This window comes from Pygocentrus nattereri, chromosome 22 (assembly GCF_015220715.1).
Source record: "Pygocentrus nattereri isolate fPygNat1 chromosome 22, fPygNat1.pri, whole genome shotgun sequence".
In the NCBI taxonomy this organism is placed as follows: Eukaryota; Metazoa; Chordata; class Actinopteri; order Characiformes; family Serrasalmidae; genus Pygocentrus; species Pygocentrus nattereri.
Genome location: NC_051232.1, coordinates 24,201,410 through 24,273,498, shown reverse-complemented (window position 1 = coordinate 24,273,498; position 72,089 = coordinate 24,201,410). Strand labels below are relative to the sequence as shown.

The 72,089-nt window shown below is 40.1% G+C and overlaps 1 protein-coding gene across 4 annotated transcripts; it reads left to right on the top strand.

The window, feature by feature from the left end:
- Positions 1-12,623: 12,623 nt before the first annotated feature.
- On the top strand, positions 12,624-62,436 carry LOC108427446 (RAS guanyl-releasing protein 2). 4 transcript variants are annotated; one of them, XM_017697602.2, is made up of 18 exons: positions 12,625-12,763; positions 12,860-13,067; positions 36,977-37,116; positions 37,319-37,421; positions 37,950-38,006; positions 38,759-38,890; positions 40,370-40,520; positions 41,110-41,283; positions 45,096-45,212; positions 47,831-48,112; positions 51,707-51,787; positions 51,918-52,040; positions 52,375-52,490; positions 52,807-52,948; positions 54,309-54,345; positions 56,163-56,321; positions 59,129-59,192; positions 59,293-62,436. In XM_017697602.2, the coding sequence occupies exons 3-17, from the start codon at positions 37,050-37,052 to the stop codon at positions 59,185-59,187; spliced, it is 1,800 nt and encodes a 599-aa protein (XP_017553091.1). In that variant the 5' UTR covers positions 12,625-12,763; positions 12,860-13,067; positions 36,977-37,049; the 3' UTR covers positions 59,188-59,192; positions 59,293-62,436. The 4 variants fall into 4 exon arrangements, with proteins under 4 accessions (XP_017553089.1, XP_017553091.1, XP_037388898.1 ...); XM_017697600.2 differs by lacking the exons at positions 56,163-56,321; positions 59,129-59,192; positions 59,293-62,436 and adding an exon at positions 55,749-56,156 and having other exon boundaries at positions 12,624-12,763; XM_037533001.1 differs by lacking the exons at positions 12,860-13,067; positions 56,163-56,321; positions 59,129-59,192; positions 59,293-62,436 and adding an exon at positions 55,749-56,156 and having other exon boundaries at positions 12,743-12,763.
- Positions 62,437-72,089: the final 9,653 nt, after the last annotated feature.

The following is a 72,089-nucleotide window of genomic DNA, read 5'->3' as shown; positions in this document are numbered from 1 at the left end:
TATTGATCTGCTGGAGGAAGTCTGCAAGTAATTGTTCTACTGTTCCCTTCTTGGCTTCTTCAGTTAACCACATATTCATCTCCAGTGCCTGAATAATTGCTTTGACTGTGCCTGAAGAAGCGCAGACCTCTACACAGTCATACATTGTATAAATTAACCCCGTTATTCATTAGTGACTCATATTGGTTTTAATAGGTTTGTTTTATCTTCCAGCAATTTAATCACCATGGCATCACTGATGTTGACAATATATATTATATTGCCAAAAGTTTTCGCTCATCTCCCTTCACATGCATATGAACTTGAGTGACATCCCATTCTTAACCCATAGGGTTTCATATGATGTTGTCCCACCCTTTGCAGCTACAAAAGCTTCAACTTTTCTGGGAAGTCTTTTTACAAGGGTTATCAGTGTGTTTATGGGAATTTTTGAACATTCTTCCAGAAGCGCATTTGTGAGGTCAGACACTGATGATAGACGAGAAGGCCTGACTCACAGTCTCCGTTCTAATTCATCCCAAAGGCATTGTATCGGGTTGAGGTCAGGACTCTGTACAGGCCAGTCAAGTTGTTCCACACCAAACTCGCTCATCCACGTCTTTATGGACCTTGCTTTGTGCACTGGTGCGCAGTCATGTTGGAACAGGAAGGGACCATCCCCAAACTGTTCCCACAAAGTTGGAAGCATGAAAATGTGCAAAATCTCTTGGTCTGCTGAAGAATTAAGAGTTCCTTTCACTGGAACTAAGGCGCCGAGCCCAACTCCTGAAAAACAACCCCACACCATTATCCCCCCTCCACCAAACTTTACACTTGGCACAGTGCAGTCAGACAAGTATCGTTCTCCTGGAAACCGGCAAACCCAAACCCACTTCGTGGCTGAGTTGCTGTCGTTCCCAATCGCTTCCACTTTGTTATAATACCACTGACATTTCACTGTGGAATATTTAGTAGTGAGGAAATTTCACGACTGGACTGCAGAGGTGGCATCCTATCACAGGACCATGCTGGAACTCACCGAGCTCCTGAGAGTGACCCAATGTTTGTAGAAGCAGTCTGCAGGCCTAGGTGCTTGGTTTTATGCAACTGTGGCCATGGAAGTGATTGGAACACCTGAATTCAATGATTTGGATGGGTGAGGGAATATTTTTGGAAACATAGTGTATGAATATATGCACAAATTGCATATTTCATAAGAGCCACTTAGGCGTAGGACCTAAATGGCACACACAGTGGCATTCACTGCTAACTGAAATGTATTCAATTCATGTAAGCTGAAGACAAATCTCTAAATCTAAAAACCAGTCACTGCTAAATGTGTTTTGAGTGCCAGTTTGTCACATTGTAATATATTAACAATAATTAATCTACACATTTGGAACAGGTGTGTACTATTTCTCTGTCATACCTTTTGGTATATAAGGCTTCATGTTACATGTGCCATAACATCACATGAACAACATCCTTATCAATTTGAAGGACAGCCAAGGAAATATCACCTTATATGTACCAAAAACTGCTGCAGAAAAGGGGAAGAATGGTGAGTGAATAATAAAAGCATGATACGATTGCAATGGTTTTGGGAATACTGTATTCATTTTGATGTACCTTACCAGATAAAGAGTATTAATATTTCTACTACACAATTGACATCCAAGCTTTTGAGTGCTTTTTTATAATGTGGCCCTGTCGACTGCCTCTCAGCCTCTACTGCAGAAATCAATCTTCACTTAGAGCTACACTCCTGCAACCAGAGCCCCTACATCCCCTTTAACCTTCAGTTGTGGTGAAGGCGAATTGACGCCTCTTTTCTACCCTCCTCCACCAACTGCAACCAGCTGCTCTCGCTGACCACAGAGGCAAAGTGCAGTTCATCTTGAACAAGCCTTTTAGCTGCAGTCCAAAGCCTAGGCTACAGCTGAAGTAGGCTGCATTTCTCAGTCTTTATGTCATATCAATGAAAAATAAACAGAAGACCATATAAAAATATTAAAAGGCAATTTTTATTTCATTCCTGATGAAATAAACATTCCATGGTGCAGACAGATTCCCAGTTGGTCTACAGGCTTGAGCTTCACTCACACCATGCGGAGGCAGCATGGGTAAATCAGGCGTTACAGATACTGACGGCCACAGCTGCCCAGCAAAACACCAAAAATAACTGCTCTGTGGTTTAATTCAGAGACAATGTGTTTGTGATTAGGCTGTGTCAGATATTGAATGTGCATGGGATTGAGTGGGTCCAATCATTTTGGGTGTGGGCGGGAGCGGGACAAAAAAATGATTCCAATTTTTTGTGGGAGTATGAGGCCTAGAAATGCAGTCTATGTTCAGAGTGATTTGAAGGACGTATCCATATGTATCCATAGTCTTCAACTCTGCAGGAAAAGCGTTTAGGTCACTTCTGGAAACTTCGGAAGGCTTTAACACATGTTTGGTGAAGATTAGCTAGATTGGTGGACTGGATCCGTATTTCTCCAGAGTTCAGAACATTCCAGTGGGTTATATTTTATAAAAACGAATAAAAGTAGCTACCAAAGCTGCCAAAGCTCAAAAATAATTAAGTCATGCATATATACATCAAGCTCAAGTTAGTTTCACTCACCAGCCACCTTCTCATTTGAATTTGCAGTTCCACCTTAAATGACGCTGCAGTTACATTGAAGTGCCCTGAATATAGAACAAATTTCAAAAGTTGGCAAAAGCCAAGCCAACATCAGGTCACCTCAATAAATGCCTTAATTTAACTCAATGCACGCATCCGTTTACGTCAATAAATAATCTGGGAGATCTTCAAAAACCTGGAGGTGAACGTCAAGTACAAGACCATGATGAAGCAGAAGATGGAGGAGCTGGAGCACGAACATGAGAGGATGAGGGATCCGGAAGCTGAGATAAAAAAGGCGAGCGAGGACAGGATTCTCTCAGTGGTTCCTCTGGTGGTCATTCAGAAACACAGGCTGATGCAGGAGCTGCAAAACCGTGTGGGCCGAATCCCGAGTGAGAACACGAGTAAGAAAGATGAGAATGGAAGAGGATCCAGAAGAAGAAGGCCAAGGAGCTCAAAATGCAAAAGAAGACTGAGGAGAAAAGGAGGAAGGAGGCCTTGAGGGATCTGGGAATGAAGAGTAAAGAGAAGATGAGCTTCTAGAAAAGACTTTGGTGTTGTAAAAGGAGAGAGTGAAGAACCAGAATGTATGCCTTTTGTTTGAAATGTCAATAAACCACATTAATAAACATTTGCATTTGGCTCTTTATATTTGTCAAAGTGATAATAGCCCCAGGATACTACACTATAAAACAACACATAACTATAAACAGAAGAAACAGGATCATAGAAAAATAGTAACATGTAATCTGGGTAGTTTTCCTTTTTATTTATTTTCTTTCAACAAAACCTCACATGGCCAGGGTCCACAAACCTTTGCATATGACTGTATGTGCTCTGTTGTGTGGTTTGAGGGATTACAGCAATAGTCAGACGTAGGGCTGCAACTACTGAATATTTTAAGCTAAAAAAAATGAATCTAATCATTTTCAATCAAACTTTATCTAGAATATTCGGATGTTCTGCAGCATAAAGAAGAGATCACTTTTCTGACTGAGTAGAAAAAAGTTGTAACTTTCAAAATAAGAACATTAAATTTGAGTGAGTGAAGACGAGTGCACGGTGCCAGAGTGTCCAAAATTCAGAAACAAATCCGGTTTTGTGATGTGCAGGGTTGTTAACTTGCTGGCTAGCAAGCTTATGGCTTCACATCACAGACCAAGTTTGGTGCTTCACTGCACGAGAAGATAAAGCAGAAGTATTTAAAGGGAGAGATGTGGAATGACTTGCTTCAGTTAGTTTTAAACTTAAAGGGAAACTCCAATGGTTGCAGTGTTCACAGTCATTCAGGTGTGCTGTTCTAGGAAAACCTGCCTATGATTCAGAAGAAAAGCTGGTGATAGTGGAGGCGTCTGAAGAACTGAATGCCTCGGAAAGCCACATTTCATAGGTATTGTATATATGGTTAGATATGTGCTGCCTGATGACTAAAACAGTGTTGATTATAGTTTTGTGATAAAGTTTTGACTTTTTAATCGGTTAATATTCATTTTGTGGCAGACGAGTACATGCACCATCGTCATTACACCAAACACACGTATAAGTGCACAGGTGGCTTTGAGTAGTAAATAAAATGGCTGTTTTTGTGTGGAGGACATGGCAACCTCTGGTTCCTGCCACCACACAGTCGATACATTTTCCTCCAATGAACCATTTCATATCAATCCACTCTGAATGACTCTGCAGAGTGAATTATTCAGCAATTTTGAAATTCTCCTTTATTAGTTATCCTAACTGAGCTCTATCTTGGTTACCTTCTGCCCTCTAGCTGTATAAGGTGGAGGTTGAGCGTCCATTCATTTATGTGTAGTAAGTGGAATAAAAACATCACTGGGTCAATGACTAGAGGTTCAGCCAGAATGATGCTTCAGAAATCTGATTTCACTCTGTTATGACTGTCACTACTGCTTCTCTTCTTGCAGTCATCTGCATGTCCTTCATCTACCAACACCATCTTTTAGGTATGGAAGCCACTTTTAAAGTTAAACTCTTATAAAGACATTTAGAATGGGGGCATGGAGATGGAAGTGATAGGGAACCACTGTATTGACAGTACATGATCTAAGTGCCCTTGAGCAAGGCACCTAACCCCCAGCTTCTCCCCAGGTGCTGTGGATAAGGGCTGCCCACCGCTCCAGGCAAGCATGCTCACTGCCCCCTAGTGGGTGTGTATGTTGTGTTTCAGTGCACGGGTGGGTCAAAATGCAGAGTTGAAGTATTCCCGTTGTGGGACTAATAACGGTCATTTAATGTTTATCTTTAAGCATATTCACTTTGAACTTCATCTGGGTTTAGAGTAATAATTGTAATTCAAAGGAGCTGAAACTACCTGAAAAATAACTGCAGTACGAAATAAAGCAGAAACAACATTGAACAACCTAAATTGCCAGTGGGATGACCAAGACTTGGCAGGTTGATGATTCAACCAGCAGATGGAGTGTTTCAGCCCAGACTGCTTTTCAAAAGGGCGTGGTATATGGCAGTCAGTCAGAACACAGACCAGTAAGGGGGGCCACACTGGCCAATAACACGTCATGCAGTCCAAAAAAGAATCCAGTGTTGCTGTGATCACAGTTTGTAATACACTAGCATTCATATTCAGTCTGTGAAAAGGTGTTCTTCTGATGTTTTAGGTTATGCAGACGTAAAGCATTGAGAAAGGGAAATAAAGGGGAAAGAGCTTTAGGTGGTCTGGTATTGTTTTCCATGTGAAGTCTGATCACAGTGCTGGGTGGTTTAATCTGCAGATTACTGGGGTCTGGATTTTGGGCTGATCTCACTGATCACAGAGAGGAGTTTCATATGAATCCTGCATTCAGAAACACAAACACACAATAAACATGAAAAATCATGATCTGACAAAGCCAAAGTTTCATTTCTCTGAGAAGCTATTACGGTATGTATAAGCATAAATGCAGCTCTGTGCTTACCTCTGAAGTTCATTCCTGCTTCATCATTTCCAGTATCAGCCCCAAAAATACTCTTATCTACTCAGACCTTGATGTGAAAAAAGGGAAATGCAGAGCCTTAGGCGCCCTCCTGCTGATCCCGCCATCCAGCACTGATCCCACCCTGCTGTGATAAAGACTTTCATTTATTAGAAGTAGCTTCACATGAAATTACCCTTTAATACATGCAATACGGCCCTGATCCGCAGACACTTCGACTCAATTTCAGATTTCAGTTGTCAGACTATTGAATTAGACTGCACCCAAACAAAATCCTATTCATTAATCAGTCAAAACCATCTGTTTCTGTCTTTTTGACAGCATTTTAGAGTTCAACTACATTTTTTAATCATTTATTGAAGCCCATGTGCAATGTAAGTATCCTAAAATGAACACACTCCCCTGCTTCGACTACTCCAGTAGTCCAGCTGAGAACTGGCTGGTTTGTATTTGTCCAGTAGATGGTGGTGATTTAGGGGGAATAGGGGAATTCCACCAATTCTTTCAAAATATCTGAATAATCGAGCAGTTAAGATGTGAAGTCATTCAAAATGATTCAATGTGAAATGTTTCATTCTAAACCAACGAAGTCAGAACTGTTCACATAGTGGTGAGGAACCAGATGTCTAAGAGTTTAATGGCTCTAAAAGCTCCCTCACTTAAAGTTATTACATGAAAACACTGCTTTACAATACAATCTGAGATAGGACTTTGGCCTAAAACGGGTTTTTTTAGTATGTTCATGGAGGACAGGAACATGCAGAATGTTATAAGGCAAAATCTTCCACTATTTTACCATCACCAGAAGGCGATAGTTTAGAATAGTAAATAAAACAGCCATATTTGTATTGTAAACTTTAAGAAATCTGAGTCTGTAAGTTCCTAACTATTTCACACCAAACCATTCTCGTTCTCATTGGCCTAAAGTGGTATAATGTTGTGCAGCTGAACCTACCTTGGATGCAGATCTAAAATCTAGACTTTTCCACTTGATCAGATCAGAAATTTCACCAGATTGGAATTTAATATGAAACATTAAGGGATGATAAATCACGTTTTGGTCGAACAGTGCTGATTACATGTAGTTGTTACATGTTTATTGAAAAATAAAATGTGAAATTTGTATTTTTTGTTAAAAATTTGTGTCCTATGGAGCACCGCTGGTGACATCCTGTATAAATAAAAATAATGCATGGCCACAATTTAGTAAGGTGTGGGAATGAGATGATAAGTCATGGCCATGACTTAGTAAAGCATGGGAACGAGATCCTAATGCGTGCCCACGACTTAGTAAGCCATGATTTCGTTCCCACACTTTCTCAAGCCTTACTCAGTCATGGCCATGCATGAGGATCTTGTTCCCTTGCCTAAATAAGGCATTATTCTTATTTATACAGGATGTCATCATCAGGGCTCTGTAGTCCCCTATGACCAAAAGACTGAATTTAATATTACAAAAAATAACCAAAAAACACTTTTTATCTAAAAATGTAAATGTTCTTCAAGCAAACTCAGAGAACATTCGGACTAAATGACCTTTAAAAAATCACACAGACATTAACGGGTTAATATTGGACTCAGCTTCCTGAGGAAAATAAGCCCTCAGGCAACATGAATCTTGTGTTGTTATGGTTGCCAGTTTCAGCAGGTATCAGCAGAGCTGAGATGTTATACATGTTGAAACAGAGCTCAGCAGTTTCTGTGCTGTTATCTACTGAGCTCCTTCAAAGAGATCACTGTGAGGCAGGCTGTACACTCTTAAAAAAGGTGGTTCTTCAAGGGTTCTTTGCTGAAGAAAATAGTTCTATATAGAACCATAAACACTGAAAGAACCCTTTGCATGATTAAAGGGTTCTTAGCACTGTGAATAGGTTCTTCAGATTGAGGGAGAATATGAGGTAGATGGTTCTACGTAGTTACATTGCTCTAATCACATCACAGCAATAGCAGATCCCTTTTTGATGCTGTAGAACTCTCTTAAAAAGGGCTACGTAGAACTATCTACAGCTCATTCTCCATCGGTCTGAAGAACCCTTTCACAAAGCAAGGAACTCTTTGATCATGCAAAGGGTTCTTTGAGTGTTCATGGTTCTATACAGAAGCATTTTTAAAATGAAAGAACCCTTCAAGTACCACCTTTTTAAGTGCAGTGTTTTTTTTTATTAAGTGTATTGTTATTGCCAGTATCACACACGTTACTTTATTTTATTTATTTGTTTTTTTTTTGTATATCTAATCTGCCATATTATTTTTCATGACATACAAGTGGCCACTTATTTATGTCTTTCAGTTTTTTTTGTGTGTGTCTACTGTGTACTTTTGTACTTCTTTGTAAATTGTTATTTTTTTAGTTTTATTCAACTGTTTACATTTTTTCAAAAACATTTTTACAAAAATCCACTTTGAATGCAGTGAATTAAATTATTTCAAATGATCCATCCATCCATTTTCTAAGCCGCTTCTCCGTCAGGGTCGCAGGGGGGTCCTGGAGACTATCCCAGCAGTCTTCGGGCGGAAGGCAGGATACACCCTGGACAGGTCACCAGTCCATCGCAGGGCAGACAGACAGACACAGACAGTCACTCACACCCAGGGGCAATTTAGCATGTCCAATTGGCCTGACTACATGTCTTTGGACTGTGGGAGGAAACTGACACAGACACGGGGAGAACATGCTCCTTGTTGTGAGGCAACAGCGCTACCCACCGTGCCACCGTGCCGCCCCAATATTTCAAATGATTTTTAAAATAATTGACATTTTATGAATATAAACAGCTTTGGTGTTTTGAAAAAGGAAACAGGTGGCAATTTTTAAAATTATTTTTAATTAAGCGTCGTATTAAATTCACATTGTAAAGGGTTTCAGTACTTTTATTTTTTAGCATCTGACACCAGCATCAACATGAACGCTTAAAAAAGAAAGCAGATTTTAAAACACAGAAGAGACAAACCTGCCACAACCCAAAAATGTCACTGACAAAGCATGTTAATGGACCGTTACACGTAACCACAATCTCTTTGGAGATAAGAAACCAAAAGGTTTCAGATCTTTCTAGATGGACTAAGTTTATCCATTACATTACATTTATGGCATTTGGCTGACGCTCTTATCCAGAGCGACTTACAATTTGACCATTTTACATAGGCAGGCCGAGGCGGTGTTAGGAGTCTTGCCCAAGGACTTTTATTGGTATAGTGTAGGGTGTTTGCCCAGGTGGGATTGAACCCCAGTCTACAGTATAGAAGGCAGAGGTGTTAACCACTACACTATCCCAACCACTATCCCTCAGCATATGCCTGATTCTCTCCAGGTAAACTGTATTTGTTAGCTTTGCAAGCCACTGTCTCATTGAAGGCCTTTCCAGAATCTGAGAATACATTTCTTAGCATTGAATAAGCCAAAGGAAATGAGTTGCTGCTGATCTGACCTTAACAGAGTTTCAGACACTTCTACTAAAGTGGTCTTATATTTGGCCAACAAGGGGTAGAAATTATCTTGGAAGATGGGAGAATACTTGATACTAATGCTTGAATTTCTAGGTAGCGGTCTGAAATAAATGTCAGCCTACAAAGACATTTTGTCAATTGTGTTCTTAGTATTGCATTCAAAATCCTTGGGGGAGCTCAGACAGATTCAGCAAGAGGCTCAATTGTTTATGTAAACAATAGAGGTGACAAATGGAACAGCCTTGTCTCGTACCTCTGTGCAGCTTGACTAGATAATATTCTACTATTGTAGCAGAGGGATTTGTATAGAACAGCTCCAAGAAGGGAAATTGTCCCCAACAACAAACCTTTTTAAGTCTCCAAATAATGATTTTCAAGTTCTGTCTGCAGGCCTTAAACGTCTCCCAAACAAAGCTGGTGACATGGCAGGTTGATCATTACTGTAAAAGAAAAACATAACTTCTTGATGCAGATACGCACAGAAAGCTGAGTCTGTAAGCAGAGTCTGTAAGCAGTTTCAGGCCTGAGCCCCCAAATAACCTGTGCTTTTGCTACATCTTGCAATCTCAGAAGGTTACAGGACCAAGATTGTGTGTAATGACTTTTTTATTATATTTAATATAGTAGGTATAAATTGAGCATCAATTAGAACATAGTCAAGTCGTGTACAGACATCATGGACTGAACAGAATGAATATTCTCTGCCAGTAGGATTAAGGCTTTTCCACACATGAAACATGTTCAAATTATTTATAAATGTCCTCAAAAATTCACTGGAGGTAGAAGTATACTTGCGGATTTATCCGGGTGCTGGTCTAGGGCACAACTGAAGTCACCCTATTCATCAGATCAGAATTTGAAATATCAGGTGTTGTATTTAAAACCTTTTAGTCAAGACTGTCATAATTTGGCCCAGACATTCAGTCATGTCATGGGTAAAGAGAGGTCTGCCCTGCCTGTCCACAATTGATGAGTGATAGTTAAATGGAACTCCTTTGTGAATAATAACTCTGTATAAGTTATACCCTGCAATCTAACATGAAAATCTTCCTTAAGGTGTGATTCTTTTAGAAGGATTGTATCTGATGATAAAGATTTCATTGAACAAGAATCCCCCATCCTAACTGGTCCCTCTCTCACATCCTAACAATCTCCCCCTTCTTACTGGATAATCAGATGCTGGTTTCCATTCTAATTTTATCTGCTCATCTCCGTTCAAGTAATTAACATTTGCTTATTGCTTTTTTTTCCTGTTTAATTTCTTTCTGATATGTTAATTAAAGCATGAGGATTGCTTCTTTTCGCTTTGGAAATTCTATACTATTTTAGATGAAGAGTCCATCAAAAAAAGAAAAATTCAGTGATTTTGGTGACGTATACCAGATCCATTGGCCAGCTGTATTTGTTTCATTTTCTACTTAATATTTTGCCATGACCTACATTCAAAATATACCAACCCAAAATAAGCACTGAATACTTACTCAAAAATAATTCGAAATAAAAAAGTTTTAGGTAGATTTCTATTTAAAACTTCCTATTTGCTTGACCTAGACACCAGGATTATTTTCTTTTTGTGGAACCGCTGGCCCATAGACTGTTGTTGGGGAAGGGGGTCAGAACCGCTCACTATGTTGCACTGCATGCTGGGGACTGTAGTGCATCTCAGAGTGAAATGAGCTAACAGTAGAAAGTTAAAGTAATGTGTGACGGGCCTGACTTGCAGTGGTGGACAGTAACTAAGTAAATGTAATTCGTTACTGTAAAGTCGTTTTTTTGTGTATCTGTTTTTCCATTCTGGGCAACTTTTTACTTTCACTCCACTACATTTCAAAATCAAATAACTTACTTTTAACTCCACTACATTTTGAGAAATCTGTCCTTCCTTTTGGTTTCTGTGTGTATAAAAACATACTATGTCTAAATGAAAGAAGTGTGAAGCAAGAACACCAATCAGAGGCTATTGGTCTGGTCCTTTTATACTTCAGTTTAAGTATCAATGCTTTTACTGGTGTGTGAGTTGTTTCTAAGGCTTATGGTTACTTAGCGGTTACTGTCGCTAAAATAGGCTATGTGGTTGTTAATGATAATGGGCATCAGATTAACCCAGTCATACCTAGATCTATTTATTTACTGAACAAAGTCTTTTTACGTATATCTTTACAGTTTTTTCCATTTGGTTAAATTAGCTCTTTAACAGGGGGCAGACACGCACTCATAATTCCAACGGAAATTTAACGGATGGGTCGAGCCGCAGCCGTTTATTCTGCTAAAGCTGAGGCAAATGATGTTTAGCTTTTCTCCCTGAGTTTTTCTTAGAAGTATTATCTTGAGGCTTAACAATAGACTTAAATAATAATATAATAATGTGACCTTAATCAGGTCATGTTCACGTGTATTGACCTGCTTTACCGTTCCGCTGGCCAGCTAGCCTAGCTAGCACAGTTCGTAAGGAGATAATGCCTGTAAAGTATGGTAATACTTTTTGGTTAGCCAGTGTAGTTGTGCTGTCACTGAAGTCTAATAGCGAACGTGATGGGAGTAGTTAGTTTGCTGTTAAACTATGGTAGCTTTGTAACAGCTACGTTAACTAACATAACTTGCCTAACTAACATTAATCTAAAATTAGCACGTTAGCTTCAGTGAGTGGCGTAAGGTAACGGTTGCTAGGCAACCTAAGCCAGAATGCAGCTAATTAGCATGTAGCCTGCAGGCTACGGTGTAAATTACTCCCTTTATCACCTGTTTTTAATGAACCTATGTCTCAGCTGAAGAAGGAACACTGGGATTAAAACCTAATGGATTGTGCTTTCTAACTGGAGTTGGTTTAATGTAATGGTTTTCAGCACAGACCGCTAGTTTTCTGTATATTATTTAGTTAGCTAACTACTTGGGAGCCAAATGCCTTTGGTCAGCCATTGGTCACCTGATAAATCAGCTGGATTCCTTTACCTACGTAGTGATATTAACCTATTAACGGATTACAAAACCTTTAGGAACAAACTAAAACAATGACTTTCTATGGCGTTTTTCAGCCGTACTTTTGACATTTTGCCCGTGCCGGTGTTTCCCCAGAATGACAGCATAGAGCCATGGGTAGTTGTAAGTAGTCGAGCTGTATTTTACATTTCAGTAGGTCTCAGCAAAATATTCTGCTGTGTTCGTAGCTATTGTGTTTGTATGACTGCCTCACAAAAGTTTCACCGTCTATCATCTAAGATTTCCTTGTAGGGGGAATGAGGGGTGATTCAAAAGGTTTTTAACGCGACCAGCAGATGGCGCCCTCCGCGCTTTCTTTTTCTATGTCTAACACTCTCTTACAGGGGGTACTCCGAGATGCTTTGGGCGTTTATGGCATTGTAGAGAGTTGGTTTGATTTTTTTCCCAAGTAAGTCAGGCCGAGAACCACGAAGCCAATCAAACTTACTACAATAAGGAGTTGATACTCTGTACTGTACTCTGTATGATGGTCTGTAAATGGCATATAACTTAGTAATTAAGTGCAAACCGTTTCAGCGTGTAAGCAGATCACTGACATTGACTGCTGTTCTGTCTGTCTGTTGGCATGAAGGAGAAGTGGAGAAGCCGATGGAATGTTACAAACATCAGTAAAACTGCCCCAGATGTTTAGGGCAGAACACGGACCTCCAGCGGCACGCGGTGCTTGAAAAGGGTACTGCAGCCAGCAGAAGACCTTAAATGAGTTGGCTAGAAGACACATGCAGCAGTGAGAGACCACAGCACAGCAGCGCAGCAACAGGCGGTGAGTTAGCGAACACAGAGCAGCGTGAGTGAGTGGAAGCGACGGAAACACGTCGATTGGGTGTTAAAATTGAAGTTTGCTTTCTTCCCCATTCAGCAAGCGCTTGTGGTTTGGGTGTCCGTTTTTGACGTGGTAGAGCAGAGCCAAGACCAGCCTGCGCCGCTAAACAGACTCAAAGAGGCTTGAATTTCTGCTTTGCTGCTATTTCCACTCGTCAGCAACTGATATCCGACTTTGGTGTGCTCGTTTATTCACTGGACGAGATTCCTGCATTGCGCTTGCCTGAGCTGGCCAAACTTTCAAGGTAAGCCATGCAGGCTTGTGAGTGAGTATCCGCTGAGGAGGTGTCATGCGTTTGACTGGTGTGTGTGTGTGTGTGTGTGTGTGGATGCTGGGTAATGCTGCCTCGTCAAAAGGACGCAGCGTATGGTTGGGTAGCAGAAGCAGAAGCATTCCTTTACGCGTTGTTCTTTGTTTATTTGTTTGCTTTACGGCGCAGCTTTCGATCGATTTTGATAGTGCGCGCACACGCGTCGCGCCTGCGCCAAGTACTAATATCTGCGCAAAAGAGAGCGAGAGTGCGCGTGTCTCTCTCACGCCTGCACACTCAAATGTGTGCATTTACGCACTGACGCGTCTTCACGCCCATCGCAAGTTTGGTTAGTGAGATTTGTAGCTCATGTCCACGCTGTGCGTTTGCTAGGTTGCACCAGAGCAACGCCTGAAGTGTAGCCAGACGCAGCGCTGAACATCTGCCAGTGCTTGTGCATGAGCTCACAGTCCATAAAAATCCAGATTCGAGGCCGAACCATCTGTTGCACCAAACCTGCAGCAGATGATCTCCATCCTTTACCTCTTCAGCACTGGCCAGTTTAGTCATTTATGATTCTGAAAGGCAGTGTAGTACATAATAGCCCGAAGCGTCTGCGTGCTCAGTCTGAGGGAAGATGCCAAAAGATGCCCCTCTTGCATCATGCCATTGGTTAACATCTGTAGTACATCCTGAAGTGCTACAACTTCTCATTACGTTGTGAGGTATTTTTGCCAGCCTTGTTAATCATGTCAGCAGTTAAAATGAAAGAACACAGCTGTAGCTGGGCCATGGGTAGGTCACGCTTCAAGCTTTATTGTCTTATGCATAGTATTCTTACCTTCCTAATCCTTGGGTCACAAAAAAGAAAGGAAAGACATAAGTAATAAAAGTTGCTGACCAAACAGTATGAAAGTTACATGTGCAGCATTATACAAAGAGCAGAGAACAGCAGTCGTACAGTGACAGAGGGCAGCAGACATGAAATGCACCGTGCATTGTTTTAAATAACAATATAATGACAGCAGCCATCCATCCATATCTAAAATATACACACAATGTTGCTTTGGGTATATAAAAGTACCAGACCCCTTAAAAACAACACAACAGCAGTGTGTGTGTTTTAGAGCTTTTTAGAGTTTGTGTTCATAGTCGAAAGTCCAGTAACACTGAATAGATATAACACATAAGACGAGAATTGCAAAGATTTCTTGCAGTAAGGGTGACTACTGTTTATAACTGGCTCTGTCGAACCCCTTTCACACAACTTGACCATTGCATATGTTCCCCTTCACTTGCTTTCTGTGCAGTCTAGACTGCAAGATATGGATCAAAACAGTGTAGATTTTCAGTGCCAAGGTGCTGGCCAACTGTGTTTCCTTGGAGACAGGCGGGGGGGAGTCAGGGGAGGCTCATTCAGTTTTGTATTGATTGGTCCCCATTTCATTAGGGCCTCCGAAGTCACCCAAAATAAGGAGCGTAGAGGAGGTGGATTCCTTATAATGCACATACAGCCTCTGGGGAGATCAGAAAAGGCTCTGTGGGATCAGTTCTGCTTCATGATTTTGAATAGGGTGGTGTCCAATCCTGTAGAGCTAAATGTAGCTACATGTGCGTCTGTAGGTGGCCATTTAACATTGCACCATCTCTTTTTTTTCTTTCTAAACGACATTTTAAGGCTACCCTGTTTTTTTTTTTAATGGGTTTAGTCTTTCATTTTTTTTATTACAGTGTGAGCAAGGTAAGGAAAAGGACAAACATTTTGATTGCATTGTTTACAAACACAGATAAGGTAAACTAAGCAGTAAGAGTACCAACATATCTTTCTTCACATCATTACAGGCTGGTGTACCACATATGGATAAAGGACAGTCTGGGGTAAATTGCAGTGCCAGTGATGAATTACCATTGAAACTTCATTGTAGTCTAGGCCTAGGTTTACTTTGGGTCATAGAAACTGTCCTTAGTTGTTGTGTCTCAAGCACTTGTTTACGAGAAAAAAATTATGTTGGGAATAGTGTGTGGAAATTTAAAACTCTGTGTTTTATGGAGGTCTTTTATTTACTGTCTTCCATGGAAATCACTGACAGTGAACAAAACTAAGTACCTGGGTTCATCGTATTGGAGTAAAGTGGATGAGGAACAAGGGCTTATGCAATGTACGCACCCACGCTCAAGCGACTCTGGTTTTTTCCTTAGTTACAGTTTCCCACAGGATTTTATGGGACTGTGGTGGGTGGGTTGTATGGGTATGAATGGTGATGATACAGCAAAAAAATGTTGTAAAGAACAATTTCACAAATGGTCAAAACAAAAATTGACTAGAGCATACATAGCACAAAGTTTAAAACAGTGGTGGTCACTTTAACTTGATTAATTAACATCATATGAAGAGCCAACTTGCTCCTACGAGCATACGCATGACATAATCTCGTGTTTGCAGCTGTTTTGGCTGCGGCAAAAAAAACTTAACACAGAATAACATTCCAGAACTCGCTCAAATATTACAATAGCTCTGTTTAGAGCATTCTGTTGTGTTTGGAAGGTGTGTTAGCACCAATGATTTCAACTTTTCCTGTCACAAATTCAGCTGCGTACTGTTTTAAAGTGAGGAGGCAAGAGTCAGACACTGACAGGAACGTTTCCCAACTAAGCTACTCTTATGTTAATGTTATCAGTAATAACATGTGCATTGACTTTATCTGTTAGCTATTTTGCATTGATAGCAATAAGATTATGCTTGTACTAATGGATAACTGTAGTGGGTACCGTACTTACCTCAAATCAAATGGTGTCCTCAAAATACATCTCACCTGTAGCCAGGGGACAAGATGCAATTTTTGGTGCTATGTTTAAGATAATAGAATAGTTTGTAGTAATACTCTGTATTTGAGAGCTTGTATTTCTCTTAGCTGAAACAGTCTGAAGGATATAAGTAGATCTCTGTATTATCAAGATGCTTGACCACATAAACTGAGGAAATATAGAATGCATTGAATCTTGACCTCAGGAGTGGGAGTCATATCGAACCTAAAAATTTGTGTGACACCCCTAACGAGTGCCTCTTTGCCTTTGCATCAGGAAAATTTATCAGTTTTTAGTTTAGTAATTACAGATTGTAAGTTTAACAATACACATGTGAAATATAGTGGGAATGTGGCTCTGGATGGCAGTCATACTCATAATCACCTTTTCTGTTGTCCCTTTTTTGACTGAGTGTGTTTGTCGTCTGTGAATTATAAGTGTTAACTTTTAACTTTGATCATCTTTGAGCCTCCATGTCTCAGCGGAGCAGGGATCACGGCTAAATCTGAACCTGCTCTTATCTGAGGCTCACAGGAATCTGCCTCTAATGTTAACATCGGCCCTTAACCAAATCTCCTATGTTTTCTGCAGATGAGCTTAAATGTGTTTTAGTTCTTAGAACTGTAGTATATCCTCTGAAAGCCTTGGAGAGAAAAAGTCTCTTTAATGGGGTTTGTGACCCCTGACCTATGGCTAGGACTGCCGATAATGATTTATATAGATGTTGTTTTGTGTAAACAGCCTTTTCAAAAACCATTTTAGACAATTCCAATTGGAGAGTGCATCATGGGTATCCGCTTTTGAAAATATTGAGATATTGAGATGTAGAAGATATAGTAGTTTTGCCTAACCCCTAAGCATGGTCCTAAATCAGCTAGGACATCAATAAGGCACTTCGAGGTCTTAATGAAATTGAGTCCCATCTCGGTAAATCAGTTTATGTGTTTAATCTGCTGTTTTACTAAGAGACAGTGTACTTTTATTAACAGAAAGTTTTATTAAGTGTAGTTCTACATTCAGATTGTACTTTTTCAGATATTTGCAGAAAGAAATTTGTATCAGAGTTTCCATTATGCAGTCTTTGGCTTGGTGGTAATCAGATTCTGGGGCAGAGCTGGTCATGGTATTACATAAAACAATCAATTTATCGATTGCTCCTCTGTTACCGAGACAAACTTTTTCAAGCACAGAGGCTGTATAGAACGGTGTTAAGCATACATACATGTATTTCATGTCTCACACATTAGCAAAACTGAGCTTTCCCTTGCAGCCCCTTGTAATAGACACAACAGCTGCCTGCGAATGCATTGTAGAGTCTCGTTTTTAATTGGAGCTTTTTTTAGTGACTCATTCATGCTGAACAAACAAATCTGGTTCAGGAGGGAGCACTGTGGCTTGGCCAGTGCAGAAAGGAAAAATCCTACCGGCACGCAAGAGAACGAGGCACAGACAGGCAGACATAAAGAAAGAGGTGTCTGCTAACAAAAGAAGGCAATTACTGCAAGCTATATTGCACAGACAAGGGACGTGATTGGCACAGAACGTGTGATTTAGTGAGTCCCCATAATGCTGGAGAAATAGTGAAGTGTGTATAAGCGCAGCCAGTCAGCTGCCTTCTAATTGCCTTACATTTACCACAACATTGAGAGACTTCAGCTGTAAAATTGAGGGAAACATGGTAATGCACAGGTACAATATGCTTTGGTACTGCTCTTCTTACTTGTGGTCATTGGGACACCTTGACACATCCTAAACAGGGTGGTGTGTTACATTACACTATATGGTATATGTGGTGGCATCTTCTGTATGTTTTTGTGTTATTGCTACAATGCAGTGACTTGCCTCATCAAAGCTAGTGCCTCACTGGGGACCCATTAAGAGTCTTTGTCTTTGATTAAGTTCTTTATGCCTGAAGGAAAAGTAATGAAAAACTGTAGTATGTCCACCCACATTTTGCATAGTCTTCCCTCAGTTGCATATGCATGAGGTAGATAAGTGCCTATTGCCAGATCTGACACAAAAGACACAGCACATTGGGAGAGAGACTGAAAGGCAGAGGCATGCAAGGACAAACTGACCTAGGAAAGGAATACATGTAAGGGGACAGCGAGTTAAAGATATCCGAAATGGAATTAGTATGTTACTGTTCCTGAAAGTAAGAGCACATTTGCTGATGGACCTCCTGCCCTTCCTGTCCTTCTATATGATAGATGACGAACTAGACCATTTCATGGAGGTCAGGTCTGGCTTGAACCGCAGGGTAAAATCATTCATGACCTCACTGCTATTGAGCTGCAACGTGAGGACGAGGGCCCACTGAATGACTCGCATCTCGCTTCAAAAATGAGCGGTTAGGAGAGAATTGTCGCCTTGTAAAAGCACATAAGTTCACTTCTACAACGACCGTGCTAACTGGTAAACCATTACTTGACATGTTTTACAGGAGATGTTGATTAGCCATTTCAGCATCTTGCAAGTTGATTGGCTCAGTGACTTAATTAGAAAAGAGAGCCTTGAAAGAGTCTGTGCTGGTGTGTGGAAAAAGCTCCAGAGTGAGTCATTTGGGAGAGGCTGAGAGACGGAAGGATTGGATAGCACCTGCACACAGCAGGCTTATGTTAATATTAGCAAGTCTGTAAAAATGCTTGGCATTCCATGCGATCAAATTATGCAAGTGGTCTCATGAAAAAGCTGCTAGTATCCACATGTCTCGCTTTACATATGGGAACGAGTCACTGATAGAAGGAAAGAGAAGGAGAGAGAGAGAGAGAGAGAGAGAGAGAGACAGAGAGAGAAAAATGAGCCGACATGCAAATGTTGCCAGGCTATGTTTAGGATTTTCTCCTTCCTGATCCTCTGCATCGAGCTACGGCCTTATCTCTGGCATCATCACAGTCAAAACACGGGAAGCTGGGCTTGACCTCTGACTTTGTCAAGGCCTGTGTTGAAAAGACGGATAAACAGGAAGCTGTTGGTTCTACTGCTAAGCGTAATGAATGTGTTTCAGGATGACTCACATCTGCTTTAGAGCTGACATGCTGGTAGGATCTCTGGGATCTCTAATCTAAATAGGAGTCACGTGAGACAGCAACAGTGAATGTGTGAGTAAAGGTATCCCGCTGTGGGATACTTGGAAAGGGCATGAATTAAGGTTAGTTTCTTTAGATGTGTTGTTTGCTCTAGATGCTTTTCCCGTTTTATTAAACCTTGCATTGTATGGCTGCTGTGAAAAAGGGACAATGCTTAGGTTTATTTGGGCTTTATTCATAATCACATTAACATTTTAATGTCCATCTATGTACAGACCATTAATATAGTAAGCAAATGCTACAATGAGAGAAGAAAATGTAAGAGATGGTAGACATTATAAACAATATATGGAAACGTGTCATATGGGCATACGTTGGGTTACCAGAGATGATTGGAGACGTACCAGTACAACATATTGCATCTAAAGCAAGGTATAAGTCTCACTGTTAGTGGTTGTGGTTTTCTCATTGGCCTATAGGGACTAGAAAGTAGCAGCATTTGCATTTCTGGTTTAATGATTGGCTGGTTTCAGTGTGCTCATTCATAGCAAGTGAAAGTTTTGTGAGTATAACCAGACAAAGAAGCATCTGATAGAGAAGAGAGAGAGAGTAATCTCCCTTCAGTCTGTCTCTGAGGCCATTGCTTCCTCTCTCACTCTCTCTCTTGCTCTACCTCCTGTATCATTTTTGAATTGTAGGAAGAGTTGGCATTCCTCCAACACTGACACTTCTTCTCTGTCTCGCTCTCCTTTTCTTTTTAAGCATTTGCCTTTTCTCTCAATGTACCAACTAAAATTCCTGGGCAGGAAGGATAACTGTAACAGAGAACAACAAAATTGATCTTCCCCTGCAGCTCTGCGCCTCTGACTACACTGCTTGCTATAAGTGAGGTCATGTCTGAGAAGTGGAGGTAAGAGATGCCGGAGGGGGTAGCCCAGTCAGATCAGTGGAGCTCAGAAGGGTTCCAAAGCTTCATTTGACTTCATTTTTTGCACCATCACCTTGCCTCGCTCTTTCGTTCCGTTCCTGTCTGTTACTCCTTTCCTTCACTCTCGCTTTTACACACACTCACACACGCATAACATGACATCCGGCATTTGTTATGCCCTCAATTTTTTTTCAAATCTGCAAAAGAACAGAGGCAGAACAGGAAACATCTGCCCAATTGAAAATAAAAATGAGAAGAAAACAGTGACACAGATATGGTTGATTGTTTCCTTTAGCTTCATGTGAAGCAAATTACATGTTTCTTTCTCTTTACACAACATTCTCATAGGGCTGGGCAATGTGTTGATATGTTATTGCTGTCAGGATAAGTTGTATCTTGTGGGTATTGTCAGTGTAATTAAAGGCTGTTAAGACGTCATGATTTTAAATCCCAAAGATGCTGAAAGTCCTGAATACAATATAGTGATACACAGTGTGTGAAAAGTTGAACTTTAACTTTCATAGTTTTTCATACCAGTTTTTGTGAAACTGCTGTCTTTCTGGTGCATTTTGTATTTTTCCAACTTCAGAAACTTAATGAAAAAAGTAACTGTTTATTTGGAAGTTACTTACATAGGCACTTAATGACATGCATATGTATTCAATTACATAATTAAAAGCAATACTTGTGTTTTTGCGAACAGCTTATGTCACCTTACACAAAAGCCTTCAAGTCAGTACAAGCCCTTATATCAAATATCATTTACTTCATGAAACACTTTCATTTAAAAAATGGTGATGTAAATTGTTCATTAAAAAAAAACAAAGATTGCATGCAATGCGTATGTGCATTACAAAGTTGCTACGTAGGTAGGCATCTTGTGTATAATTCCTCCAGTGCAGTATTACACATGCTTGCACATACACATCCACACATGTGTACACACAGTGTGCTTGCTGAGTCAATTCCCTGCTCCAGGGAAGAGTCTAATCTGGGTAAGCTAGTTCCTCTGTGTCCGTGAGATATGGCAGGGAGAGACAGGCGTAGGAAGCCCCCATACACACATTCACATACTCACTCCTCCAAGACTAAATTAGCTACCATCAGAAGCAAGAAATTGTAAAGGTCCAAATTAGCCTTAAACAGAAGGCTGAAGCACAAACAAATGCGTGCCTGTCCTTACAGATACACGAGTGCTGCTACCAGTTGTGTTCCACATAATCTATAAATTGTGTTTTCGAACTACTGCAGATAGAAGAGTAAAAAATTCCCATGCCACTTATTTTTTCATGACTACCTTCTTGTTTACATAATCCCTAGATCAACCCAAATTTAAAGAAGGCTACGTTTACACTGCAGGTAAAAGTGGACCAGGTCTGATCTTTTTCTCCGTATGTGACACAGATGTGTCGTCTGTTTGGCAGTGTGAACAGCAAAAATGTATTGAGTCAGACATTTTCAATTCCGATTTGATACACTTTCATATGTGGTACTGAAATCTAATGCGGCAAAGCCAGACTTTTACATCAGTCCAACTCGACATTCGTCATAATTTCACGCTGCTGAGGCTTATAAACATTTAGGCCGATGTTTCTGTACCACAAAATTAGAAGAGACTCATCGCATCCGTTCTGTGTTCGAGGACGTTTCGAACGAAATGGCTGATCGCAGCCAGAGTAGACCAAGGCTGCAGCGACAAAAAAGTTTAAAGAGTCTGAGGACACGAACCAAAAAAGTGGCTGTGGCAGAATCATGTGTCTTTTTAAAGCGAATTCGAACACATTCTCGAACACATGAGAATGAGAACAAATTATAAAATGTGTATTACGTAGGGATTTTACTTCTCTTCCTCATGAGAGTGCACCAGTTTTTTTTAAGATGTTTTTAATGTGCGTGTTAGGAAGTATATAAACATTACACGTCTGTTAATGTGTGGTACTTGGTTTTCAGGCTGTGTTACAGGCTGTGTTAACACTAATCAAACCTCCTGCATTTTACATATCATAAAACATATTGTACACTGCTCAGAAAAATAAAGGGAACACTCAAATAACACATCCTAGATCTGAATGAATGAAATATTCTCATTGAATACTTTGTTCTGTACAAAGTTGAATGTGCTGACAACAAAATCACACAAAAATCATCAATGGAAATCAAATTTATTAACCAATGGAGGCCTGGATTTGGAGTCACACACAAAATTAAAGTGGAAAAACACACGACAGGCTGATCCCACTTTGATGTAATGTCCTTAAAACAAGTCAAAATGAGGCTCAGTATTGTGTGTGGCCTCCACGTGCCTGTATGACCTCCCTACAACGCCTGGGCATGCTCCTGATGAGGTGGCGGATGGTCTCCTGAGGGATCTCCTCCCAGACCTGTACTGAAGCATCCTGGATGGAGCGAGAAATGATGTCCCAGATGTGCTCAATCGGATTCAGGTCTGGGGAACGGGCGGGCCAGTCCATAGCTTCAATGCCTTCATCTTGCAGGAACTGCTGACACACTCCAGCCACATGAGGTCTAGCATTGTCCTGCATTAGGAGAAACCCAGGGCCAACCGCTCCAGCATATGGTCTCACAAGAGGTCTGAGGATCTCATCTCGGTACCTAATGGCAGTCAGGCTACCGCTGGCGAGCACATGGAGGGCTGTGCGGCCCTCCAAAGAAATGCCACCCCACACCATTACTGACCCACTGCCAAACCGGTCATGCTGAAGGATGTTGCAGGCAGCAGATCGCTCTCCATGGCGTCTCCAGACTCTGTCTGCACAACCCCCATCTGTGGACGTTGGGCCCTCATACCATCCTCATGGAGTCGGTTTCTAACCGTTTGTGCAGACACATGCACATTTGTGGCCTGCTGGAGGTCATTTTGCAGGGCTCTGGCAGTGCTCCTCCTGTTCCTCCTTGCACAAAGGCAGAGGTAGCGGTCCTACTGCTGGGTTGTTGCCCTCCTACGGCCTCCTCCACGTCTCCTGGTGTACTGGCCTGTCTCCTGGTAGCGCCTCCAGCCTCTGGACACTACGCTGACAGACACAGCAAACCTTCTTGCCACAGCTCACATTGATGTGCCATCCTGGATGAGCTGCACTCCCTGAGCCACTTGTGTGGGTTGTAGAGTCCGTCTCATGCTACCATGAGTGTGAAAGCACCACCAACATTCAAAAGTGACCAAAACATCAGCCAGAAACCACAGTGGTCTGTGGTCACCACTTGCAGAACCACTCCTTTATTGAGTGTGTCTTGCTAATTGCCAATAATTTCCACCTATTGTCTATTCCATTTGCACAACAGCTGTGAAATTGATTGTCAATCAGTGTTGCTTTCACAGAGGTTTGATTTACTTGGAGTTATATTGTGTTGTTTAAGTGTTCCCTTTATTTTTTTGAGCAGTGTATTTTGTCTAATTGGTGATCTAAGGATTTCAGACTGTTCATGATTTGGCTGTATAATGTAGAGCAAAGGAATGATGTCGTAGGTAATAGACTAATAGAGAGAGACCAGTTGTTGCGCTCAATTTTGAGCTAGACTGCTGCTGCCAGAGCAGTTATTAACACTATCCCAAAATCACGAGTGATTGATTTGGCATACACGTGTGTGTATGCCAAAGTGGGATGTGGTGGCAGTTGTTAGCTGAATGGATGCTTCTCCCTGTTCTGCTGAGTATGATGTCCACCCAGCATTAGTATTGATTCTTTGTCTAATTAGTGTTTGTATTTGCTACATCCCATATGAGGCTAATGTGGCCTATTTTAGAGTCTCAATCACCACACATTCATTGACTAGTGGATCTTTTCTTTTGCAAAGTTCAAAATGAGTAGTGATTCTGATGAAATGTGTCTGTGGTTGTTTATACTGTATCTGTAGTAGGGCTGGGTGATAAGATGATAATCATCATTGTATAACGTTCCTCGATAGAAATATACGATAAATGCTTGATATATTAGATCGTTCTCACATTTCCATGTTTAGCGACAGCCCTGGTGCTATTTTTTACTGCAAGGAAAGTGACACTACTCTGCTGTTGCCATGTGAGGGTGCACTTCAGAGTTTTTCGACATGATTAGAGACATGATGGGAGAGTGGGAGAAAGCTAGCTTCCAAGGCAAGCTGTTTTTAGCAGCTGGGTATCTTGAAGCAGCACTCTATCACTCTCACAACACAGCGAATTGATGTTACTGTAGATCAAACAAGACAAAAAAGCAGTGATTTCAGTTTAAACATACTTGAAAGGAGGATTCTGTTTGTGTAGTGTTAGAGAATCACACTGCAGTTAATACTTTTACACAGCGAGCATCAGATGTATTGCTGTTCATCCTTCAAACTACTGTGATAGAATAGAGAAATCCAAATCCCTGCTAGCTGGTGTTTGAATATGGTGATATGCTCTGACATGGATGTGCTAGGAGTAATTGCAGTAAGGTAGTGTGATCCATCTGACCTACAGAGCCAGCTAATATTTGCTGTTCGTATTTTTAGCGTTGTTGAGAAACTAAACATTTTCTCACTTGTAACCAGATTGCCTAGCACTCGTCACCAGACAGCTAAAAACATTTTTTCTTTCTTAAATTCTGAATATTATGAATGAATGCTTTTCCATTTGGTAGAAACAGCTAATCAGAAACTTTCTCGCAGTGGCTGTGTTTACATGCAAAGATATTTGCCACTCCAATTAAAGACATTCTGATTACAGATTAAGACTGGGGTGTGTATGTGCTCACTCTATTCAACAATCTGATGAAAATGTTGCACACTACAAGTAATCCGATCCAAAATGGTGCGCATGGGTGAATTAAAACTTAGAGTAAACGTTGACATGATGGTGAACCTCACATGAGGTCCAGTCAGTGTGAGATGAGTTTTCGGGTGGCGGGCTTGTTTCTAATTGCTTTAAACTGATGTCAGACTCAGAAAAATTTACTTATTAAAGAAGGGCAAGAGGAAGACGTTGTGTTCTGAGTCACATAAGCTGGATGCCCGTCCCACCGCCGTCTTTTAAAGATCATGCTATAAATCTTCGTGTCCTCTGCAGATTAGTGTCTGTTCCCGCCATGATAAACGTTATAAACTTTAGACAGAGCTGATTTATGAGTTCTCTGCTTTTGCTATGACTCAAAATTCTTGCTTATGTGCACCTGAATGAGATTTTTATGATGAGACTTCATTACCATTTGCATAAGAACGGGGAATTTCAAAGGAAATTTAGTGAGAAAAAGCAAGTTTCCAAAACTGAAGTTAAAAAACCATGCAAGACCTGGTAGAACACCGAAACAGACACCATGAGATAAAGTGCATAAAACTTTCATGTTTTTTGGAGATAACAAAAATCCACAGGTGTTTCTGCCACTCACTGTGATGGGCCTGAAAGGATGTGTAAAACCTCTTACTGAGAAATGGAATTGGAAAAAAAGCACATTTTCACTACACTGAAACCCTGAAGATGGGCGTCTGAGATACACAGTAACGTTTTACGACGTGATGAGTCTAAATTTAGAATTGGAAAAACTTTGTTTATGAGAAGCAGAAAATGCAACAGATGTCTAAGACAGAACTTCAGAAGTGTCTAAAAATATCTTTGCAGATTTCTTTGCAAAACTAACAGCCACCCGAAAATAATGGAAGTTAAAAATGTGTGTGTGTGTGTGTGTGAGAGAGAGTTCACATTCAGTAAAATGTGTGGGAGAGCTGTGTGCCATCTTCTGCTGAAAATACACTAATCTGAATGTAGGCGCTGTCAGACAGACAGCTGAAGTGACCGGTGTAAAGGCTAGTGTGGGCGAAAGGGGCATCTAGTAGAGTGATGGCATTTACTCTCACTATAGATTTTTCTGTAACTGCTAAAGAAAGAACTCACTCAACCTGCAGTTCATTTCTCTGCTCTGATAGCCTTATTGGGGCAGCCAGATGGAATAATCAATAGCTACATTGTCAATTGTGGCACATATACACACACGTGAACTCCCTCTCACATACACATGCACCAAAACCCTGGAAGGATCAATAGTGCTAGGTCTGTGTCACCAGGCAACAGAAGTTTTACTGCTACACAGCTTAGCGATCCTATACATGCTGTGTAAGAGGAACCGCATAAAAGAGAGAGAGAGGCAGAAGGGGCCTATAGGCACATGGCAGAAGACACAGTTGTTTACCAGGGGGAGAATTCACATTAGTGAATGTCAAAGGCAGAAGGAGAAGAGTGAGGCCGTAAAGGGTGAGAGAGTCAGAATGAGTAAAATGTTTTGTCCAGCTTAAGGTTGTGAAACTATTTTTCATCTGAGAAGTTCATGCTGTGACTAAGCAAACAGTAAACAAAGAACGGAGTTTGAAAGGACGAGGAAATGCTCCCCGTAGCGACGTGTCCTTGGTGTTGCCTGAATTACTGAAGGTTACACCGTGAGACACAACGACAACAGACTGGCTTTCGCTTGGCTCGACTGACCTGTCAACACAATGCTGATGCCATTTTCAGACGGATTGATTTTCCCCCAGGAGGGCAAACACTTGATCCTTTTGAATTGCTCACATACGCTCTCTTTATCACACACATACATTGCTTGCAAAGGTACAATTCTGAATATTATATATATTTTATATAATTCTGTACTGAGGCTTAATTACACGAGGGAGCAGATGTCCACATGTGGACAAGGTAGATACTGCCATCAACAGCGCCCTCCGGATAGTAACTGGTTGTCTGAAACCTACCCCTGCGTCCTACCTGCCAGTCCTTGCTGGAATCGCCCCAGCCAGTCTCAGATGGCATGCAGCTACCCTCACCCTGGCAAGAAAAGCCCAGAAGTATGACTGGCACATCCTGCACAAAGCCACAAAAACATCTGCTCCACCAGGCAGGCTCAAGTCTCGCCATCCCTACAACAAGAGATGCTACACTCTATTCTTGAGGACTTGTCCAGGGATACTTGGCTGGGACGTGGCAGACATGGGAGATGGCTGGGCCATACCACATCCAACAGTACATCAGGGACCTAGGAGGCGGTGTAAAAGAAGAAGACCTCACACACCACCTGTGGACCTTGCTGAACCGTTTACGCACTGGGGTCAGCCGCTTCAAGTCATCGCTGAAGAAGTGGGGCTGTCAGACATTGCAGCATGCGAGTGTGGCGAACCTGAACAGACTGCCGAACATATAATCACCGACTGCCCCCTATTCAGCCCACCCTCAGAAGCTGGCCTCTTTGACTTGGGACCAGCGACGAGGGCGTGGCTGCATGGCACTGAGTTGGCCATCTGATGATATACAAAAGAGAGAGAGAGACATACCACATACATTTGACCTTGTGCCTGTGACCGCAGCATACCAGTGCATCATTGAGACATGACAATTAAGACAATGATGACACTAAAACTGATCAACTGATTCATCTGCACTCCATGAAGAAAAATAGCTCCAATGTAAACAGCTACAAAGAAATACAACTAAATGCTGTATTGCATCATGTCACAAAAACCTGTACACTGTAAATGTCAAGTCAGAATGTGAACAAGGCTGCTCAAGGCTTTCTATACTTTTTGTATTTAAATGCAAAATCAGTCAGTAGTGTCAGTATCAGCAGGAGTAGCTGGTTAAAAAACTAACAGAAACTTAATTTTACAGCTGTAGATCTTTACTGGCATGTATGTGACCCTGGCCTCAGGCACTGGGCTTTCATATCCTTTTTTTAATGACTCTGCTGGAGCTCTTTTTCCCATCCTGAGTTACACAGAGTTGTTAGTATATTAGGCACGCTTTGTATCTACACTGTTTGGCCATTTTATCATAAACACTGACCATATGGGTGCACTTTTTAATGTTTACAGTTGCTGGATGTAGTTTATTGCTGCACAATGTATTAACTCACCCCTAGCCTACCACTGCAGACCATATATTTGAATATGCGGACAGCAGTTACACTGACATGAGAGTGGCATAGGTGTTTCAGCTTGATGTTTGACAGTAAAGGAGATCACGGTAGCTGCCTGTTTTTTTTTTTTTTAGTTTTTGTTTAGGTTATTGAACATGCAAGACTATAACATCTTGGTTTTGAGTGTTCCTAAGAGAGGATGTGCTAGGGTACACTGAGTACACAGCCAGCCCATCAGAGCTTGGACTAATGCATATTCTGACGTTACCTCTCTCTCTCTCTCTCTGTCTGCTTCCTGACTGTTCCTGCTCTCTGTTTCTCACTGTCTTCATGTATCTCTCTCTCTCTCTCTCTCTCTCTCTGATTCGGAGGGCTGTAATTGAGTGTGTCCGCCCACCTCTCTGCAGCACAGAGACAATAAGGGAAGGGGGCTTTGTTATACACATACAGTTGTGCGCACACACACACTACACACTACTGCAGTGCCTCCTCTCCATCACCACACAAAGAAGAGCCATAAAAAGAATGGTGCAGTGTGAGGGGGAGATGTGTATGAAGAAAAAAATGCTTGTATGTGTGTGTGTGCATGTGTGGTGGTATACAAGTGTGTTGACAGGGAAATTCACTCGAAAGAGGCCCCGAATGTTCTGTAATAACTCTTGCTAGGACGAAGCAATCTAAACGAAACAACATGCAAAATGCTCCTCAGTATATGGAGCTTCGAACAGGCCGGGATGGTCCTGCATCGGAGCGACGAGGTAGGTGCCGGACAGCCATTGCAACGATTTAATCTCCTGTTGCAACTTCTAGGTTTATACGCCGTGCATCTTCATGTGTCCGGCAGAAAACGGAGATCGCTTCCAGCATTGCATGTAATGCAATCGATTATGTCAAGGTACATGGTGTATTTATTAGTTCAGATTGCTTCATCCTTACGGGGGTTACAACAAATATTTGGGACCTATTTCAAGTGAATATCTCTGTATAGTGTGTGTGTGTGTGTGTGTGTGTGCGTGTGTATATATATATATACATATATATATATATATATATATATATATGTATATATATAGATTTTGTTAGCTCCCCCAGGAGTCTGTAACTGAAATACTGTAATTGAACTACAAAGTGCACCAATGTGGTAAGTAGAGCTTGGGGATGGGGCGTGTTTACCTCTGTGTTTCATCACCTCTTCTTTTAACAGCTTTCTGTAAGCATTTGAGAACTGAAGAGACAGACTGCTGCAGTTGTGAAAGTGAATTGTTGTGCCATTCTTGTTTGATATAGGATTTCAGCTGCTCAACAGTTTGGGGTCACCTTTGCCGTATATTTCATTTCATGATGCGCCAAATGTTCAGTAATGACAGGTCTGAATTGCAGGCAGGCCACCTTACCACCTGGACTACAGGGCAGTGCTGTTGTAATGCATGCACAAATGTACTTAAAAAGATCTCATCTGGATGGCAGCATATGTTGCCAAGATATGTATCTATCATTCAGCATTAATGACACCTTCACAGATGTGCACGTTGCCCTTGCCATGCTAATGCACCCATACCATCATGAATACTGGCTTTTGAACTGTGTACCAATAGCAAGTGGAGAGGTCTTTAGCCTAGAGGTCATTACCCATGATTTTGATTTGTTAGACCACAGGACACCTTTCCACTTCACTTCAATCCATTTTAAATGAGCTCATGCTCAGAGAAGGTGACAGCATTTCTGGATCCTGTTTACATGTGTTTTCACAGACAGTGGGTTTCAGAAGATCATGGCTAGCAAATACTGAGTTTTGATTTCTCCAGATTCTTTGATTTTTTTATGTTATGTTACACAGATGATGAAAAGCAAATACAGGCTTTAAATGATTTACACATCATTGAATTTTGGTTTTATTTAAACTTATCTGGAAATAGGATTGTATAAGTGTATATAAGTGTCTATAATACACTATATTGCCAAAAGTATCAAGTGTCACCCATCCAGATCATTGAATTCAGGTGTTCCAATCACTTCCATGGCCACAAGTGTATAAAACCAAGCACCTAGGCCTGCAGACTGCTTCTACAAACATTTGTGAAAGAATGGGTCGCTCTCAGGAGCTCAGTGAATGCCTGTGTGGTACTGTGATTGGACGCCACCTGTGCAACAAGTCCAGTCGTGAAATTTCCTCACTACTAAATATTCCACAGTCAACTGTGAATGGTATTATAACAAAGTGGAAGTGATTGGGAACGACAGCAACTCAGCCACAAAGAGGTAGGCCACGTAAAATGACAGCATGTTCAGCAAATGCTGCGGTGCAGTGTGCAGAGGTCACCAACTTTCTGCAGAGTCAATCACTACAGACCTCTGAACTTCATGTGGTCTTCAGATTAGCTCAAGAACAGTGCATAGAGAGCATGGAATGGGTTTCCATGTCTGAGCAGCTGTATCCAAGCCTTACATCAATGAGTGCAATGCAAAGCGTCGAATGCAGTGGTGTAAAGCACCACCACTGGATACAGTGGAGACGTGTTCTCTGGAGTGATGAATCACGCTTCTCCGTGTGGCAATCCAATGGACGAGTCTGGGTTTGACGGCTGCCAGGAGAACAGTACTTGTCTGACTGCATTGTGCCAGGTGTAAAGTTTGGTGGAGGGGGGATTATGGTGTGGGGTTGATTTTCAGGAGTTGGGCTCATCCCCTTAGGTCCAGTGAAAGGAACTCTTAATGCTTCAGCAGACCAAGAGATTTTGGACAATTTCATGCACACAACTTTCTGGGAACAGTTTGGGGACGGCTCCTTCCTGTTCCAACATAACTGCGCACTAGTGCACAAAGCAAGGTCCATAAAGACATAGATGAGCGAGTTTGGTGTGGAAGAACTTGACTGGCCTGCACAGAGTCCTGACCTCAACCCGATATAACACCTTTGGGATGAATTAGAGCGGAGACTGCAAGCCAGTCCTTCTCGTCCAACATCGGTGTCTGACCTCACAAATGCGCTTGAAGAATGTTCAAAAATCCCCATGAATGCACTCCTAAACCTTGTGGAAAGCCTTCCCAGAACAGTTAAAGCTGTTATAGCTGCAGAGGGTGGACCGAGGTCATATTGAACCATATTGACTATTAACAAGATAGCATTCCAAGTTCATATATGTGTGTAGGCAGATGATACAGAAAATATAGCATGTGTGTGTGTGTGTGTGTGTGTGTGTGTGTGTGCTGTAACAGCTGCACTTTGCCGTTCCTTTAGAGTAGTTCAGCTACAGACTGTAATCCATCTGTTGCTCTGCATACTTTTTTAGCTTCCTTTTAACCCACCACAGAGATACTGGTGTGGATGCTGGCATGTTAGTGTGTGTGTTGTACTGATATGAGTGGATCAGACACAGCAGTGCTGCTGAAGTTTTAAACACTGCACTCACTGTCCACTCTATTAGACACACCCACCTTGTTGGTCCACCTTGTAGATGTAAAGTCAGAGAGACAATAGCTCAGTAGTAGACGTTAGCTGTTGCTGCACAGTTTGTTTTGGTCTAGTCATTCATCATTCCTCACAAGACGATGCCCACAAGATGCTGTTGTTTGGAAAATTTTTTGTTGGTATTTTTTAAAACAGCTCAGTGTTCCCCAGTGACACCGAGGTGTTTAAAGACTACAGCGGCACTGCTGTGTCTGATCCACTCGTAGAGGTGCAACACCCAGAACCACACCTCCACATTGGTGTCACTGCAGTGCTGAAAAATATACACCACCCAAATAATACTTCCTCTGTAGCGGTCCATTGGGTGTCCTGAGTATTGAAGAACAGGGTAAAATGGTGCTAACAAAGTATGCCGAGAAGCAGATGGACTGTCTATAATTGTACAGACCTATGTTGTACGTGGAGCCGATAAAACGGGCAACAAGTATAGAAACGGGGAGTAAGTATAGAAACAGGTGATATTAATGTTTTGAGATATGTATTCAAATGCAAACATTTGAAACATGGGATTTTTTTGCTGATTGCCTAGGGTAACATGTATGTGTACAGCTGGGCTTTGTGTCTTACTGAGTCATTTTGACATTGGTGCATGTTCCTGTATATCTCTGTGTGCATGCATGTAAGGACCACATGAACCACATTCAGTTACTATAAACTCATACGCTGCATCTGACAGGCTGACATGTGAGTTGTCTAACACCGGTAGTGCTGCCCTTCAGCTACTGAATAACATGACACTTCACTTGTGTTGTTTGCTGTTTAATTACAACATAGTACATTAATTCAGAGGTCACTGAATTATTTAAAACAGTTACATTCTTTAAGCCGTTTACCGGTTGCTGCAGTTATATGTGCATGAATGGTGCATTTGGTGCATTTTTAACCCACATGACACAGTAAAATTGTGGTGAAGCTACTTGCTTGAAATACACATGATAACATAATGTGGTTGTTTTAATTTACTCTGGTGTGATTTAACTATATTCCATGTTGTGTGTGGGGCTGTTTCTATGGTTTCCTGCCCTGCAACTTACTAACATAAAATACAGAGAGCACAGTGCTTTGTTTTTAGTGTGTCTGCATGTGTGTGTGTGTGTGTGTGTGTGTGTGTGTGTGTGTGTGTGTGTGTCACTGTTTCTCTAATGCAGACAAAGCGCGGCAGCCTGATTAATGATATGTGTGCAGGAAATGGTGGATTGTGGTTTTTTGTGCTAGACGGTTATGACATGACAGTGTGTCGGTTATTTTGTGTATGTATGTGTGTGTTTTTCAATTTGCATATACTGTGGCCATCTGAAACCTTGATTTGGCCATGTGGATCTCTCTCCAAAAGTTTGGTCTCAGTGGGTCTGTCATAACATTTTATTAATGTTTTATGCACATGTTTTGTTTAGTTACAGTTCAAAAGTATTTGACAGTGATAGTCATGGTACGTTTAAAATGGCAACCTCAGTCTGAGAATATTTACATTTATGTGTTGCATTTACACTTACATTTATACACAGCTCTTTCTATACATAAACACCACTATCAGCCCCTAAAATTTATTCCAGATACCATTGATGGGGTCTGTATCGGTGTCTTTACCAGTTGTCATTGCATCCACAATTATGCACAAGAGAGTTGACAAAAGGTTTAGAGTTGATTCCAAATGTGACATTTATCTGTAGAGTCTGGCTGCAGATGTGCACTCTTAGACAGATGCACTCTCACCCCCAGTGATGTCACGTGCACGTGCACACTCTTCCACATTGACAGAAACAGCCCAACCGCACGATAACATTTAGTGGGTTCTGCTTAGCGATCTCAACACTCAATCCATTTTTCGCCCATAACACAGCCAGAGAATATTTAGGTACTATATTATTGGTACGACAACGTTAATATATGTTCAGAGTAGCTCTTGATGGCCAACACTACATGGCTCTTTGTTTTCACAGTGCTTAAAAAGCACTGTCGTGACAGAGCGTGCACTGACATCATTAACAGGCTGGTGGTGCATGTTAGGCTGAGGGTGCATGTCTGCTGCCAGAACCTTCTCACATTTACATGTGGAGTCGCTCAATATGAAGATCACAGAAGTAACACGGGCCACACTCGTGGAAAAGTAGTGAGTACATTCAAGCTTGTTCACCGGCACGTAGGCACGTATGTGTCAGAGATTTCTAGAAAAGAAAAGAAATAAACGAGAAAAGAGAAATTTTACCTTAAACACAAACAGCTGGTAAACATCAACAGAAAGTCCAGGTCAGTTTTTATTTAAAAAAATAAATAAAAAGCCTGTAGAGTTCTGTCACACAGTCTTATATTCAAACGAGACAAAGATTATCCTGTACCTGAATAATCGAAAGAGGAGATTTTGGAGAAAAAATAAACTGCTCTCCATTCAAAGCAAACAACCTCATCTGTGAAATAAAGTGGCGTTGACATGTATGCCTGTGAGCGGAACTGCCTCATTTGTCTTTAATGATAATAATAATAACTAATTCTGGCCGCAGCAATATGATAAATTCTGAAGTGAACAGCGTTTTCCAGCTCCTCAAATGTCAAAATGAAAAGAGCTGTGGTCATTTCCCTATATTTAAAAACATTGACAACCATAAACAATACAAAATTAGTTCCCCCAGTTTTCAGGACAGCTTACCCTAGGTTTAAACTCAGCTGACCTCGCAGTTAGAAATGTATGCTATGTTAGCTTTTGGCTTGTGAATTTTAAGTAATTAATATTACCTCTTCTCTCAAAAAAGTTGATTTAGGCTATCAAAATTTCTTAATTATTCTTTTAATGCTGTTAACATTTTATGGACTTTCCAACCATCAAATTATTCTACCTGTATTTTAATACAAGTCTGAAATTAGCTTCTTATTGGCCAGCTTCTTGTTCAGATTTTTCTATTCTATCTTAAACGGTGCAGAAGTTATTATAATGCCTGCAGACCTGACAACCTGCATGCAGTTTGCATAGCAGGTACGCATTTAGCGTGAAAGTGCAAGTTGCTCTATGCAAAAAGCATACCTGTCAGTTCATTTGTGCACCTGCAGTACTCAGATCTAACATCAAGAGGCAGCAGTGTCTAGCCTTCTGAAAAAACTGAAGAAGAGGTTGACCAATCATAGCATTGGGTTAATTCCCCCCAAATGTCAAGCGGGGTTGACAGATGCATAATGTCAGTCATTTGTATAGGCTGCAAATCAACAGCAACACAATGTTTTTTATCTCTCTAGTTCGCCCTCCTCACTCCGTCTTGCTGGTTCCACAAGTGAGGATGGTGCATTAGGTTCTTTCCTAAGGTAAACAAGGTGGTATGGATGTGAAATTGTGAATTTAGTTTAAGTTAATGCGCACTTGCCATTATTTTAACTTAAATAATGTTAGCTGAATGTCACGTAATTTGAAAGCTACCACGCATTTAAGTTGGCAGCGTAAGGCTAAATTATATCAGCTGTGTGTTGCAGTACGGTATGGTATTCATAATTGTTATTGCAGCCAAACCTGTAATTGTAATGAGCAGATCATGGCAGGATGAGAAAAGCAAGTGCATGTGCCTTGGAAATAACATTACGTACTAAAGTGTGAAAGATTCTGATGCGATGTTTTCACATCAAAACTACACACACTGTATGTGATGTTTTTTGGGATTTCACCAGATTGTTCACACTGTGAAAAAAAGATGGGCAGAATATCTATGAGCAAATCCTTTACTTCTCACAAAACAGGCAAACTGTGACATTGTGCAGGATGCCATCCAAAGCAAAAGGAGAAGGGAGAGTTTTTCCACCTCATTTCAGAAGAGAACTTTGACTCGGCTCGGATCTTTGCAACTCAGTCTGTGCTGATATTAGAATTGCAGTTCCACACAAAAACGATACCCAACTGGGTGGAGTGTCTTCAAGTGGAACGAGGTGTCAATAGTTCCTCACAGATTGAGAAAACATTGACATTTGCCTACTGTCCATCTTGGAAAAGTGAATGTAGAGAGAAGATCTTCATCACTTTATTCAGAAACTGAAATGCTGATTGCTTCCACACAGGATATAATTTAGTTCATAGTTCAGTTTGAGCTCCATTTGAGCTGCTTTTGGACATTCTGAAGATCTTAGCATTTGTGAAAAAGCTGTATTACTTGGAATGCAGCTGCTCTATCATCTTGGTTGTTGTCATGCCAACAGCAGAGACGACTGACTTTTTGACACTGGAGAAAGTCTGAATAAAATAATGTTACATTTTCACCATCCGAATAAATGTGTTTGGCATGTGTTTATACACATGCTAAAATTTATTTACTGTCATCCAAAAAAATCACATTTAGTGTGTAATGCCTTGACAGTTGGAGAGAGAGCGCTCAGACCCTTTTGGATATCTAAATTTGATTTCATGTGAGTATATAGATTAGATGTGAGTGGGGAAATGACCAAGATTGTATTTTTTGTTAAGCTATTGGACTGCGCAAAATATTTTCCTAAGGCCAGCCAGATGCCAGCATGTAGCTGCTTCACCATCTAAATTGGAATTAAATTTTAATAAGAAGCTGGCAAATAAGAAGCTGACTTCAGCTTTGTAGTTTTAATGCTGGTAGTAGTTTTGATTAGGTGATTTAAACTATCAAAATATCCTGCCTAGTGTTTCACATAGGGAACTATCTATAAATATGCACTACAGTAGGATGTTTCAACAAGGTAGCGCAATTCATCACAACACCGGGAGATCGCACTGAAGACGTAAATGCAACAGCTGCTTCGCTAAAGCAAACACACTGTACTGTTTTAGATTCATAGAATGCTGTAGTTGTGTTTCATGACATTACTGGTGTTACCCCCTTTACAAAACTACCGTTTTACATATTACATTTAGCTGCATTAACATTAGATTTCGTAAAGCAAGCCCACACTTTTAACTGTCTTAGCTTTTTAGCCATGACTAGAGCATAGATGAGTCTCAGTATTGTTAATGGTTAACGTAGTCAAAGGCTTATAAATGCTTTCGTCACGTGGAACAGAGCAACGTTTCTGCTGAACCAATAGAACATCAGTCATTTAAAGATACCAGCTATGTAGAATGCATTAAGCCTACATAAATATCAGTAGCAGCACAATTTGTCCAGGAGCTTGTCGATATTGACCAGTCAGAAATGGGTACCAATTTAGTACCAATTCTTGATACCTATATCTAGCTCCTACACAACAGAAAGCAAAGATTATGGTAAATGAAAAAACCTTTTAGAGTGAAGATGAAAATGCTTTATTTTTTTTACATTTTGGTAAAGTATGTCATGAGAAAAATGTATTTTTAATCTACAAATGACACCGATCCTTTCATGAAAGACACCTGTCCTTCATTTGTGCTCATTCTGTAAACTTTGCAGGGTTTTGTAATACATCTTGTTCCACAAAATAACATTAAAACTTTAAAAAAGTATTAAAAATGATGAACAATGTACTATATTCAGATCTTTCCTTCATAGTTTTTTAAAAAAACAGCCCCTAAGTTGAGTTAATTTTCTGGTTTCAGGCAGCAAGGTTCATCTGAATGTATTTGTGTGGGGCAGTACAAGAAATATTCAGTTAAACTTAAAAACTTAAAACAATAAATGATGTATTCATAATAATCAGAAACAATATTGCCTTTAAAATCTCATTTTAGCTCGGTATTCCTCTTGTTTTTTCTGCTGTGTATTAGCATTGTAAACGAATGAACATGTAATTATGTCCGCTTTAAGACCAAAAGGTCAGGTTTTCTTGGTCACGCACCAAAGACAAGCATTTATGAAAAACCCTTAATTTAGCTTCTTACTTTCCTTTTTTAGAGGAGTAGTGGACAAAAGGAAGGAAACGGTGGAGTGGGGTAAGAGAGTGAGAGAGAGAAGGTGAAAGAGAGAGATGGATTCGCTGCCAATGGAGTCAGCCACGGTAGATGCGCTGGTGGACGCCTGCATCCAAGCTTTTGGTCAGTCTGTACAATGATCACTAATTTCCAAACGTTTCGGTCTAATCGACGCTGCATTAGTTATTCATTGCTAGCATTTGATTTTTCTCTCCAAGATGATGTCTGTTGGTTGTTTTACTGTCTCTTACTTTTGCTCCTTAAGACAGTCAAAGGCTATTAATTAATGCCATATTTCTCTGGTGGGCTGTGTGCTGTTCTCTAGATGTTACAGGGAAATTACAAGACTCGTCTTTAGTCCGGATGTTTCTGATGATGCACCCCTGGTACCTGCCCTCTACTGAACTTGCCAAGAAACTTCTGCTCAAGTATCCTTCCCTAATATTTACTCTTATACACAGACAGAAAATAAGGCTAGATGCATTTAAACTACGTATTTGTTGTGCACACACTGAGAAGTCAAATCAAAGTTGATGTCAAAGTGCTTTGTAATGTTTATACCAGTGTGCTAGTACTGGTGTTGCACAGTGATACTAATGTGGCATTAGATCTCAAAACTTTCAATACAGTACTACATTACAATACAATGCTATGTATTTCTATATGCTATGCCAGGTTTGTAGGACATTGTTTTAGCAAAGAGTAACAGCACTTAGAAGCCTCATCTTTATTGATATTATAATGTATTTGGAAAATATCCTGATATGGAACTTTCGCTATAATGGCCAGCACAACTGAGAAGGTTTTTTTTGTAGTTTAATTTAGTTTACTGACCTCATCCTAGCATTTGTTCTTCCCTATTTTAAATGTGCACTGCAATAAAGTTATCTTTATGTCAAATAAACAGTATTTCTTCCACACTGACTGAAAGGGTATTCATCTTAATTAAACTCCAGATCTCAGGAGGATGGCTGTACTGCAGACCTCAGGAGCAGAATCTGCCATCTAGTCAAGTAAGAGCTCATGAGTGTGTGCATGTTTGATGTAGTGTAAAAAAAAGTCAGGCTGAGATACCAGACGTTGTTGTACTTGCACCAAGTACAAACATGCACAAAAGTATGTCAAGACCAAAGGAAACCCTTTGAAGAAAGTTGATATAAATATTTCAAACGATTGACAGATTTTTCTGCTGCTTAGAATATGAACGATAATATCAACTCACCGGATATTTAAAAAAAATCATCTATGTTTTAAAAATGAATATTGCCCAACCCCAGCTCTTTAATTTCTGATGATACATCCTTTTCTCTGTCTCACTCACTTATCTCACTCGTCTCAGCTCTTTCAACTTATATATCTGGTCTATTTTCAGTTCTTCATCCACTCTCATGCATCTCTCCCTCATCTTTTCACTGATCTATTTGCTTTTTGCCTCCTATTTCTGTCTGAAACCATCCACCCAGTCTTCCTTAAGAAGAGGTTACGTGTTTTTCTAATCAAAGTTTGCTGATAAAATTTCTTTCCCTCTCGCCCTGTCTCCTTCTCCCTTTCTCTTTTTGTCTCCCTCTCTCTATCTTTGTGCTCTACTTTTTTATACATTTATCTGTCTTATTTATATCTCTTTGTGTCTGAAACCTCTGAAGCCATTTTTTATCAGTTTGCTCATAATCTCTGTCTCTCTCTCTCTCTCTCTCTCTCTCTCTCTCTCTCTCTCTGTTTCCTTCTCGGTCCCTCTCTCTGTTGCTCTCTCTTTCTGTCTCTGAAGGTACTGGATCTCAGAATTTCCTGTCGAATTTAATCTTAATCCTGCTTTAGCTGAACAGATTAGAGATTTGAGGGAGCAACTCAACACGGAGGGCAATGAGCGGGAGAGCCAACTCATCGACGTAGAGAGTGTGTAAGTGTACACACACACACACATACACACACACACACACACACACACACACACACACACACACACACACACACCTCTTATGTGTACACAAACTCAAGTCTTTAAAACTCCCCTAGTTGACTCCAAGGCACAAATGATATTATTCATATTACAACTTATCAGCAAATTAAGCAATGAGTACCATCATGACTGTGAGCCGAAGGCTGGAGATCGTAACAACCTTGCTGTTATTTGTGATAACACCCTACCTTAAGCGTTCTGTTGGTTAATTGTTGTTACTTAGCAACCAGTAGTCAGCAGATACAGGTATAGTGGAAACAAGCTGTTATCTCGGGCTGGCATGAGTAATTTTAATACACAAGTATTCTTTTGTTACAGTAGAGCTCATTTTTCTATGTAGTAATCATAAACTTATTTTCTAAGCAAAATTACAGTTAGTGTGAATATATGACAAAAATATGCGTAGTTGAATGCATTAAACTGTGGTGGGTTCCTTGTGGTAACTACAACTAAAATAGCAGAGATGTTCAAACGCATGGGGACATTTTAAATTACAATGATAAGCAAAAGGCTCAGTGCAAAATGTGCAATGAAAGTATGTAAGTATGGTGAGTAAGTACCACTTAGTAGAATATATCTTGACGTCACACCATACGCAGCACATCAGTGAAGCACAAGTTTCAACATCCAAGTGTCACTATCTTGGATACCTTCGCTACATCACATAACCATTTCACACTAGAAAATGATGTTTACTTCTCTAATTAAACACTTTAACAGCAGATTTAAAACTTGATCTGGGTTAAACTTCCCAAAAGGATCTTAGTGTTAAAATTATTATCAAGATTGAGCAAGGGTTTAGTGTGATGCTTGTTCTACCAACTTAAATCATTTTGTGTGAATGTACTCAGCCCTGTTTATTGATGATATCACACATTTTTACTGCTGTTTGTGTTACCAGTGTCTGAAAAAGTAGCATCTGCACACTGTTACAGCGTAAGAGCTTATCTGCAAATACTGGGTCATCTACACATTTTAGTATATTATGGTTTTAAATATTGTTTAGAATGCTATAGGAAGTCTGTCTGTGATTTGGCAGGATCTCTACATAGCTTATTCTCCATGTGACTCCACACTTAAAAAGGTGAGAATTGCTCACGCTGTAACTGACATCTAACACAGCCGGCGTGCACTTGTACTCGTTTGGAAATAGCAATATTTGAAGCCTGTAAAATACTTTTTACAGCTTTACGGTTATCAGATACAAGATATGGGTCAGCTTTACGGTTATCAGATACAAGATATGGGTCAGCTTTACGGTTATCAGATACAAGATATGGGTGGAACTTTGTGTTCCAGACTTTGTGATCAGAACTAACTGATGTATAATGCATCAGAAAGGTTTGAGGATATTCCAAAACCAGGTATTTTGATTATAGCTAATTTTTGGTTTTCTAAGATGCTGTTTGTCTCTCACAGGCCCTCATATAAGTGGAAGCGTCAGGTGACTCAGCGTGTTCCATCTGTGTCGAAGAAGAGAAAAATGTCTCTTCTGTTTGATCATCTTGATTCTTCTGAACTGGCTGAACATCTTACCTACCTGGAGTACAAGTCTTTCTGCAAGATACTGGTGTGTGTGTGTGTGTGTGTGTGTGTGTGTGTGTGTGTGTGTGCATGTGGTGTTACTGTTTATCTTCTGGCTGTCCCTTCACTGCCCCTTTTGTTTCATGTCTATGTAGCATTTGTTTAGCCTGTAGTATAGCATCCATGCGTCCATCCATCTGTTATGTACATTGATATATGCAGCAACAGCATATTTGCTGTCTTGCATTGACTACACAAAATATTGTGTTTGGTATTATTGCCAGTGGACACTTGTTCCTGATAATGAAAGACTGTTGTTTTCTTTACAGCACGTTTCCTTTAGTTACAGCATGCTTTTAGGGAGCAGAATTCAATTCAGTTAAGCCTTTTACATCTTGAACCACCACTTATTTCTCTCACCATGGTGAGGCAGTATCTTAATAGTTTTTATGTTGCTAGAATCGTAACATATAGCAAAAAAATGATTTATTATGAGAAGTAACAGTTCAGTTTTTCTCTCTGTGAGCATTTTTCTTACCTTGCATCTTGCACTCAAGTTATGTCAGGTGACAATTTTATTTTTCATATTTTGGTGTACTGTAGGTCTGGAATTAACTGGGCCTTTTTTTGTGCAGTTCCAGGACTACCACAGCTTTGTCAGACATGGCTGCACAGTGGATAACCCTATCCTGGAACGTTTCATCACCCTTTTCAACAGCGTTTCCCAGTGGATCCAGCTCATGGTCCTCAGCAAGCCCACAGCTCAGCAACGTGCTGCTGTCATAACCCACTTTATCCGCGTAGCGCAGGTTAGTTATAACTGTGTAACTTTGGTTATGAGTAGGTTTACAGGTCATATAAGTGTGTTATATGGTTGATCAAAGCATACACTGTATAAAAGAAAAAAAACATGCAATTACTTATTGACAAAATATTTAAAAATGTGAGAAATGTATGGATGCCAGCTTTGGAAGACCACAAAACTGATATCCAATCCACACCTTTTAAGTGTGACATTATACTTCAGATATTAAATCTGTTTGGACTGAGTAACATTAGATACATTGTTTCATTGTGCTTTCATGTCTTAACAGCCCTTGTTCTGTTTCCTCTGATCTAATAACTTCTCATAGTGGCTGTGTGTCAAAGTGGCTGTTTATCACACTTTAGAATTTACACCTTTCAACGCACACACACACACACACACACACACACACACACACACATTATCTCTCCCACACATACAAAATCACTTACAGAAATGTGGGAGCGTTTTTGTCGAGGGAGTGTTTCTAATGTCTTGTTTCTAATGTAACCCCCAAGCGCACTAAAGCCCAACTGGAATTTCCCATTGATAAAACACAGATGATTAGTGGCTCTTTCAAAGCAAACAGGGCCCAGTTTCCCAAAAGCATTTTGTGTTGAAGGTCATCATAACTGATACAGAATGTGTATCCGTGTATATTCAGTATATTCAGTGTGATGCTTGCTCTATCATTTAAGCATCATCTTTGTGGTAAGAAGCCTTCAGGAAACCTAGCCTTGATCTTTGGTGTACAGAGGATTTAGTGATTTCATACTCATTTAGCAGTCTTAGTGACGACTACAAAGAACATTAGGCCAGACATGTACTCAGTGCAATTATGTAAATGCGAATGACAATATTTGGCCAACACGTTGCAGACACGCCATCTTGCTGTACAAACTCACTGTATGTCCCTATGTTACTGTGGCAGTTAAAACACTTAAGTATATAATGGGGCAATAGTGCAGGTCAGTACATCTTTAAATGGGTTCTGATGTCGACTCATTGAACTGCTGGTATGCCAAGACCATATTGCCAAGTTCTCCAGGTGAAATGAGACTGGAAGTACAAGACATCTTGGCTCTCACCATTGCTGTCCTCATGGCAGAGCTCAGAATGCAGCTTGCATTATGAATTGCATCATGACACAATTATTTGATTTTGGCCAGTCTCTACCTGTCTACGTCTAACCCTTCATGTACTCTTCCAACAGTAATAGCGGTCACTGTTTTTTGGTGCTGCATTTGACTGGTGGCAGGCTAGCAACACATTTGAGTGGATTCATGCAATAAACTAAATATTCAAAATCATGGAAGCCAGTTTCAACCAGTGCTTCGTCAACATATGCTGTTTTTATGAAAAATATTTGAATGTGGATGTCAAAGTGAAAATAACATAATTATAGTATTTCACTTCTCAGCGTTTCTTCTTCTAGTTTACACTTCAGCTGACCAGAAATGCTTAGTAGGCTAAATAATTTTGCTCACTTTGTTAACTCTTGGCCATGGGTGATCTGCATATATCTCAGGAAAGCAGGTTATTATCCATAAAACAAAACAGGCAACTTAATTAACTAAGTTTCAATGTGATCATTACAAAATCAGAAGATACTTTCTTTCCTTCCATTTGCAGCAAATTTTCGACAAGAAGCAAGGTCAGTACAGAGAGTTACATGGGACGTGAGAACATCTTTTTTGATGGGTCTCACAGTTACTGCACTTACTACCAATACTCCAATCAGTAGTGGTGTCGAAGAAAAAAGCAAAATATTTGTACTGAAGGGGCTCTAAAACAGGCTCTATAAAGTCATTATTTTGCTGGTAAACTTCCCTCCACTTTTCCTCTTTATGGGCTCAAGTGCAACAGCCCAGTCAGGGTTTTGGAGAGAAGTTAACAGCTCGCAGCCGAGCACAAATGTAGCACCTGTAGTGTCCAGCTGAGGTGGAGTTGCCCTAAAGTTGCTTTCCTAAGGGCTCTGTTCATTATTATTTGTGAGTGTTAAATACAGAAGTCTTTCCAGCAGGTTTGGAAATGTTAAAATATAGATGCTCTGTTTCAGTTTGCTGCCCACATGTTTTTTTTAAAGAACCATGTGGTGTCCTATAGTAGTTGCACTGCAGGATACTGCCACCCCCTGCTTGTCTTCTTCCTGATCCCTCGTTCTTCCCTCCTCCTTCCCAGGAGAGCTCATCTCCCCTCCAAAAACCACCAGCTGAGTGCTGTTCTCTTCTGACCTCTCTCTCTCTCTCCCTCTCTCTCTCTCTCAGGTGCTGTGACTGGTTTTTATGGGACACTAATAATACAATAACATTAATAGGCTTTGTCACCGAAGACCTCTCTTATTATTAGCCACTTTACTTTCCGTTCTGTTGAGTGCTTTGAACAAGGAGTGGATTCATTGAGGCTGATATTTGGCCACAATAAAAATGTCTGCTGTGTGTTGGAGCAGCTGGAGCTGGATTGATTTTTGCAGTGTGTGTGGGTTGAAGGGCAGAGGATGTCTCCCATAGAGCCTCATTCACAAAGACTTACTGTGGCTTTCATACACTCGCTACCACATTCCATGCGGCCTCTGAAACAATGAAACAATACGGCCTCTGACAGGGCCTTGCCATATTAGTGCTGTTTATTATTATATATGTGTGTGCTTGTTTTAATACGTTTTTAGAACCAGAGAAGAAAAACTGGGACCCTACAGCGGTGCTTGTATAGTGCTTTTTAAAGTTTATTTTTTTAAAACTGAAATATTAATCATTTATTTTTACTGAGGTTAAGGTTAGGCTTAAGTTTAGGGCTAGACTTAGAAAGTTTTTACTACATATAGGCATTGATATGTATATAAGACATATGGGACATATTGCATATGTTTTAGTAAAAAACAATACTGTACAGAAGTTGGAGACCACCCGTTATAGTTCCCATTAAAACGGCCATTAAGCAGAAGTGGCAGGATGGTCACATCTGTGGATGTTTTCATATCTCAAGCAAAAGTGGAGCTTGATTTTTTCCTCTCAAAGATGACAGCTCTGTATTTGTTTTCTTTATTTTTATCTGCTTTTTCAGCTCTTCCTTCCTCTGCATCATTGCAACCCCCCAGACTGCCAGGCTAATACCTCAACACCCACATATTGGCTCTAAGTCTTTCTCTCTCTGCTTCTCTGCATAGCCTAAATCTTTTTCTAATCCATTTTATCCAGTTTTATCTATTTCATCCTGCTCCATTTCCCTCTTCCCCATGAATCATTATCTTTCAGTGAACCCCTCTTTCATCTGAACTGCTTCTCTTTTCTTCCCTTTGGCCTTACACTCATCCTCTTTAACCTCACCCATCCAACCCACTAGCGCTAAATTGTAATTATCTAAATCCTAGTAAGATGTTTCTGTTTTACTACAAACCCATTTCTTGCTGTGTTTCTTTCAGAGTTTTCTGCTTTTAAGAATGAGGTTTGTAGATTTAGATGGCAGATGTAGAAAGCATGGTTTTCCAAAGAATGCTTTCCTGTTAGTTTTGTTCTAGGCTGCAATATTGTTGGATTATTGGCAAATGTAAATAATAATCTAGGCATCATTTATTGTGATATTTTCTTGTTTGATTAAATGTGCAAGTCTAATCTTTTTCACATGGCTAATGGAGTATTTATTACCTACACGTGTAAGTCATGTGTCTGAGTGTGTCTGTGTGTGTGTGTGTGTGTGTGTGTGGGACTGAAAAAAGAAATCACTGCAACTTATAGTCTCTATCTTGCCTGATGATTTTTCCTTCTGTATTTGTGTGCATCTCTCTCTCTCTCTCTCTCTCTCTCTCTCTCTCTGTAGAAACTGCTGCAGCTGCAGAACTTCAACACCCTGATGGCAGTAGTTGGAGGCCTCAGTAACAGTTCCATCTCCAGGCTGAAAGACACACAGACCCACATCAGCAATGACACCAACAAGGTTCTCACCAGAGCACTTTTCATTAGTGGTGAATGCACTGTACAAAATAAAAAGTCAATTCAGCTTGAAAGTTTAAGTCAAACTACTGTATAGCTTTTTTACATTTTCTCAAATTAGTTAAAGTTCCTTTTATAAAAAAAGAAACTCACATTTTGAGTACTAAATTATGTCAATGCAAAAGTGTAAGTTGAGTTCACTCAGAAGCACAAAGCCTACAAAGATACATAAGTTGCCTCTTTATAAGCTGAAATTGTGTATATTTTTTGCTAAGTTTTCCTCAGTTCCTCTTTCTCACGGGCTACTTTCACACAATGTCCTCATCTTGGTTGTTGAGGGCTTCCTTTTCGTCTCAGGCTTCAGACTGTGAAGGATTGGGTTGTCATTAGGATTTGAACTCATGATCTCTTGGTGATTTGACAGTTGTGGTAGTCAGTAGCCATGTATGATCAGTGCATGATATGTTCTACATACTCAGGTTTCATGAGATCTGCAGTCAGAGACCACCCTTGACTGTGGAGCCTTTGTAACAGGGGATAGGCTGTGGATGGGAATGGACAATAACTAAATTGAGGGAAGAGACTGATTAAAATCCAACAACCAAATCCTTTCAGATTATAAGGAGTCGGCTGTATTCACTTTTTTATTTTGTAGCATCAGAGCAAGTTTTATCTAAACTAAGTTAAGAAAATGAACAAAAGCTATGCAAAAGGCTGACCTGAGTTTACATTATTTACAGTGGATCAGTAACATGACCAGATTCATTTCTTCTTTGACCAATCTGTGTAATGATTTTATAGCATAAATGAGGATGCATGCTGCATTTGAATGCTGTGCTCACACCTCTGTGCCACTTTTATACCTTCTCTTGAGCCTACACTGTGCACAATTATTAGGCAAGTGAGTATTTTGACCATATTATCATTTTTAGGCATATTTTCTAACTCCAAGCTGGATAAACTTGAATGCTTAATGGGTTTAAGCATAGCAGGTGATGTGTATCTGTGTAATGAGGGAGGGTGTGGCCTAAGGAGGTCAACACCCTATATCAAGGTGTGCATAATTATTAGGCAGCTTTTTTCTTTAGGCAAAATGGGCCAAAAAAGAGATTGAACTGACTCTGAAAAGTCTCTCAGAGGGATGCAGCACTCTTGAAATTGCTAAGATATTGGGGCGTGATCACAGAACCATCAAACGTTTTGTTGCAAATAGTCAACAGGGTCGCAAGAAACGTGCTGAGAAAAAAAGATGCAAAATAACTGCCAAGGATTTGAGAAGAATCAAGCGTGAAGCTACCAGGAACCCATTATCTTCCAGTTCTGTCATATTCCAGAACTGCAACCGAGCTGGAGTATGAAGAAGTACAAGATGTTCAGTGCTCAGAGACATGGCCAAGGTAAGGAAGGCTGAAACCCGACCACCACTGAACAAGGCACATAAGCTGAAGTGTCTAGGGTCCAAAAAGAATCTGAAGACCAATTTTTCAAAGGTTTTATGGACTGATGAAATGAGAGTGACTCTTGACGGACCAGATGGACGGGCCCGTGGCTGGATCAGTAATGGGTCAGAGCTCCCTTTCGAGTCAGACGCCAGCAAGGTGGAGATGGGGTACTGGTATGGGCTGGCATTATTAAAGATGAGCTGGTTGGACCTTTTTGGGTTGAAGATGGGCTCAAAATCAACTCCGAAGCCTACTGCCAGTTTTTAGAAGACACTTTCTTTAAGCAGTGGTACAGGAAGAATCTGCATCTTTCAAAAAGACAAGGATTTTTATGCAGGACAATGCTCCATCACATGCATCCAAGTACTCCTCTGCTTGGCTAACGAGTAAAGGCATTAAAGATGAAAAACTTATGACATGGCCCCCTTCCTCACCTGACCTGAACCCAATTGAGAACTTGTGGGCAATTCTGAAACAGGAGATTTACAGTGAAGGAAAAGAGTAACAGGGTCTGGGAGGCTGCTGTTGCTGCTGCACAAAAAGTTGATCGTCAACAAATCAAGAAACTGACTCCATGAACGGAAGGCTTATCACTGTTATTGAAAAGAAGGGTGGCTGTATTAAATTAATTTTTTTTATTTCTCAGAAATGTTCATTGGAAAGCTTTGAGTTGTTTGTTTATAATTCTCACTTGAACAGATGAAAATAAAGTGAGATGGGAAAATGTGTGTTTTTCATTTAGCTGCGTAATAATTCCGCACTATTATAGTTGCCCAATAATTGTGCACATATAGATATTCTCCTATGAAAACCAAAACCTCACTTTATTTTTCTTAAACATTCATGTTTGAGGTTTATTAACATTTTGGATTAACCGAGAGCACTGTAGTTGGTCATTAATAAAAATAATCCTCAAAAATAAGACTTGCCTAATAATTGTGCACACAGTGAATAATTATTTAGCCAGCAAACTTAGCCCTTTAAAGAGTTTGTTAAAGAGAACACAGAAAGTCTTATTTTTGTTGATTAAAATAAAGAAGGCTTTGGCTAATGGAAATAGTTCAAACATCGAAAGCATTGAGATTCATAATGCTTTAATTTATTTTCTAACAAATTGTAATCAAATCAAATTATTGAGGGATCAGTAATTAACTCTCTTACTTTCTCTCTTGTCCTTCAGATTTTCAACAGTCTGATAGAACTGGTGACTTCGTGTGGAAACTACAGTCAGTACCGGCGCCGTTTTGCAGACTGTTCTGGGTTCAAGTTCCCCATCCTGGGCGTTCACCTGAAGGATTTGATTGCGGTGCACGTGGCGCTGCCGGACTGGACTGACCCAGAGAAGACACGTGTCAACCTAGCTAAGACCCAGCAGCTTTACGCCATACTGCAAGAGCTTGCACTTGTACAGACCACACCACCTAATGTAGAAGCCAACACTGATCTACTCAATCTACTCACGGTGAGATTTTATGGCTGTGTGTATGAATGCATGTCTGTGGATGTGTGGTATGGTACTTGGTTATGTGGGTGTGAGGGTGTGGGTGAGGGTGTGGGTGAGGGTGTGGGTGAGGGTGAGGGTGAGGGTGAGGGTGAGGGTGAGGGTGTGGGTGAGGGTGTGGGTGAGGGTGTGGGTGAGGGTGTGTGTCTGTCTGTGTGTCTGTCTGTGTGTCTGTCTGTGTGTCTGTCTGTGTGTGTGTCTGTGTGTGTTAAAGAGAGTGAGTAGTAATAAACTCATCCAGAGCGAAGAGCTGTTTCTACGTAAGTGGCTTTCTGCTCTACCCTTGAAAGACTGGAACAAAAATACAATATGACTAGGGTTGGTGGGTGCAGGGACACATTTACAACACAGCAGTGTTTACAGCTTTACCTCTAAGAGTGAAGCAATTTCAAAACAGTATTAAAATCAAAGAAACAAACACTAAAAGTGTACTGAAAATTTTAAAACAGTACTGCTGATACAGCATTCATGCAAACCTAGACTCTGCAAACAGTTTTACATGGACACCTAAAACAAGGTGTTTTCCCTCAAGACAGCTGAGTTAATAATTCAACTGACCACTAGCACAATGTGGTAAAAACACAATTTACTCATGTCACACATGGTAGCCTCCAGGTTAGAGTTAACTTAGCTGCTCAAAGGTAGTCACTTTAGCTCGTTTTTTTACTGCAGCAAGTTACTTGGAGGCAAGCTTATGTATATGTAACATAAGAAGGGAAAGCTGTGCGGTAAAGCTAGCGTTACAGTGCATAGCAGAGAGAAACAGACAGCTTCTTAACCCCTCCTTAACAAATGTGTGTTTTACACTTCTTACACATGAAACCGTTTAAAAAATATTGTAGTGATTTTAGAAAATGTTTACAAGTTTATTCTGGGTTATCTGTTCTGTGGAAGGTGTTCTCTGGGTTTATTTCTACAAAGACTCTTATTGTGAAGCCTTCTTCTATTTCATTTTCATTTGTTGAGGCTTTGTTCACAAAGAGAGTATCAGTTTTATTGCTGGCAGCCAAGCAAATTAGCTATAAGTAGTGAGGCTGAAAGCAAAGGAAGAACCATTCTTTGTGTAAGGTGAGGCTTACAGCCTGAAATAAAGCTCAATATTCTGTGTGGAAACCACTTTATCTTCTTCTATAGTGTAAAACGCTACAATGTTTACAAGCCGCTTTATGGTACATTTGTCATCTGTATTTCTCTCTTTTCTTTTCCCATTGGAAATTGACTATATCTGATTACATCGCCCTATCACCCAGGCCTACGATGCGTACTGTTTTTCTTTGCAATGGCCTGCATATACTTGTTGGCTGTGTGTGTGTGTGTGTGTGTGTGTTAGGCCAAAAGCTTTTACTTTCATAAAACAATGTCTCAGGGCTATGGCAGTGTACTTGGATCCATTTAGTGGAATAACTCTATAGATTTTAGAGCCTTTAAGCTTTTCAGATATTTTATTCCTATTACCCCCACTTTAAATACTTTTGGCTTGGCAAGTTTCTCTAGAATGACAAATTTCACATCTGTGCACTGAATGATTTTTTACATCTTAAAAATTTAGTAATGCCAAAATGGGTGGAATTACCCATTAACCAATTACCCATCAGTTTTGGATTGTGCTTGGCTGATGTGTCTCCAAATGCTGTATTTTTATATTTAGTTATTAAAGCTGAACCAGCAAAGCTTTAATGTCTAAATAAATAAACAAATCCAATATATTTTCACTCCCTTGTCTCTGTATTGGCATTTCAAGCTCTAGTTTTTTCATGGGAAGCTCTTTCCTGGAGATTGATTGTTAATTTCCTACTCCAGGTATGCATGAGAAATACCAGTGCTGCCTAATTTTCTGGGAAAGTCAGAGATAACATTTTTTTATGGTGCAGAGTTGAAGGGCACAATGAAGTCTTGTGGTCTTGCCGATCAATATTCAATTTTCTCACATTGGGGAGGGGAACAAAATCTGTTTACGTCAGGCAAGGGATTGATGTTTGTATTCAGGCAGAAGGGCGTTGCGCAGCAAAATGTGATTTGAAATATTGAGAGTGTTTCTCCGAACTGGCCTTCAGAAGGTCTTCAGCATAACTCAGGCTGAAGTCAGTAAAGGACAGTCTTTATTAATTAGCAACCTGACTTGTGTGCTGTGAGCATCCTGACCAGTCACAGTTTCATGTGAGTGTTTCAGTGGATGTTTTGATGACGCAGTATTTTGCAAGATGATTTTCAGTCGCAATATATAACAATATAATCACAAAATATTTGTCCATAACATACAGCTCGAGTTCAGCGGGGCGCTGGCATGGAGGAGGAGATTGTCTTTGGAAAAAAAAAGTGTGCTTGAATGGCTGAAATGGCCCCTTTCAACCCCAGCACATATCCTGTACCTGTTTTTTGTTTCCCTGAGCATATTTTCCCCTTAGTGAACAGTCTGCAGTGCAAACTGTCGGTCCTCATGGGAAGCATTTACCATATTTATGCAAGTACAGTTCTGGGAATTATGAGCAGAGCATAAAGAGAAAAGCACCATTCCTTTTTGCTGAGGGATTCCACCTGTTAGCATGCACATAAACACACACACACACGCGCACACACACACAAACACACACCCACACCAGTGGAGGTAATGGCAGGACACCACAAACATCTCATATCAGCTGAGGTAAAAAATTTGACTATACACACAACAACTAAATGTTACATACACTGGAGCATTTGTGCACCAGTGCTGCGTTGACAAGGGCACATTAGAGGAAGAAGCCTGAACTATACTATGTAAATGATTCTTTATGGTTCACGGCACTTTTTGGGTCATGTGTAAAATGATTTTAATATGGCATCAGATGTAACTTCTACCTCCTTCCACTGGCCACCCACACATACAAAGTGAGAGATGCCCAGCTCCAGGCTAAAGACCATGGCTTATGAAACCTGTATTCATTAGACACTGTGTGTTGCATTCATTTCAAACCCATTAACCTTTTTGTGACAGCATCAACATTCTACAAACTGGCTTTCCTGTAAATTGCCTATTCTCGAGAGATGTTACTGTTCCTCAGTCTTCAACAGTGAATTTATGTGGCCTGGAAATTCACCTTTTCTCCAAACAGGATAGACGCAGGAACACCCATTAGCAAGAGTGAGCTTATGCACCTGTATCATATAGACCCACATGACATTTTCGGGCAGATGCCTTAAACATTTGTACTAAAACATCTGTGCTTTATGATACCACTGTTATGGGTTTCTGTAATTATGTTCAGATTTCTAATAAAAAACTAATGAAACAAATTCAGGACACTTGGGTTACATATGCAGGCATGTTCTTTTATGTGTTAAAGTGTTTTAACAACACTTAGAAATATATTTGCTCATAGAAAACATTGGTAATGCAACCATCAGCATCTTATGTTGGACAAGTATTTTACAAGGCTTAAATTAACATTATGAGCTTAGGCCTGTGCAGATATTATTTATCAGTTCATGCTCGTCATTTTAAGTTCTGTGATCATTTGTGGTCTTTGAATGAATGCAGTATGGATTTTAGTTTATAATGTGCCTGTGTTTGGGTAGGTTTCACTGGACCAGTATCATACAGAAGATGAGATATATCAGCTGTCTCTACAGAGGGAGCCACGAAGCACTAAACCAGCAGTGAGTTAAGAGCAGCAACCAATAGAACATGTTTTTCTGGCATCTTGTCCATGACTGTCAAAGTTTTTAAGGCTGTTAAACTTTGCTTTAAGAATCTAACATGATTGTTTGTTTGTGATCTGCTGAGTAGAACTCAAGCCCTACTCCCAGTCCAGCGCCAAAGCGACCATCAATGATTGATGAGTGGGCAGCATCGGTGAAGCCTAAAGCAGATCCTGCAATCATCACCAAACACATCGAAAAGATGGTTGACGTATGGAAAAAAGCTTCCTTATATTGAAGTTCCTGCACATAATCTGGAGTTAGAGTTTTTTTATGCCTTGGATTTTTTCACTTTAAAAAAAAAAAGGTTTCATTTACTGCTGCCAAATATAGCAAACAGTGTTGTTCCTACATTGCATGAAAGCATACAGAAGTGTTTTAGAGAATTGGTTCATATAGTACTTCATCGACATTTACTTTTATTATTTTATATATTTAATTTGTTATGAAGCATGAAATTGTACTGAATGAAACAATCTACCCACCGTAGATGCATGCCTGTTTAAATTCATACTGAGCAGTTTGAAATGTTTCTATGGTTGCAGTCTGTGTTCAAGAATTTCGACACGGATGGAGATGGTCATATTTCCCGTGAGGAGTTTGAGAGCATTAGGAATAACTTCCCATATCTCAGCAAGTTTGGAGAGCTGGATACCAACCAGTGAGTGCAGAATTATCTCTTCACTCAGAACCGATGACTTTATATTCAACACTAATTGACTCAACCTCAACCTGTCATTATTTTCTGAACAGAACTACTTTACAAACAGCACTCACTACTTTACAGTTATGACTGACTGCTTTACGGTTGTCAGTGGCTGCTTTGCAGTCAACAGAGAATGTTCAATGATTCTCTCATATTGTTTCTTTTGTTCTTTTGTCCTGCCATCTGTTTCCTTTTTTACTCCAGGCATCCTGTTCCTCTCATTCATTCTGTTTAACAGGCACATTTCTCTCTCTGTGTCTGTGTTTCTCAGGGATGGAAAGATCAGCAGGGAGGAGATGATAGATTACTTCATGAAGGCCAGCTCTCTGCTTAACTGCAAGATGGGTTTCATACACACTTTCACTGAGACCACTTATGTGAAGCCCACCTTTTGCGAACACTGTACTGGCTTTGTAAGTATATCTACTACACTTTTTATGCATGGGTGGATGGATGTCTAAAACACTATTTTCACAAGTATTAACCACTCTGGAGAGTAGAAGGATTTTTTGGTCTAAATCTCTGAGAATGACAGTCAGCTCTGACCCTGTCTTGCGCTCTCTTTTTCCCTCCCTGCCTCCCTAATTTTTCTTTTGACTTTTGCCCTAGACAAAATACTTCAGATTTTTTTGAACACTGTGAATTTGATAGCACTCCAAATACAGAACCCAAAAACTCCTCCACACATTCTGCCATTCTGCTGTTCATTCTACACTGTGTGTGTGCGTGTATGTGTGTGCGCGCGCGTGTGTGTAAATTAGCTACAAGCCGCAACTTGTACCGTTCAAAGCAAAAGTGTTACATTCATGACATTTTAACATAAAACTGTCTTCTTTTTGTAGCGAAGACAATTATTCACCTGGTGAAATATAATGTATGTGACAATGTACATTTTGCTCTGAGCACTTTTCTTTTTGACAGATAATTAAACTGCTCTCACACATGATTTCTCAGACGTCCCTGCTGTTTAAGCTTCAGTAGACAGGTGGAAAGTGACAGTTTGTTGTGCTCTGAGGTCAGATGATGTGGATGTTTGAACTAAACCAGCTATAATTTATTTAATTTCAACCTTTTCCATACAAATAAGCCACTGTCCTTTTTAAAGGCCTTTGCTGATGAACTGTGTTGTAGTTGTAATTACTAAATATACAGTCAAGTACCATCATAATAAACAGATACTCTATTTCTTTGAATCATTCAGATCAGCCCTACTTATTTTACTTAAAATATTTAGTAGGTTGCAACACCAAGCACTATCTGTGCATATGTGTTCTGGCATGAGAAAGTTTGGGAACCACTAATATAGCAGATGCTGCAGGATCAGTTGCATGGTCGGAAGTAGATTGGGAATTGGGGGGGGGTGTAGTGGTATAGAAGGTTCTGTAGCACAGTGGCACAGCTGAGTGTGGTTGTTGCTTTGCACTGTCACTGTGGGCGAGTGTTTGCCTTTTTTGTGTGTGAAAGGCATGTATGTGGGTGGGCATGTGTGTTTGAATGAGTGTGTGCGTGTGATGTTCTGGTCAGTCCTTTCATGTATTGTTCCCGTGCTGTGATCACTTCTCTCTCTTGATCCTATCCCCACCCTTTGCACAGTTCCTTTATCTGTTTATCCCTTTCTCTACCTTTGCCCTGTCCATCCCTTGCTTTTCTCTTGCTCTTCTCAAATTAATAAAACACCATTCAGTTTAAAGGTACTTTCTGTTTGACCATTTTTTTTAATAAAAAAAGTTCATTACTGCAATAAAATCAGTTCAGTTCTTCTTTTCTTTCTAGATTTGGGGCTTTTATAAGCAAGGATACAAGTGTAAAGGTAAGAGAGACAGTACATTGTCTCCGCAACATAACTGTTGTGAAGATTAACCATGCGATTTCTGAACAAACTTTTACTTCCCTAGCTTCATTAAGCCTCTCTCTCTTTCTCTCTCTCTGGCTCTCTGTGTCTATAATAAGCGGTGTATGTGCTGACATCGGCACACTTTGCTTTCCCCGTTAGCAGTACTGAGAGCGACAGACCAGCTCATTTGAAAAGGGTTCAGCCCAGAGTAGACTGTCCTCTACAAACGCTCTTAGTGCAAATACTAGAGTAGCAGATGTTGACATTTCACTGGCTACAGAAATGAGTATGCATGATTGGATGAGTATGCATGACTTTGTAGAAAGCATATAATTAACCTATTCATGCTCCACAAACAAATGAATGTATTCATAGCTACTGTTGCTAGGTTGGAAATGTCTTTACAGAATGTTGGGACAAATTCCATTCAACAAAATGAGAAATTGTATCACCATAGATAAAACCTTAACATCTTTTGGAGGAATCCGCCAGTTTAACTAATGAATAAGCTATTCACATGAATTGTAGATTTGAAGAGCACAGTGGCAGTTCTAGGTTATTATTCAGTCAATCCATATAATATTTTGATTTCTATGAACCAGTCAGAACTAATATCTGCAGCGTCTTCTTGAAGATTTGAAGCAGGTTTTCATTTACCCTGATTTTTGTAATTACACTACAGTACACCTGCAAGCACAGATCATCAGGGTCAAAGCACAACGTGAAAATATGTAGTAATAGGATAGATACATAGGAGCCAGCGTAGGCCTTTATTCAGAATATAGAATGATGGATGGTCAGTTTTTGAATGACCTCAATTTGTAATGATAGTTTGTGAGGGTTCTTAAAAGATGTCTACCAGATGTTGTACTGACCTTCTGTACTTGATAGGGTAAGCAAATGATTTGGAACAAATATATCACAATGCAATGAAGATGCAACAGTTTCTCACATGCATTATGTTTTCTAATATTTTAGAGGTCATGCTGTTGAAATGGATTATTTGGAGGGTTTTTTTGTTCTGTAGTTGAGTAAATGTTAGCATGATGACAAATGTGTCCTTGCAGTTTGCTATCTGCCTAGTTTTGATTAGTTACAACATAGTCCTGCTCTGTAGCATTGCACTTAAAACTGGACACTCGACCTTACGTAGTGGCCCTCAGCAAAGATCACTTCAGTTTTTCATTAGATGGAATAAGATTTGTATTGTAAAGCTTGTCTAACCCTGCAACAATTGCTATGAAAATACAGTTGTGGGCAGAGCATGCTGCTTTTTTCTCTGTTCATTATTTACATTCTCATTTCACTTTCCTCAGCCTGTTATCTCTACTCATCTCACAATTTTCCATCCTCCACTTTCTGTTCTTCATTTTTCTCAGGCTCTCCTTCCATCTCCAAACTCATGCTGGTGTCCATTACGTTAGGTGTGTGCGTGTGCCAGTGTGCATGCATCTGCCGTGTGTGTAAAAGCACATTCCTGTCTCCAGTCCTTCTGGACTTTTGCCCCACATTTCTGCATGCGCTAGTGCCTTCATCGCTCCCTCGTTCTTCCTCTCATCTTCCCCCTCTTTGTGCACCTATCCATGTCTTTCCTTCTGTCTCTCCTCCATCTCTGCATTAAATTTTCCACCTTCCCCTCTTCTCTCCTCATCACACAGTACAGCTCTCCGTGTTAAACCGCTTATCCTCTCTACGTTTTCCTCTCTCTTTTCCCTCTCTCCTCGTGGTTCTGTTCCTCCAACACCCTCTCCTCACTCCCTCCCTTGTTATGCCCCCCTGCTCCCCTTCTTCAGTATGTGGTGTGAACTGTCACAAGGCATGTCGCTCGCGATTGGCAGTGGAGTGTCGAAAAAGGACGAAAAGCATCAGTCACGAAACTCCGCCTGCACTACAAGCACGGTCTTACAGCTTCCCACCTCCAACTAACACACCAGTCAATCTTCAGAACACAGGTATGTGCAAAGACACACACACACACACACACACATTCTCACATGTTAACTACTGTTCAAAGGTTTGGAACCACTAGTCATAATAATCTTTTTTTTTTTTTTAATCTAAAGTACCCACCACAATAAGGTTTAAATATTGTGGTAGGAGTGTAATAATACACAAAACCTTGAAACCTTGTATCTCCTTTTATTGGTTGGTATTGTGTAGTCTAGTGGGTAACACCATCTACGCTGTAGACTGGGGTTCAATCCCTCACCTGGACAAGCACCCTACACTGTACCAATAAGAGTCCTTGGGCAAGACTCCTAACACTACCTTCGCCTACCTGTGTAAATTGATCAAATTGTAAGTTGCTCTGGATAAGAGCATCAGCCAAACGTAAATAAATGTAAAATGATTTCATGATGAATGGACCAGTAGACATAGTCTAAAATAACATAATTCAGTATGATTAAATCAACTTATTAAAAAAATTCAGAAAGCTTTTTTCTTCCCCAGACCTTTAACTATACACTCCACAAATTAGCTAAATAAAAGTTTTTAGAACTTTTTCAATGTCTGCCAAACCACCCTGAAACAAAACACACCCCTAAAAAGAATTTATAAAAAAAGACATTTTAGAATCCTCTGCAGAGACCGTCTTTATTTTCACAGCTTCCTTCAACTTTTAGAATTACACTCTTCTTTTATCTGGAATACCTTTGAGTTTATATTATTGAAAATAGTGATTCCAGATTGCACACATATACTTTTACATGCTCACGCACATATTCGTATGTGCTTATAATCATGGACATACATACCGACAAACGCACACAACAAACATTCAGACCAGAGATGGCACAGCACCACTTTTCAGATATTGAAAACTTGAGTGTTGACCGATACTGAGCCTGTATTTCTGCTTGAGCTTTATAATTAGCTATTTTGAATTGAAGCACTTCACTTAAGATGAGCTTTTAATTGTAGACTATCATGCTGGGACCATTCAAACTCTGTACTACCCCACAAGAAGAAACACACAGCTAACATAACATCACACAGTGTGACTGATTTTGCTATTTTAGGATAGGATTTGTTACAGGATTGTTTCACATTCATTCTTTTTTTTTCTCTCTCCCTTATTCAACATTTTCTGCTGATGTCAGCCTGCAGGCTGGTAATGGATCCATGCCACGTTGTAAAGAACTGCTGTAAATTTACAGTGGAAATACTGCAGTGGCCAACTGTATTCCTTAAGTACAGCAGATTGCTGTAAAATTGTCCAGAAAGTCATTTTTTTTATTTTACAGTAATGGGCTGTTTGCACGTCGCATTAGCAAAATAGGCCATACTTGTGTAACATGTTAGTTAGTATTTCAGCTTTCTTATTTTTTCATGCTTAAATTTTATTTCTTTATCTACAGTTAAGTTCGCAAGATTTTATTTTTCACTTAATGTGTTATTCTTACCCCAAAGATACAACTGAATTTGTTTTATTTTTCCCACCATGACAGTGTTTTTCCTTTCGCTCAACTAGACCTTCGCGATAGGGCAGTGTAATTGGATATTGTTGATGACTGACAGTTAACTCGATGGCAATGGCCAGACAGGTCTTGCTAGTTTTTAAAAGATGTTTATGTACTCAGGATTATATCACTTAATGTGTGACTTATTAAAATGGTCAAATCAGTAAGTAAAACAGTCAATTTTTTTAAAAAGCATATGAACTAAAAATAGAATAAAAAGAAGGTCAGACCTGCAGCGGACTGTGTGGTTGGGGGGGCAGTGTAATTGTTTTTTTAACTAGAAAATACTCTGCTAATTATTTTTAGTTATCGCTGAGGCTTACACTTAACTGGATCATGCTGTATAACTGAAAGATATTTTGGCCAAATAAGACAAATAAAAAAAAAAAAGATGCTATTTTGTGTCAGGATACACTCTTGCACACACATTGCACCCACATACACAAGCCACACATACACAGACCTGTAGGAGCTGTCAAGACACTGGTGATTCAGTATGTTTAATTGCTTCCTTGTCCTTGTATGAGGCTTGTCTATGTGTGTATGTTTATCTGTGTGTGGGGGTGTGTGGGTGTGACTGTAAATTGGCTCTAGAAAGTTTCATATCACCCAGCAACAGCTAGCTTCATCTGTCACCCACAAGATCCTCTTTCTATTTCCAGCTAGCTTCTCATCAGCCTAGCTTCATGTCAAATGAGTGGTTTAGCTATACGCTCCTGTACAACAGATAACAGATAGCAGTGTGACCAAGAAGTACAATAAGATGGTTCATTATGTAGTTTTGGCTCATCTCATACGTTCTCTTGCAGTTTATGAGAGTGATTTAGGAAAGGCACCAACAGTGTGAATGTAATCCAGATTTACATTGAGCTTGGGAATAGAGGCTGTGCCTCTGTTATCGTCAGTAATAATAAACACATTTATACTGTTTCTCAATTCACTGAAACAAGCAGAGAACTTCTGTGAAAAATGCGGATTCTAGACTTTCAGTCTGCAAATAGAATATTTTATTATGATTATTCTTATCTGTAGTCTTGTTTCGTGGAAAGATTTGTCATTATTCTGTTTTTGCCACTTTTTGTTATCATTTCCTTTATCAAGACAAGCGTAAAAAGGGCAGCAGTGCAGAGTCACATCTGTCAGTACAGGATTTGTTGGTAACTTGATGTCATAATTTGATGTCATTCATAAGAAAAGTCTTGCAGAATGACGGTAATAACTCTCGACTTCAAAGGGTTAACAGAGAAAATGTAGTGAATGCAGTGGCTGAGTTTCTTTCTCTCTCTCTCTCTCTCTAGTGATTGCAGAGGAGGATCCGGAGGCGGCGGGGGAAGGAGGGTTTGATGTTCACCTATAATCTGGGTACATCACAATTTCCACAGGTTCACAAATGTCTTACGCAGACAGCTTTTGTGTCTATGCGCTATATGCTGTGTTAACCATTTCATTCATTTAATTCCAGATGTGCAGCATAGCATCATGTAAACAAGCAACAACAACCAAGGAACAACCACTAACCCCTATGCACCAACTAATGCTCAGCATGCTAGATGTTTAGGGGTATAGCTAAATCAGGGTTTGTAGTTTCGAGGTTGTCCGAAGATTTGCAGTGAAAATGTTTAGCCTCTGCAACTGCAAACCTGATGTTTATCATCCTGAGAACATGTAAAAACGGTGAGAAAAAAAACAAAAAACAGAGCGTTAACCTGAGATGTGGGATACAAGGGACATTTCTATGACAGTTGATCTGTTAGTAGTTGAAGTCAGGCTTTGGCATGCGGTTCCTTTACGATGGAGAGAGTTCAAGTGTCCATCAGCGCCACAAAAACAGTCTCCAACCCAAGACGTCCTGTTGCTGCCATCTTCTGGACAAAAACTGCAAGTGCAGGAAAGACCAGGTGCTCGTCCCTTGCTTGTCCTTTCCCTTGAATGTGATCTCAATATTTTTTAAATAGGTTATCTAGTTGTTATTTGCATTGCTGTGCAAAGTTGCATCTCCTTTTTAACTCTTTTATATTTCAAGTTAAAAAAATGCTGTGGACTGTAAAAGTCTGTTTAATCTCGTGGGAGACAGTGGGTCAAGCCCATTTACTAAAGAAACAAAAGGCTGTCTCTAATTTGTGGTCTTGTTGAAAGATGTCAGTAAATCTGTGTATATTATAGGGAAAATCCTTTAATTGTACGTCACTTTAGAAATCCCAAGGTGCTGAGATGTTCACTGCTTGATGTTTAACCTGCTCAGCTTGTTTTTTGTAGTTGTGAGTCACTGTTGACTGTATTTGTGATTTTTTTTTTTTTTTTTTTTTTTTGCTGGAAAATGCAAAACGTATATATATTTAAAACCAGCTATGTAAAAAAAAAAACAAAACAAAAACAAAGTTAGTGTAAAACTAAGAGTGTAATATAGACATTTTAACAAGTCGAAGAACACTTTAGAAAGACCACTGTAGCCTATGTGAATGTCTAACTGATATTTTTAAGGTTTATCTTGATATATATGTATATTTTCTATTAGTTGTCTTAAGATGAACTTATAAAACTCTTCCAAAACTCTTCCAATAACTGAACCATGAATGTAGAAAACCCAGTTAATATTGTCCTGAGAAATGTGTTTCTGTAAATATGAAGTATGTTGTATCTTTTTCACGCTTGTGTTGTTGTAACCCTGTTGTATTTCAAGTGCACTGATATTGCCAAATATGCTAAATGTTAAATGTCTGTTTTTCTTTTTTTTTTTTTAAGGCATGCACAACATGTGTTTTTATGCCACTAATATTAACATACAGTGCTGTGCATTTATTTAATTTTCAGTCAAAGCAGCCAAAAAGTACGAGTTACTCATCTTTCAGCATCAGGAAACGTGTTTAACAGAAAATCTGCAGGGATATTTTTCCACACCTCCAAAGTTCAGTCTTAGAACTTGCTTGGTCTTTTTTTTTTTACTTCTCAAAATCAAAGGAATCCCAAACGCAGACAGTGATGTTGATATCTGGACTGGTCAGTTAGTTCTTAGAACACCAGCGGCTTCTGTGTTTGATTTGCGAATGTTCCTCCTTTTTTTGTCTATTTTCTTGTTTCATTGACGGCTTCTTGACAACTAGATATTCTTTCAGCATTAAGTTGTCTTCTCACAGTGGAAGGATGCCCAGAAACACCTGTAGACCTTTCCTCTGTCTTTTAGTAAACTCCACTTTTGAAATTCTTGTTTTCCACTTATTTTTCTTTGACCTTCCTTGTGGAGGTACTTATTTAGAGTACTTTATGACCAGTTTCTGAAAATTAAATAAATGAATTTTATATATATAAAAAAAACTGACTGGCCACTTCATTAAGTATACTTCCTTGTATTTACGCTCTGTCCATTTTACAAGGTGCACTTTTTTAGTTCTGCAGTTACATGCTAGTTTATCTGTTTCTCTGCAGACTGTGTTAGACCCACTTTACCCTGTCCTTCAGTGGTCAGGACCCACAGAGCAGATATTTGACTCAATCTTTTTGATTAGTCCAGCAGTGACACAGAGGTGTTTAAAAACTCCAGCAGCACTGCTGTGTCTGATCCACTCAGACCAGTGCAACACACACTAACACACCACCGCCAAATGATACCTGCTCTCTGGTGGTCCTGACGATTGATGAATGGGATTGAGGGAAGCTAACAAATCAGAGAAAACGATGGTCTGTAGTAGAACTACAATGCTTTAAATAGACCTGATCAAATGGACAAGTGTAGATACAAGGATCTGAATGGCATTTAATGCCGTGCTCTCTGCAGGGTGCTGCACTGGTAATGACAGAATTTAAGATGCTGTTATTCTGTTCAGATGTTCATGCTGTCTCAGTAGGTGAGATGTTCAACTAGCTCAGTCACGTGCTGTTTTCTTTCTCTTTTACACTCGCGTATGAAAAGGTTTTAAAAACTGCGTGCACATCTAGCACATTAGGCGTACCCATATTGTTTTATTGCTGCACTGCCGCTTAGAAAAACTTTCCATAACCGCAGAGTAATTTCTTTTAATGACGGGGTCCTCATGCTCTGCCTTAATGACTGATTCATTATAGATTTGTGCATAAATGGCTCGGTTACTACTCAAATGGTACATTCCACTTTCTCCAAACAGCGATTTGTGTCCAGGCCTATTTATTTTTAAGTACATGTTTAAAGGGAAAAAAGTACAAAGCATTGCAGGAATATAAAATAGCCAGTGAATTGCTCTTTAATTTATAGTAGTCAATTAACAAAGCCAAGCCACTGCTTAGTCTAATGTGAGTATGACTGATGAAAGCTATTCTCATGCTGACTTAAATGGAGAGTTTGTCTGTTTTATAAGTCAAATCGTTAAAGCTTGGTAAGCAGACGGTGCAACCTAGCAATGCATTAATGGCACTGCATGAATTTCAAAGCTCTAAGTGGGTTTGAATGCATTATGCAGCATGTACTCCTGCACACTATTCATTCCTTTATTTTTGTATTTTGAACAAGCAGTTCAGTTTCTGTAAAAACATTGTTGACTGTCAGCTGTTGCAAACGCACCTTCACGTGTGGGGACTGAATGGATAAACTGCAGAATAAACACCCATTAAAGATCCATTCATTCAGGCCTTTAAAGCACCACATCGATATTTATTTCATTCTAAATGCATGTTTCTCTTTTGGATGGTTCTGATACAGCTCGCTCTTTTCTTATTGCTGAGATTCATTAAAGTGCTCCAGTCTGAATTCTTTCACCCCCTTCCTTGCTGCTTTCCTGCCGTTTTAGCTGCTGCATTGAGCGACGCTCTGTTGATATGAATAGGCCGAAAGGAGGCAGATCGAAGAATGATTCAGCTAATTATGTGATGAATACAAGAAGAATTTCACGTCGGATTGTTAGTGTCTGAATGGCACAATCTTCACGGCAGTCTGTTTGCTGTGGGCCTTTGAGAGCACCATGTCCAGACTTCTGTAACTGCAGGCTTGTCATGAAGAAACGTGTGGCGCAAATAAGCTAATATGGCTAGTGGTGAATGGGAGTTAGTACGTAGCAGTTAGCATCATGACCTTTGCATGATGCTAATTGATAGCTCTTTTTATTTATGGTATTCAGCATTAGCCTTTTAAACTTTTCTGTTAAATTGTAGAATTCAGTAGCCTCCATGCCCTATCTGAGACTAATGCGTAAGATTTGTAGCAGCCACCAGTTAGCATGAGCTAATGTCTTGAATGCTGATTGGTGGCTTTTCTGACTCGGCTTCTTTAAATTCACTGTGGAAATGCGTGGATGTCTGTGTAACAATGCGTGTGTCTTTCACCAGCACTGAGAGCGGCCTGGTGAAAAGAATGGATCACCACCATCAGAACGTTCCTCGCTGCACTCTGGGAAGAGGCCTTTGATAGAACCTGATTGTCTCAGCGCAGCAGACTCCTCTGGGGAGATGATGCTTACTCCGGTTGAGTTATTCCTGTTCACATCTTTATTCCTTTCAGAACATATCGATTCATACTGGACAGTCGTCTCATGAACCTGTTGGAGCTTCCTCGATATGCCGTCACTTTCTTAAGCTGAATCCCAGCCAGGGCACTTTTATTAGTACACTTTTGGTGGTGCTGTTGAGCTTCAAGAAATGTGATGGCGACAAATCAGTGATGTCAGTTCTTTTGTAACCTTGCAATTATCTGAGATCCCCTTGCAGAAACGTCAGGCAAATAACAGAGAAATGGGTGAATGTTCTCGTACATAGACAGAGGCAGGAATTTGAAGGAACACTTAAAGAACTAAGTGAAGCATATCTATTATAATCTCTATCATGACTAAATCTGCTTTATTGATGGCCTACAGTGAGAGTCTGATTTCATATTAGCTGAATATCCAAGATATTAATATCAAACTCAAGATCAGAGTTGTTTTAATTAAAGACTTACGTAGCATTAGTCTAAGAAGTGCTTCTTGCAACATTCACATACACGGTTGCAGATAAAACGAACTGTTTTTCCATTCAGAGCCCAATATAAGCCAGACAGGACTGTTATTATACTAATTCTGTCTCTTACAGTCACAAACATATATTCTATTCAGTGGCCTAATAGTGTGCTTTTGTGACATGACTCATATACTAAGCCTATGCCTTAGATCACTTTACTAACATTACAAATGAGACCCCCTTTTCAAAGGCAAATTATACGAGGTGTTTTCTGCATCCAGAGTGCTAAAGATGGGTCAAATGATTTGGTTGTACAGATAGCAGCTATTAATATGCAGGGAAGCAATATGACTCATGTTTCTCAGTATGTGATTTTGCAAGAACGTTGTAGGGCTTTTTAACTTATTTCACAACATTATTACTTAAAATAAGTCAGCTTATCAAGTGAGATGTGAAATTACTGCACTGGTGCTCTGCTATAAATAGTATCTTGGCAATGTTGTAGGCAAATAACCAAATATGTCTCATTATGAAATTGTGGGATAATGATTATAAACCCCATTCCTAGACATTTTACTTATTTTGAGTAATTGCCTGAAATGAAAGTATCTTACTGAACTTTATTTCAGGTATTAATGATTGAAGGAAACACAATGATTGGTTGAATGGTCTTATAATAGGTTTATAGCCATCTCGCACTGGGAAGTATCAAAAACATTGCCTACATTTGACATTTGAAATTTTTCAGCACAAGTCAAAAAGGGAAACACTGTGATGGTTTTAGGTCAAGTCAGTGTGACGTTATTTGATCAACAGCCAGCAGTCTAAGACTGATGCCTGAGGCTAACACAGGAAGACATTCGTGCTTGCCCTGACATGGTTGCCATACAGCGGTCAAAAATAAGCACCCTGGAGTTGAGTCATGACTCTCCATTGTCATGACAACACCCTGCCCATGTCCAATGGCACTGTGAGTTGTAAATTGTCGACGTGATTTGTGATGGCCACAATCAGTCCACACACACAGTGAGCTAGAGCCAGGCCCGCTGGTTATCATTGAACTTAAAGCTGTAGAGTAGCATGATAAAATATTAATACACAGCAAGTCCATTTCAGTAGATCTGTTATCATTTGATGTCATTTATTGGCCATCTCTAATGATCTGAAAAAGGTTCGTCACTTGCTATAGCATGGCATAAATGGTGGTATGTGATAACGCCCTGCATATAGTATAACTATAACATAACTGTTTATTATAGCCTCCGTTGTTCCATTTTTTCTCAAAGAAATCTGCAGGAATATTTTTCCGCCAAAGTTTAGTCTTAGGAGTTGTTTACATTCCAAGTAATCCCAAACCACTTTAAGTACTGTGTACTGGGACAGTTTTGGTGGTCAGCCATGTTTTTCACAGTTCTTAAGCATCCTATTTTACTCTATATCCTTGAATCTAATGGTATTTTTGGCTGGAAATGAAATAAATGAAGGCATTCATCACTAATTATATTCTACACAAATTGGTTTGACCACACCAGGCGCAACAAAATTTACAGAATTTATAAGCAAATTCAGAAACAAATGCAGTCTTTCGAGCATGCGTGCATGAATAGCATATATTTTCCTGGATTAAAGGTTAAGAACCCCACCCTACCTCCCTCCCTCCCAAGATAAGATGTCTCATATCTTGAAGGTGTGAGGAAATTTTGAGAAAGTACAAGCACTTTCAGGTGGATACCTGAGGGCGAGCTGCTTGAACTGTTAGCTTGCTAATGCAGAAACAGCTAATGGTGCTCGGAAGCTGAATATCACATCTGTCCAGAAATGTCCAGAGCCCACCAGCAGACCCAAAGTTCTATTAAACACTTCTATAACCTAAGAATGGCTCAGTCAGTTTGCGATGAAGTGCCTGTAGTGACTGAATAATAAGGCTTTTTTAAAGGGTGCATTGGTATGTGGGGATTCTCAGTGGTGGTATGATGTATTTGCGTAATGTATGAGTGGTATTATAGTGAGAAAACACTGATGGACAAAAACACAAAAAGAACACAATCATGAATTCTGTCAAAGCAATGCAGCTTAGGGAAGCAGTGCTGCGCTGCAGGATACTGCACTACAGGACACTGCACAGCCCAACACGACAAGTGCTAGTTTTAGGCTGCAGTGCTCCTCAGGAAAATATAACTGAACATTATAATTCAGTCAGTTTAACTGTGATAGATAACAATGCTAATTTTGTTTTATAGACATCCATTTTGAATTGAAAATGTCACATGTGCTTTTGTTTTTGCTGGCTTTCAGACCTTGACATTACACGGAGGTTATTACATCAGCGTGAAGTCAGAATCATGCACCTGCCTTCTGTTTCAAAGCCTGAAAGTGAATGCTTATTTTAATCAATTCCAATTCAGAATTGGACAACACTAAGTATAACAGACTCAGGTTCTCCTTTTTGCAGTGATCCACCTTTTCTAGTTCCATTTCCATTGAGTATTAAAAACCTTCTATTTCTGGCCAGGGGTTCAAGTACTCATATTTCAGTTTTCCAGCCTTTCATCAGTCAGGACATTTATAATCACTGTGTTTAACCAACCCAAGCCTGCAAGTATAGCTCTCTGTTTCCAACCTCTGACCAGAGAAAGAGAGAGAAAGAAAGAGAGAGCGAGAGAAAGTAGGCAGCTCTTGCAGAAGGCAGAAAATGATACTCTGCTGGTGCCTCAGAGAGGAATGACACTTAATCAATGCAGAATCCTGCCAGGCAGGAACACTGCACATATTTAATATTCCTGTGGATGGAGGGAGGAAGGGAGGGACGGGTAGAGGGAAGAAAGGAAGGAAGGCTAGAACGAGGGAGATTGTGCAGCAGCCCAGGGTTTGAGTGGCAGGTGGGTAGATTGCATCTCCTGAGAGAGAGAGGGATCTTTGATAACGTAGCCACAGTTATCTATTTACAGCCCTGCTACAGGCTCACATGCAGACTTACAGAGGAAAGTATGAGTGATGGTTGCTTCAAGGATGAATATAATAGATTCCTCAAGATTTTGGTACAATCAGATTTATTCTCATCAGATCAAAAGGTGTGTGGTTCTTAGAAAAAAAAACATTTAATGCAATACATTGAATCATAAATCACCCCTGTAATACACTTATCAAGTCTTAATAAGCCAGTACTTAATAGTAGATAATGATCAGGTGGCTTTTTACTATGTTATAAGTGGCAACTATGACTTCAGTATGTTGAGAGAACCTTTATATGCATATTATACATCATAATCTTCAGCACAAAATGTCATCCATTTATGATGCTTGTATGAAGCCTTAATAAGCCAGCAACTGGAAATAAACTTCTCAAGGCAACTGCAACTTAGCTAGCTGCCCATTACTAACTTATTAAGCAGTAATTTTCCAGAGCACTTTTCATTTGCTCTTATTAAGCCTTATTGAGACTGAGAAAGAGTCATATACCAAGGAAAAGTAATGATTTGATATTTCTTTGTAGTTCGGTTTAAGCAAATGGTAGCTTATTACCTACGCCAGCCTCAATGAGGCTTAATCAGAGCATTACAAGCTCTTTGAAGAAATTTACCCTAGTGAAAATTCACCTAATTCTCCCTAGTTATTGCTTAGTGATGTAGTAATAAGCAGCTGTTTTTAATGATCAGCTATCGTTTGGTGAATCTTAAGTGCATTATAAGGGCATCATAATGTTCCCCTTTTCTGATTTGTTACCAAACATTTGATATATCTTTGCATATTGTAAAGACTCCTGAATACATCTACATCAACCCACTCAAAGTTTTTTTTAAGGAATCAAAAGAGGTTCTTCTGTCATGTCAGTCTAGAACCAATTTTGGCACTTTTATTTTAAGAGTATAGCAACAAAATGTACATTATCTGTAAAAAAAAATAGATACTGTGAGAAATTTCAAGCTATTTAATGTTACTATACTTCCTAAACATCTATTGATAGGTGTATGGTAATGAAAAGGTTTGTTTAAATTTTCATTAGTTGATGATATTAATCTCAAACAATGTTACTGTGGTCATATCAGTCTCAACCTCAGGTGCTGTGCCCCCCATGTACTCATAGTGTGTGAAATCAGCAGTGGGGTTTGCTGACGACAGCTGTAAGAGTAACTTGGTTACAGGTAAAGCTTACTGTCAGGCTCTGCCTTGTCTTTAACTGTTAATGTCAATATTTCCATTCTGAGGACTTGAAGACATGCAGATTTTTTATATTGTTTGCAGCTCTGTTGCCTCAACAATCTGTGCAGTATTTAATTAGACCTCTGAAGAATCATGACTGTTTAACATTTAACACAATTTTATTCAGATTACTTATTTCTGACAAGAATTATACTGTCATAACATATTTGATTCATGTAGAAACTATAAGCATATTAAGTGAATTCAGCGCATTACTTTGTGTAGATTTGTGTGTATGGTGTGCAGTGATGCCCATCTCCGTCAAAATCCAGTACTGCCAAGGGTCAGAAACCTTGATTTATTTGATTTCCAGTTAAACTGCCAGTACATAGTAAGTATTCAATTGTTGTTAATTTCTCAGGAGCTTTTTCTGACGAGACTGGACATGAGATAATCCATTTGAATGATGAAGAGGATACTCACTGGAAGGCTTTACTTGACCCCTAACAACTGTGCAAAACATGGTAGACCACCACATCTGTCCCCATCAGATAAACAGCACTGAAGAGAGAAAGAGCAGAAAATCAAGCTCCACTCTTGATTCAGATCTAAAAACAACCACAGGTGTTTCTGTCCATCCTTCCACTGTGTGAAAACAAACAATACTATGAGTTTGAAAGGATGTGTAGCTGTCAAGAAGCTTTTACTGGGAAAAGGAACTCAGAAGCTGCTGTTGTTCTCAGAACAGTGGACTGACCTCAGAAGGCAGATCTCAGCATCACTGCATATGTCTGTGATTGCTTGGTTTGTAAGAAGCAGAGAATGTGAAGTTCTAAGACTGAACTTTGGATATACAAGAACCACCTATATTGGTTCATACTAAACTTGATTACTGTATGTGTGTATATATATATATATATATATATATATATATATATATATATATATATATATATATATACACTGCTCAGAAAAATAAAGGGAATACTCAAATAACACATCCTAGATCTGAATGAATGAAATATTCTCATTGAATACATTGTTCTGTACAAAGTTGAATGTGCGGACAACAAAATCACACAAAAATCATCAATGGAAATCAAATTTATGAAATTTAGGAGTCACACACAAAATTAAAGTGGAAAAACACACGACAGGCTGATCCAACTTTGATGTAATGTCCTTAAAACAAGTCAAAATGAGGCACAGTATTGTGTGGTTGGTTAGTGTAGTGGTTAACACCTTTGCCTCCTGTAGACTGGGGTTCAATCCCCGCCCAGGGCAAGCACCCTACACTATACCAATAAGGGTCCTTGGGCAAGACTCCTAACACCACCTTGGCCTACCTGTGTAAAATGATCAAATTGTAAGTCGCTCTGGATAAGAGTGTCAGCCAAATGCCATAAATGCCTCCATGTGCCTGTATGACCTCACTACAATGCCTGGGCATGCTCCTGATGAGGTGACGGATGGTCTCCTGAGGGATCTCCCAGACCTAAAGCATCCGCCAACTCCTGGACAGTCTGTGGTGCAACGTGGCGTTGGTGGATGGAGCGAGACATGATGTCCCAGATGTGGTAAATCGGATTCAGGTCTGGGGAACGGGCGGGCCAGTCCATAGCTTCAATGCCTTCATCTTGCAGGAACTGCTGACACACTCCAGCCACATGAGGTCTAGCATCGTCCTGCATTATGAGGAGCCCAGGGCCAACTGCACCAGCATATGGTCTCACAAGGGGTCTGAGGATCTCATCTCGGTACTTAATTGCAGTCAGGCTACCTCTGGTGAGCACATGGAGGGCTGTGCGGCCCTCCAAAGAAATGCCACCCCACACCATTACTGACCCACTGCCAAACCGGTCATGCTGAAGGATGTTGCAGGCAGCAGATCGCTCTCCACGGCATCTCCAGACTCGGTCACGTCTGTCACATGTGCTCAGTGTGAACCTGCTTTCATCTGTGAAGAGCACAGGGCTCCAGTGGCGAATTTGCCAATCCTGGTGTTCTCTGGCAAATGGCAAGCGTTCTGCATGGTGTTCGGCTGTGAGCACAACTGCTGGAGGTCATTCTGCAGGGCTCTGGCAGTGCTCCTCCTGTTCCTCCTTGCACAAAGGCAGAGGTAGCAGTCCTGCTGCTGGGTTGTTGCCCTCCTACGGCCTCCTCCACGACTCCTGGTGTACTGGCCTGTCTCCTGGTAGCGCCTCCAGCCTCTGGTCACTACGCTGACAGACACAGCAAACCTTCTTGCCACAGCTCGCATTGATGTGCCATCCTGGATGAGCTGCACTACCTGAGCCACTTGTGTGGGTTGTAGAGTCCGTCTCATGCTACCACGAGTGTGAAAGCACCACCAACATTCAAAAGTGACCAAAACATCAGCCAGAAAGCAGAAAGGTACTGAGAAGTGGTCTGTGGTCCCCACCTGCAGAACCACTCCTTTATTGAGTGTGTCTTGCTAATTGCCAATAATTTCCACCTGTTGTCTGTTCCATTTACACAACAGCTGTGAAACTGATTGTCAATCAGTGTTGCTTGCTAAGTGGACAGTTTGATTTCACAGAAGTTTGATTTACTAGGAGTTATAGTGTGTTGTTTAAGTGTTCCCTTTATTGTCTTGAGCAGTGTATATATGTACACACACACACTATATTATTATATTACTATTTTCAGCGTGGTAGTATCTGCGGTTTGGCAGACAGTGGTCCTCACTCCATCTCTGTATGGAACAGCTCTGCACGACTCGTGAGTTGTTTTGACGGAAAGTGAAGTGCGACAGAAGCGTATCTAGCTGCGGCAGAGGTTGTGGTCTTTTCCTATTTGTGATGGTGTCAGCCGAGGTTGAGTGAATTTTTCCAGACGTGCGTGTACGGTAACTCTTCACCCCTGAGAGAGCTGGACGTGGGGAACCTCTCCCTCAGGTACCAGAACCATTCACCAGCCAAGACGACACTTCTGATAAGCTGCTAGCGCAGGCCACACACATGCTGCATTGTGCAGCTCAGAAAAACATTATCTACTGGCTGAAAAAGAGGTTCCTCCTTTAGTCTAACTGACTCCATCACTGTGGTTCTATTTTGCCATTTGAATGTGTCAACCTCGCCTAATAGAAGACATCAAAAAGAAAAGATGGCAGAAAGGACTTCAATTCAATTAGCCACAGTAACATAATCCAGCTCATTAGTGCAGAATTTTAAAACTGAAAACTTGGGCGACTCTAGACTCCAGAGTCCCACTGTTGCAGCGAGGCTACAGTTTTGTAAAGTAACTGCTTAAAATCTCAGACTTATTACATACTAAGGCTTATTATCCAGTAACTACAGGGACTTCAGTGCAAACTGGTTGAGCTGTTCTTAAATTAAAAGTATGTAATAAAACTTTGGGGGCCTGGCCTTGTAAGGGGCTAATATGTTAACACATCATTTTATATTTTATAATGGATTTTTTATATAACATTTTAAAATAATTATAACTGAAAACAACAATGAGGAGTGAGGTTTTTCTCTGTCTTTCTTCTCTAAAATCTGTTCAGAATGGGTGCCTAAAATCAACTGAACATAAACCAAATAACATGCATTCATTTTTATTCTTAAATGAAAACATGGTAATAATAACATTCGGTCTGCCCTCAGGAGGCATTTAAACTTTGGAACTAATAACATCAACAAACAAATTGTTCTCAGTTAAGCTATCCAGAAAAGAATCAGTCAGATTCTCAATGAGCAGCAAACAGATTTTATTTAAATATGTACTGCCTGTTTTCAGCCTGTAGGTTGCGTCCCCCCAGTGAGCTGTGGTGGTTCCATTGGCCATCATCAATGTAGTTTCAAACATTATTGATTATTTGCAAAGATAAAACATTGTATCAAGCTCAGTGTTTGTTGTGGCAAAATGCTAGTTATGTTTCAATTTCAGTGCAAGTATAATTAAAATGAAGGAAATACAGCGGTCGATACATAGTGCTGGACTTTACCTGCACTCAAACTGAAAATGAGTAACTAACACTGTGCTGTTGCTCAGGGCTCATTTCAAATGAAGCTCTGAAACATAATAATTGACATCATCACTTGGAGTCTAAACATAGAAAATAGGTATCTGAGGCAGAACTTGCAACTTTAAAACTTTCCTCTATTCAGCCTGACATCCATTACTTGGTGTCTGCCGAACAAGATCAGCCTTCTCAGTGGGTGTGTCAGGAAAAGATGATCTGTTAAACCTTGTTTG

Bases quoted from the DNA above. Each gene is read 5' to 3' on its own strand.
- LOC108427446 (XM_017697600.2), top strand. From the start codon at position 37,050: ATGGATTCGCTGCCAATGGAGTCAGCCACGGTAGATGCGCTGGTGGAC. The intron at 41,284-45,095 runs GTTAGTTATAAC...CTCTCTCTGTAG, and splicing joins ACTTTATCCGCGTAGCGCAG to AAACTGCTGCAGCTGCAGAA. The intron at 52,949-54,308 runs GTAAGTATATCT...TTTTCTTTCTAG, and splicing joins GCGAACACTGTACTGGCTTT to ATTTGGGGCTTTTATAAGCA.